At 36.9% G+C, this 55,272-nt stretch overlaps 1 protein-coding gene across 1 annotated transcript; it reads left to right on the forward strand.

The window, feature by feature from the left end:
- The first annotated feature begins 756 nt into the window (after positions 1-756).
- Positions 757-46,186, forward strand: LOC123538458 (ubiquitin-conjugating enzyme E2 G2). Its single transcript, XM_045322576.2, has 5 exons — positions 757-915; positions 11,454-11,535; positions 25,173-25,291; positions 28,941-29,081; positions 45,335-46,186. Exons 1-5 carry the CDS (start codon positions 873-875, stop codon positions 45,445-45,447), a joined length of 498 nt encoding a protein of 165 aa, XP_045178511.1. The 5' UTR covers positions 757-872; the 3' UTR covers positions 45,448-46,186.
- The last annotated feature ends 9,086 nt before the right edge of the window (positions 46,187-55,272 follow it).

The following is a 55,272-nucleotide window of genomic DNA, read 5'->3' on the forward strand; positions in this document are numbered from 1 at the left end:
CACGTTTGATAAACCGGAAGTGATGGCGTAACGTCATTCGGAAAACGCAGAATGATGCCTGGATTCGGCGTACGGAAACGAAATTCAGTTTATGAGTTAAGGGCAACCCGTGAGTAAATGTATTAAAATGGCACTGTTACTATCTTTATAAGTTAAAATATGATATTAAAACATCTTACACGTTAAATAATTCAAAATAATGTCTTAAAATTAGCTTGAAATAGGCGGTTCACATTAATCATAGCCAGATATCTCAAAAATAAGCAAACGGACCTATACATTTTGTTTCACCATAATATAGACCATTTTTTTTATTTACGACTGTGAGAAGTTCCATTAAAATCTACATTGTAGAAAAATTTCTATTCGCGAAAATGTTATGAAAATTGCTTTCTCCCATTATGAAAAATTGCGTGAGATCGAAATATTTCAAATCAGTCTAGCAAAAAATCAAGCACACGACCCTATCTTTTTTATTTGCTGAATTTTTTTATTATATTCGGAAGTTTTGAAAAATCAGAGTTTAATCAAATTCTACATTGTAGATTAAATTTCGATCCTAACGTGCAGAACTACCTTAATATAAGAACAGAGGATGGGACGTAATATTTAAGAAGGCACCATTTCTTCGATATTTCTTTATAAACTGAAAAATAAGACATATATTTATGAAAATAGGCAACTCAAAGCTAAATATCTAGTGCCAGTGCCTAAAGTAAACAAATAACTGATCGACATGTAGATGACAACAACACAGTTCATTAACGTTGGCGTCAGCTTCGCCATGATCTTCCGGTCAACGATGTAAACTTGTCAAAATGACGTTTTCTTCTTTTTTCTAAAAAACACTTGGCTGAATTAAAAAAGCGATAATGGCTGGATCAGCACTGAAACGTCTTATGGCAGAATATAAACGTATGACTCTCACTTTAAATTTAGGAAGTGTCAAGGGGCACTGTCTTCGCCTTAATTTTTTTTCAGCACTAGCCATTTATTTACTGGGCTTTAGGACAAGAAAACCACTTGCCCGAAAACATTTTTACTTGCCCGAAATCAGTTCCTTTATATGGTGCATTTTTAAAGAAAAGGAAGTGTCTAGGGGTACGGATCCGTACCTCTAGAATCTGATTCTAGAGGTACGGATCCGTACCTCTAGACAAGCCTGTTAGGGGTTTTCTTGGGGTACGGACCTCCTTTTTCTAGATATGTAGGGTTATATATATCTTAATTTTTGTTGAAAATGACATAAAAAATAAGACTTAACCAGTGTTCACTCAAAACTTGGATCCAAATGGTTTACAGATACCAGCGTTCACCCGATTGTTTACCTTCTCTTTCAAAACCTAAATAACCGAGGAACTCCAAATGAATACACTGTTACGTGCCGATAAGTTTGTTGTAAAATAAACTATTGATAACAGATAGCGAGTGCTTGTAACCCTTAAATGAATTCTATTTGAAATTCAGCGGAATAAATTAAGCATAATAATATGCACAAGATATAATGTAATCGGCATGGAACTGATTGTTTAATAATCAATTAACCGACATTAAGTAAAAGAAACTGTTTGTGAAAACGTCCCTTGTATCTCGTAACGGCTACCAAATGTGTGGAAAACATAAATACCCTAAGGGTTAATTATCATTAAAAATAGCTTTTTCCCTAGATATTTAACTTTTTTTGTTTAATCTTAATATCTTTTTTTCTGCCAGTTCGAATCCTTATGATTTATTCGGTGTTCCTCGGTTATTTACGTTTCGAAAGAAAATGTAACAAATCCGGTGAACGTTGTAATCTGTAAACCATTTAGATCCAAGTTTAAGGTGAATTCTGATGAATTGTTATTTGTTATTTCATTTTCAACAAAATTTGAAATGTACATGACCCTTAATCTCTAGAAAATAGGAGGTCCGTACCCCTAGAAAACCCCTAACAGGCTTGTCTAGAGGTACGGATCTGTACCTCTAGAATCAGATTCTAGAGGTACGGATCCGTACCCCTAGACACTTCCTAAAGAAAAAACAACAAAAATCAGTTTGTAAGTTTTGGGCTTGCTCGTTCTATTTCAGCCATGGTATATCAGTTTGCCACATTGTTTTGAACGATCTTTCTCGTTTCTGCTAATGTTGTTTCTTTTTACCTTATGTATCCAGGGTTTGACACCCACTCGCTTTTGAAATTCAGTGGTCCCCAGAAAATTCGGTCCCCACTTTCAGGAAAAGTAGCTGGGACTTCATACCACTGTAGTAGGGGAAGGGCCAATAGGCCCTCGGCCCTTAATGAAAACCGGCCTGTCTTCATAGGGCTAGCACTGGTTGAAAAAACTTTGAGCCAAATTTTTACACTGCGGATTGAAGAGGCTCGCACGCCCATTCAACATTCAGGATTCACTGGTCCACCTGAAAATACACTGTCCCCGGGTCATCAGACCACTGTTAGTATCGATCCCTGTTAGTTACATATAATCTACTGTTTTATTTTTTCCTTTTTGTTGGTTTTGGCAGCCCGAAGTATTTTAGATTTATTTCGCAAAGACCCAGTATTTACTAAGGATCTAGGCTAATAAAAAATGTGGAGAATGCAAAATGCTGTTAGGTCACCAATTCATACGTAAATACACGAAAGCGAGTTTTTTGGATGTTCATTTCGGATTTGTGAAATACTTTTTGTAATTATTGTGAAAATTAAGAGATTTAAATTTCGGAAAAATGCACTTGTCTGTTCGGGCAATCACCTGGAAACTTTGGTTTGCCCAAAACAGGATTTACTTGTCCCGGGCTTCGGGCAACCCAGTTACGACGAAGACTGAGTGTCACTGTGCCAGAATTCTGTCACGCTATAATTTCATCAGATCAAATGCCACAGACTTGCCTTTTAATTTAATATATTTTATCCAATTTTCTTTTAATTGACTTAAAATAAACCATGCAACACTATTTGAAAATAAGTTCCTACTGTTTGCAGATCAAATTGCCCCTTCGCTATTTTTTAAATCGATAGACTTTTACCTTTAAATTACGTCACAAAAGTAGTCCAGAAAATAGGACGTTTCGTGACAGCGTGTTAACTCTTGACTGTCACTGTCTCCGTTACGTCCAAACTTATTCTGCATATTTCTGTTAGGAAATCCCCATGTCTTTGTTTTCGTAACAGTAAAATGCAGATAAGCAGGGCTCTCGCGAGTGGGCGACTTGAGCGAAATAGGCGCTCTAGAACTTCAAACTTCGCTCAAATCTAACCTCAAAGTGAAATGCAAGGCGCCCGATTTTCTTTGATTTCCGCACTCGCTAATTAGTGCTACCCAGACTGTTGACAATTTGTACGGTGTCATAACGAGTGCCGAATACACAAACACACGCCGGTAGCATAATTTAAGCTCCTCCTACTTCAGGTACTTGCGAGATTTTCCCGAGAAGTGTGAAAGCGAATCAAATTATCCGATACACCTCGTTGATTGTGTTCAGCCAATTAGCTTCACGTTTACGTCTTTGACACTTCGTTTTTAATTGTCAACATGTTCGAGTGCAAAAAGCAAAGTTTTTTTTTAAAAAAAAACTGCTGATTAACCATGCGATTAATTGGAATTTGGTACACAATTATTTGTTATCTATGATAAAAGAACGACATGTAATGTATTAACTATGTTTAAATTGACTTCCATCGATGAATTTATTTGAATATGTATTTCTAGATTACACAGTTTACTTTCAGTTTCATTCGAGTGAGATTTTGACATTCCTCGGTGAATGACTCGGTGTTAATAATAAATACTTCATACAAGATATAACCAAAATTTGGCGGGTTACATTTACAGAATCGGCTTGAATTTTGAAAACGATTTTTTTCAGAATTTTTTAACGAAACAATAACCACTGTATGGGAAATGATCTAACTAAGAAAATGAATGGTCACATCAATACTTTTTATCAAGAAACAAGAAAATTACAGCCACCTTTCGAATCACTCGACATCATTACGATAGGAAAAGTCTTCCCACTTCTCCCTAAAGTCTCCCCACTTCTCCCTAAATCTGCTTGAGGGAGAAGTGACTTCTCCCAAAAAATTGGACCTAGCTAGACCCCTGATAAGGGTGAGGCTTAGAGGGATGACAACTATAAAATATCAGATCATAAAATAAATCATATTGATATTAAAGCCAAATGAGTTTAAGGCTAGTCACAAAAGCAACAGTGCTGAAGCTTTATATTTTATTATTATTATTATACCAGATTTATATAGTGCCCTTTTCATGGTAAACACGTTCAAAGGCGCTTTACATATACTGCAGCCACACAGGGCGCGAAATCATCCTCCACTAGTACAGACACAGAGCAATCTGACCAGAGGGACAGAGTGAGATAAAGCCCCCAGAACAGACAGAGAGAACTTTTCAGATACAGACGTGTCTGGCTAACTTAGCCTAGCTCTTTTCGAATAGACAGTCTGGTTCTTTAACGTGCCCGGTGTATAGCATCGACACAAGCGAAGCCGTCTTTCCTGGGAAGAACCAGTACAGGCCTCTTAATGAATATAAAAATAGCGTCAGTTGAGTTATGGAAGCCAGAACTACAGGTCCATGGGTCTAAGAAAAGCCACAAAATAGCTGTATAGCTAAATCTAGCTATATATAGCTAGAAATAGCTATAAAACCAATAATAATATGTTATATGTCAATATCAAATATAAAACAGTTATTATCCCATCCAAATGGTTTATGAGACGAAAGACAATCACACAGAACGGAGATCTATGCAGTTTCAGTTTTAATACATGTTGCGAATTTCTGCAATAAGTCATTACAAAATTTGTCTTGTGCAAAAAGTGCATGCCTGTCAAGTCTGTTGCTGGAATCACATGTCAAGTGCCATTTTCAGTATACTGATTACATGTGACAGACCTGCCGAAACTGGTTCTGGCCAGTTAGCTTCCCGAGAGAGATTGTACCAATCAAATTGATGCATTAATTTCCTTATGACTATGAGCCAATTACGTAAATCATCGATATTGACTGACTGGTTACTAAATATGCTATTCATGGACGTTGCTTTGTAGGAAAAGTATTAGAAACATTCACGCACTTGACCTTGACTGAAAGTACGTTCCAAATCAATTGTAGAATACAGGGTCCTCCCCAGGCCCTTTCAGCCGGGCACTTTAAATATCTTATTGCCCAGCTATAAAATTTCAATATATAAATTTTCATGTATACATTTTATCACCTGTAAACATAACCAGCCGATAATTACCTATTTTGATCATGCCCGGAGGCAAAATCGATAATGTTATAGTTGCGGAATGCCGTCAAGGACAGTGTTACTATAAACAATCGGCTTATTTTACCGCCAACTGTCAAATTGTACTTACGTTTTCGTGCACAAGTTTTTTTTTTGCAAACCGCATTTTATTTTTAGTTTGAATACATCGGGTTCAAATACTTGTATATATCAAACAAATTTTGATATTGCATGTAATCAGTTTTGGCATAATTTAAAACGAAACTGGCCGGCAGAAATTGATGAATCTGTTCAGTTGCAGCCAAATAAGACGTAACCTGGTAGAACATGCCGAACCGTTAATATTGTATTTTCCATATCCAGCAAGTAATAGCAAGCTCGTATAGCAGCTTTACAGTAACGCAAGTATACTTTCACACTTGGTGATGGATTTGAAAAGTTTTGTCGGAAGTTACTAAAAAGCGCACTCTAGCGGACAGGTGCTCACAGGAAATACTTCCTTCCGCAGTGAATACAGAACTTCATTCAGTTGCTAAAAATTATTCATCACTCAACAATAATGCAAGAAAGATTTCCAGTTGTTTGAAAAAAAAATGTTATTTTCATTTAAAAGATCAAGCATTGGCCAGAAAATGGAAAAAATGTCATTAATAAGCAGAAAGCCACAGGAACATTGTAATGACATCACCGTGACACCGGCTTCCCATAAATTTTGCAACATATGATATTCATTGTTACATGTATGGTGACACTAGATGTAGACTTTTTTTCAAGTGAATAGGTGCTCGTGAATTCTTTTGAGTAGTGAATAGTTTCTTTGTAACAAATAAATGATGCATAATATTTTTAGCTAAATCCGATTTTTGAGCTCACTTTGAGGCTTTGCCTTATTTCATATTAGCGAGCTCGATAATCTAGCCTTACTGTAACTCAAGTATACTTTCAAACATGGTGATGGATTTGAAAAGTTTTGTCGGAAAATCTTAAAAAGCGCACCCTAGCGGACAGGTGCTCACAGGAAATACTTCTTTCCGCAGTTAATACAGAACTTCATTCTGTTGCTAAAAATTATTCATGACTCGACAATAATGCAAGAAAGATTTCCAGTTTGAAAAAAAATATTTTCATTTAAAAGATCAAGCATCAGCTAGTAAGTGGAAAAAAGTCACTAATAAGCAGAAAGCCACGGGAACGCGGTAATGACGTCACCGGGACACCAGCTTCCCATGAATTTTGCAACGTATGATATTTACTGTTACAGGTATGGTGACACTAAATGTAGACTTTTTTTCAAGTGAATAGGTTCTTGCGAGTTCTTTTGAGTAGTGAATAGTTTCTTTGTGACAAATAAATGATGTATAATTTTTTATTTAAATCCGATTTTTTTGAGCTCGCTTTGAAGCTTTGCCTTATTTCATATTAGCTAGGCTATTTCAATAAAAACTGCCCGCAAAACTTGCAAAATTGCAACTGCTATTGGCGAAAATTGGGAAAAAATCGTACCTGAAACTGCAGGGTATTTTGGATGCCACAAATTTGGATAAGTCAATACATAGTGTCAGAGAAGGTAGAAAACATCAATAATTAGATTAAATTACTTTTACTTCAAATATTCTTTCATCAAATGAGCTGCAAGTTCAACTAAAACACGAAACACAGGATTATTGGTAGGTTTAAAAGATATATTGTGTTTGACAGTCTGTAAGGACCAAATAGATCAACATTATTTCCTCTCAAAACTGCTCTGTTTCTGTATTCACTTGATTAATGCAGGAAAAAAAATCACAATGCCTATTTTCTTTTAAACCCAACTTCAAAGAAAATTAAGTTGAAAATATTAAATAATGTTTCTTGCATTGATTTCTTCTTGATTTATTTACTTAAGCTACCTTTGATAAATATGTTAATATAACATGTTACAGTTTCAGAAGCTGTTTCATATCATTCTTATAATTTATCACCTCAGTTTACTTTAATGAATATGTTTATCGCGATAAACCCTGAAAAGTGTACCCGGCTATAATTCCACAGAGCCCGGCTATTACAAAATCCTGGGGAGAACCCTGAGAATATGTAGCTTTTACACCGTTATCATATTTATATATTGTTTATATAAAACATTTTAAGTTCTTAGATACATTTTTATATCACGGAGGTGGATGCCAACCACAGTGCTATAGAAAAATATATAATGATAATAGTAGAATATTTATTTATCTATTTATTTATATAATATAAATGCAGTGGCCACACATGTACAAAATGTCACATGTATCATGAAATAAAATTAAACAAAAAAGTCCATGTAGGATGTGTTAAAGCAAGGCAAAAAAAGGGTGGACCTGAAATTCATATTAATGGTCTCAGAAAGCACCAGAATGGATATTTTCATGTATATTTTAAAAAAAATTCTTGCGGGGGGGGGGGGGGGGGGGGGGGGGGGGTATCCCCTAGCCCAACTAGTTGTGCGCAAATGGCTCTTTGATTATATATAATGCCTTCCACAGCTATACAGTAAATGTCAGTCTGTAAAATCAGTCGGCCTTGCAGTGGAAAAATGGATCCCCCTAACACCCCATCTCCCATCACACATATCTCACTCTTTCATATTTTGGAAACTAGACAGGTATGTCTAATACAGCAGGAAAAAAAGCAAAACAAAAAGCTTCTGGTATGGGAGGATGAAAAGCACTACTGACATGCACAAATTTTATAAAACTCATGAGAAAAAGGATCTTACCTAATGACCAGAATATTACTCAGAGAAAAACATTTAGCGGACATGAAAAAAAAGATTATTATTTTTTCTGATGTTCAGTCTCATCGATAGTCAGTTGAAACTGGTGGCAGGATAGATATTGCTATTTCAGTTGATTCGCTTTGACCTGTACCACTCTATACAAGTATGCGAAACAGGTGTTTAGTCCAGGCACTGGAATTTGCGATTCAAGAAGTTCTCAGTAAAAATTGAAACTGAAAATACCAGAGCTATTGTCCTTTAATTTTCATAGACCTTGAATGTCTGTGACGTCCTTTTCCTGGGGATACCAATTGATCAATTTTGCTTGTTGTACCCCCAGCACAATGAAGTTGTGGTGGGGGGTATATGGTTTCAAGTTGTCTGTCTGGTCGTCTGTCTGTAGACACAATCTTGTGTGTACCAACTCTCCTCATCCCCTTGACACATTTTAATTAAACTTCACACAAGTGATCAGTACCAACCCAAGTTGTGCATAGGGCATGAAAAAAAATTATAGTGTTATGGGACTTTGTTTTTTTGTTACTATACTATATACATAGAGTCTGTACATGCAATCTTGTGTGCACCTAATCTTGTGAACCCATGCACACAATTGAATGAAACTTCACACAAGTGATCAGCAGTAACCCAGAAACCCTAGTTGTACATGGGGCATGTTAGGTTCTTTCATAAAAAATTCTGCAGAGTTATGGGACTTTGTTTTTTGTTTATGTACTATATACATAGAGTCTGCATAATTATGCAATGTTGTGCGCACCTAATCTCTCGAACCCTTGCACACAATTTAATGAAACTTCACACAAGTAATCAGTACCAACCCTAGTTGTGCATGGTGCATGTAAGCTTCTTTTACATAAATATTTTGCAGAGTTATGGGACTTTGTGCTTTGTAACTTTGCTGTCTGCATATGCAATCTTGTGCTCACCTAATCTCCGGAACCATTGCACACAATTTAATGAAACATCACACAAGTGACAAGTACCAACCTTACTTGTTCATGATGCATGTTAGGTTCTTTCAGAAAAAATATTCTGCAGAGTTATGGGACTTTGTTTTAGTTACTATACTATAAACATAAAGTCTATATATCTACATAAAGTCTATATACATACAGTCCAATCTTGTGTGCGTCAAATTGCAATGTACTGTGTCAGTGCATGTGCCCGGGGTGGTGCAAGGGCGTAGGAGCTGGGGCGGCAGGAGCGGCGCCTGCCGCCCCAATATTTCGAGGAGAGGCGAAATGCCAAACTCGTAAATTTTTGAAAAGGCTAGAAAATATAACTGAAAATAAATACAGCAGTCTTCCATTTATCATGAAGTGCATCGGCGACTGATATGTACACAGAATTTCCTCATATCGCTGACACCTTGCTAGATCACCTTGGTGACAGGGTATTGCACAAAATCGATAATCTGCAACGACCAAGGTCGCTGTATTTTCACGCCCCGCAGACTCGGATTATAGGCAATACATGAATTAATGAAAGTTAATCGTATTTAATTGCTTACTGCCAAACTTGCAATTAATGTTGTGTCTCAAATTCTGCCGACAAAAGAAAGTATCTTGAGTAAAACACAAAAGCAAATCGGGATCTTTAGATGTCTTTACATAAAATATATCATATTAAATATTTTTGACACTTAAACATATTGTTTGAAAATCAAAGGCATCATAATGATTAAATTCAACGCATAAATGTAGAACAATCCTCATAGATTTTACAGATCTAGTTAAATTAAAAAGTATTACAGCTTCAACATAAAAATATAAAAGGCCAATCACCCTCGCAATTTTGCATTTCCAAATCGATCATTTGGTAAAAAGAACCCTGAAGTCAGTTCATTCAACCCTCAATGGTTCAAAGAAAACAATGAATTGCGTTTTACCTTTATAATGCCATTTAATGACTAAAATGCTATAAGGATTAGATTACCCCTTTAAGTCAGGATCTTGTGCTCGATCCCCTTCTTAGACATTACTGGTTTTACCCTGGCAAAACATTGTCCATATCTAGATTGTAGGACATTTGCCCCCCAGGACATTCGCCGCCCCAATGAAAAAATGAACTGTTGGACATTTGCCCCCCAGTTGAAATGGCAGATAGGACATTTGCCCCCCATTGCTTATTTTTGGAATGGACATCCTAACGCCATTACAGTATTTAAACATAGTAAACTGTAATTAGGAGTGAAAACTCAAAAGAAAACGAGTATGTTCAACAGATACTGAGCAGTCTAAGAAGTCGCCAGATTGCACTATTTACTCTAGCTATATGCAAACTTTTTCCCGGGCCACCCCGGACCCCGTTCATAGGAGAGGGACACCCACTCCCAAACCCACCCCCTTTGCCGCCCCAATGCTCAAATCGTCCCTATGCCCCTGTGGTGGGTGGGGGGGGGGGGGGCACATTCATCACCTTCATTGATAGCTCTATTTATTAATATTGTTGTTATTATGATTATTATGTCTCCCACACCACTGTGTGTTGGGAGACATAATAATCATAATAACAATAATATTAATAACTAGAGCTATCAATGAAATATATTAATATTGTTGTTATTATGATTATTATGTCTCCCACCACACAGTGGTGTGGGAGACATATTGATTTACTCCAGTCTGTCTGTGTGTCTGTCACAAAGCTTGTCCGCACTCTAAGTCGAACATTTCTCATCCGATTTTCACCAAACTTAAACAAAATGTGTTTGACCATAAGACCTCAACCAATTTCGATAACTAGTTAAATCGGCGAAGACACTTCGGAATTATGGCCCTTGACAATAATTTATGAATCACCTAGATGCATAAATATGCTGAAGACTTCATTCTCAAACATGCACCAAAAACCATTCATCTTGTCCGCACTCTAAGTCGAACATTTCTCATCCGATTTTCACCAAACTTAAACAAAATGTGTTTGACCATAAGACCTCAGCCAAGTTCGATAACTAGCTAAATCGGCCAAAACACTCTGGAATTATGGCCCTTGACAATAATTTATGAATCACCTAGATGCATAAAAATGCTGAAGTGTTCATTCTCAAACATGCACCAAAAACCATTCATCTTGTCTGCACTCTAAGTCAAACATTTCGTATCCGATCTTCACCAATTTTGAACAAAATGTATTTGCAAATAAGACCTTGGCCAAGTTTGATAACTAGCCAAATCGGTTAAGACACTTTGGAATTAGGCCCTTGAATTACTGAAAATCAGGCATTTTACTCTTCAAAGGTATATTTGTTGTGACTAAACAGTATAAAAACACTGACTTAGTGTTTAGATGATTAGGCAACTGTTGTGGGAGACATGTGCTTTTCTCAAAAGTAGCTTAGTTATTATTGAAATTACCAAAGAAAATTCAAGTAAATTGTTTATTGAAGCTAGATTTTAAAATAATCAAGTAGTTCCAGTTATCAAGTGATCAATTGTAGCTTTTTCTGTATTTTAAGAACTTACACTGAACCCACCAGAAGGAATAATAGCTGGACCAGCAAATGAGGAGAACTTTTTTGAATGGGAAGCTCTAATTATGTGAGTTATATAATTATTATTCTCAGCAAACACCAGTAGATTTAAGGGGATTTACTTTTAATGACCCTGGTGTTGAATACCTGAGAGTCATTTAGTGTTTGAACTGTCCAGCTGTCAGTCACACTTCATTTCGTGTATTCCACTTGTACAGTTTTTATCCAACTGAATGAAACTGGGTATACATCATCAGCATGAAGTGGACATGAATTGGGACTTCTAACAAGAAAGAAAACTTGATATAACTTAAAACTTGATGAAACTTAACGTCATCAAAATAAATTTGATGTGCACATACATGTATTGTTAGAACTTCCAACTTATGATTTTTAGGCTGGCAATTTATTCGCCAGGCTATTATAACCATAAATCGAGATTCCACAAAGTTCAACAGAAGTTCGAAGGTGCTGAGACTGACAACACAAAATATAATTTCATGCGCAATTCAAATAGTTCGCCACATTTATCAGTTTTGCCATAGAGTTGTATAAAGATTGTTAAACTTACCTGTTTCAATAAATCTATTTGCTTTAACATGTTATAATAATGTTTTATTTTTCTAACGGTAAATACTTGAAAGATAATATTAGAAAATATTACATAATGATGGTAAATTAATTCGTCCCTATGAATGAAATGTCTGTATGAATGGAACTTTTTCGTAACTCTACACTGTTGACCGTTTCGTAATGGATTATGATCCGGTCTGTAAATAGCTAATTAAACAAACGCTGGTTCCAAGAAACAATTGTGGATATGAGTTATACTGTGCATTATTCGAGGACCTGACATAACATGGAAAATAAGAAATATGAAATATCAATTAAAATGAATTTATAGTGATATGAGTTATGTCAGGTTTTATATTAGGGCTAAAGTTTATAATAAGAATCTATTCTTTCAGATCATTTGCTATAGGTACTATGGGAGGTAATTGTTGCGTGGAATTGCCACAGTAACGTGAAAAGAAATGGCATGTTCTAAAATCTGGCCTGGCCTGGCCTGGCCTGGGCCAGACCCGATGTGTCCAATTTTTTATCGGGCCAGGCCAGGCCAGGCCATAGATTTCATGATTGTAAAAGGTGAAAGTGATTTCTATAGCATCATTAAAATCAGACTTTTGGAACTTATTAATTGAGGGATAAGTTTGGATATTTCAGACATTATACAAATACATTTTGAATTCCTACACAGCAAAACTATACACCTGGGAATAAGCCTGTAGCTAACATAACTATTAAGTCTAATTTAAAGGTGATGCCTGATTAATTGTTATGACTATTATCAGGGGATCTCCACCTCAATTGACTCTTGACTGGTGGCTTGGTTTTCCCCCGATTGAATAACCTAACTAATTATTATTATTTTGTCTATTGAGGATTATTTAGTATTGTCCGAAACTATTGAACTAACACTGAAGAATATTCCGTATGCTTCAGTAAATAAATTTTCGGTGCCCCCAAAACTTAAATAAAAAATATAAATATTGAAAACCAAATAAAACATAAACATTTCTTTACCGCCAGGTCGTACATGCAGATATAGTTGTGCTGACAAAACCTTCAGCTACAGATCTCAGGACTGTGAGTTTGAGACACCTCTTTGACCATTTTCATTATCATTCTTTTTATATTTCATCTGTAAACTTAGAATGCAGGAAAATTGTCACACTTTATCGTGATTTATTTTTCATATATTGAAAGAAATACACAAGTATTTGACATTCTTCTACATACAAGTTATTACCATGAGTGTTACATATATTTGATAAAATGTTGTAAGATTAATAACAGTATCGATAAAATGTCATTATATCGAATTAATGAAAACAGTCTGAATTGAAATCGAACCCATGGTAACATGCGTGTAAGTCGGAGAACTTATCACTACGCCACTGTGCCACTGGTTAGGCTGGCGATTTATTTGCCAGACTATTATAACCATAAATCGAGAATCCACAAAGTTCAACAGAAGTTCAAAGGTGCTGAGACTGACAACACAAAATATAATTTCATGCGCAATTCAAATAGTTCGCCACATTTATCAGTTTTGCCATAGAGTTGTATAAAGATTGTTAAACTTACCTGTTTCAATAAATCTATTTGCTTTAACATGTTAAAATAATGTTTTATTTTCTAACGGTAAATACTTGAAAGGTAATATTAGAAAATATTACATAATGATGGTAAATTAATTCGTCCCTATGAATGAAATGTCTGTATGAATGGAACTTTTTCATAACTCTTAGTAACACTGTTGACCGTTTCGTTATAGATTATGACCCCAGTCTTTAAATAGCTAATTAAACAAACGCTGGTTCCGAGAAACCATTGTCGATATGAGTTATACTGCGTATTATTCGACGACCTGACATAACATGGAAAATAAGAAATATGAAATATCAGTTAAAATGAACTTATAGTGATATGAGTTATGTCAGGTCTTATATTTAGGGCTAAAGTTATAAGAATCTATTCTTTCAGTTAATTTGCTATAGGTACTACGGGACGTAATCGTTGCGTGAAATTGCCACAGTAACGTGAGAAGAAACAAATGACCACTTTCTACGAGTTGTGTACCTTAAGAGCGTACATGCTATATATATATATATATATATATATATATATATATATATATATATATATATATATATATATATATATATATATACAGGGTTTCTGCTGCTATTCGCCAATGCCTTTTTTGGTGAAAAAAAAATTTAATTGGCGAAAAAAAAATTCCACAGTTAACAATTTTACATTTGTGTAAAATAAACATCTGTTTTACTACCGGAAACAACGTTATAGTACAATAGAAATGTGCCGACTATCACCAATCAATAATTATACGCAGCGTGTCAGGGATAATCTGATATTTAGCAATACACGAAGACATTACACCGTGTCGATACCGAATTACACCTCTGGGCATAATTTAAAACTTGGCGGAGTCACGTGAGTGTTCCTCCACATAAAAACGATTATTAGTCAATCTGATTTGCCAAATTCAGACCCGCCTACTATTACGAAAGCAAATGAAACGAAATATTTGCTGAGCACTTTGTCTAAAGCCCCACCCATTTTCTTAATATTAAAACGCAAGTTATTTTTAATATCAAGCCAATTCGCCGAAGTAATCGATAATAATGAAAAAGTCGAAGATATTATAGATAAATTTGTGGGATCGTAAAATATTACTGTTAAATAAATATACGCGCTTGTAAATTTCAGTCGTGTATTTCAGCGCGTTCGTAAAATTTCACTCGAAGAATTGTGATACAAATGAACTAAAGCAGTTCGTTTGGTTCTTTTACGTGCCCAACGTAAAGCATTGATACACGTAAAGCATTGATACACGGCCCCGTTAAAGGGCATCAAAATAAAGAGCTACTTGTACCTTTAGGTGGTATTTTCGCTATACATTTTGTGTATGAAAAGTTAAAGAAATTTAGAGATATATATAATGAAATTTAAGCCTTTTTGAAAAGCTTTTCAAAAGTCATAATATAAAATAAAACACGCTGTTTTGGATAGATGACCTTATATAAATTTTGAAATAAAAAGTTAGAAATTAAAGAGCTAAATGTTCATGTTTTAGAAACATCTTAGTAGTGAAAAATGACCATTAAATTGGCAAACTATATAATAAATTATAGGGATAGTTTTATAGATTTGTTTTGAAAATGGTTGAGAATTAAGATTAAAACCTATTTTTGACTCAACATGATATTAGTATAGACTGGTTCAAGAGCAAATTGCATAGTTAAAGTATGAAATGAAAAAGAGATTTAAAAAAAATGGTATATAATTTTGAACTGACTACTTATCATTACATGATAAATCAATGTTAATGTGTATGCATCTGCTTGTTGAGTTATTTGTGGAATGTAGAAAATAAATTTAAAAAACTGAACTAATTGAGTGATATTATATTAATTCTATTTTTTTTTTGACATTATTGATCCTCTGCCGCGCGCACCTTTTTCTTTAAAAAATTTAAGTGGCGGAAAAAAAATTGTGCACAGTGGAAACACTGTATATATATAGAAGTCTGCTGCTGTTTATTCCTTACAAATTGAACTTTTATATATATACATATATATATATTTTATTTTTATTTTTTTGCTATTCATTTTAGAAACATTCTGCAAATGCTGAAAGATAAATTGTAAAAAATGCTTTGTCAACTTTTGTTACCATTTTGTTTAAAGGGTGGGGGGCGTAGATGTAAGCGATTTTTGTTTAAACACAGGTTTTCAGCTGTATTTCAGGTTATATTAAGATAGTGGACCCGTAACGGTAATGTTTAACAAATGCATTAATCGATACAGTCCTGAATTTAACATTGTTTCGCACTGTGTTGCATCTTTAAATGTCTTCTGCCGTGTCGTTGTTGTTTGATTGTTTTTTTATTTGTTAATCTTGTATAAATTATGTTTTTTCCTCCAGCTGAAACAGAGACAAATTTCAAAGTGATAGCCATTGCGCAAAACAATTGCAGAGAAGTCATTGTACTAAATGAAACCTCAAAGTATTGCGTAACAATTGTAAAACACAAAATAAAATTGTTGATAACAATTTTTCTTGCGAGCCTCAAGTAAGAGACTTTAATTGGACAGAAATTAAGCTCCAGCTCTTAAGAATTATAGCCTTGCTCTCTGCATTCAAAAAGAACCATAGGGCAGAAGTAAAACCTACCTACATTTCTACCAAACTTTGTAAAGTAAAGAATAAATGCAAAATCATGAACTTTTACAAAATGTAACAAAGTATTTTCAAAGATGTCTAAACATTCACCCTTCAGGTTAAATTCATTTTAAACAGCAAGAAATGGCTAATCAAATGAAAGATTTCAGCTTTTGTACGACATAGCTTACGCCCGTGAACCCAGGTTTAAACTAGTTTTTTATGAATTATGAATTTCGGTCGTTAATCTAAGTTCACGAGTGTGAACCTATGTTTACGGGCGTAGTACAGGGTTCACGAGTGTAAACCATAGTTTAAGAACGTGAACATGTTAACAATCGAGAACTTAAGTTTATGACCGTGAAAATGGGTTTACGACCGTAAACATAGGTTCACGTTTTTTTTGAGAAACCAATTTTACTGAACATAAACGTAGGTTCACGATCATAAAGTATAGTTCATCTCGTAAACTCAAGTTCATTGTCATAAACATAGGTTCACGCCCGTAAACAATGGTTCGTGGCAATCCAATAATCCAATAATTACATTCTTGGTCGAAAAACTAGGATTATCGAATACTAATGTATATTTTCGAGCGAAAACATAGGACAACAGGCGTAAACCATAGTTTATGCTCTTGAACCCATGTTTACGTTCGATAAACTAGGTTTCTCGAATGAACTTTAACTTAGGTTTACAAACGTGGACTTATATTTAAGAGTGTGAACTATGATTTACGACGTTATCCTTTGTTTTCGCTCGAAAGAATAGGTTAACGGGGCCTCCGTGGCCGAGTGGTTAGAGTCGTTGACTTCAAACTATTTGCCCCTCATCGATGTGGGTTCGAAACCTCATTTGGGGCGTAGAATTCTTCACGTGAGGAAGCCATCCAGCTGGCTTACGGAAGGTCGGTGGTTCTACCCAGGTGCCCGCTCGTGATGAAATAGTGCACTGAGGGGCGCATGGGGTCTTCCTCCACCATTAAAGCTGGAAAGTCGCCATATGACCTAAAATTGTGTCGGTGCGACGTTAAACAAAATAAAAAATAAATAGAATAGGTTAACATGCTTTTTAAGTTTGAAAACCCTAGTTTATCTATCGTTAATCCTAGTTTTTCGACTGTGAACCTGGTTTCATGTAATTATTGGACGATTTCCATACATGTCACGTCTGTAAACTATGGTTAAAGATCATAGAATTAGGCTCATGTTGTTATACAGGGGTTCAAGATTCGTAAACACAGGTTCACACCCGAAATTCATGGTTGATTTTTTAATCCTAATATATCGACCGTAAACCATGGTTTACATTTGATAAGCTACGTTTCTCGAATAAACTATAAAATTCGTTCATTATCCTATGTGGTTTGATTGGATTACGTTCTCGGAACCTGACATTTTTGTAAGATATAAATTTTTGTGGTTTCAGATTCCCAAGTGAACTGTTTGTCTCACTAATTATGTTATCCCCAGTGAAGCAAACACAATGTATTTTTTCACCATCTGTAGTCTGTAATATCCTTACACTACCATCACAAATTAATCAAGATGGTTAATCACATCAATACCCTATGCTCGCCTTAGTTTGATATGGAAAACCCATAATATCTAAGATTTTGCAAACATCTTTCCCGCACAGATTTCATCTGGTGTTTTGTTGTAGCCAGCCTTTCTGTACTTTCAGTACTTTTGATTTTCTTGAGTTATGGCCCTTTTCTTGGATTTGAGCAATGGCAACTACATAAAGTACTCATCTAAATTGTTTCCATCTAGTTGAAATGAAACTTGATATACATCATCAACTCAGCTTGGCCCATCTTAGGAGCTACCAGAGCTAAAATAGGAAGACCTTTAAATGACTTTTTCTCATGAACCACTGGATGTATCTTCATCAGACTTGATATTAGTCATCTCTCAGCTTTGTTCCAATGCCCCTTTCAGGCGCTGTTGGAGCTAAAAATAGAAAAACCTTAAAACTACTTTTTTTCATAGACCAGACACGGTCTATAGCACCCTTTTAAGGTCTTCTCTCAAGTTTTTAGCTCACCTAAGCACAAAATGCTAGGCGTGAGCTATTGTGATTGCTCACCGTCCGGCGTCCATCCAATGTCTGTCTGGCCAAACTCCTTTAAACAACATCTCCTCCTACACCACCAGGCTAATTTTGATGAAACTTCACAGGGATGTTCCTTAGATAGTCTTCTTCAAAAAAAATTTCAAAGAATTGAATTTCATACAGAACTCTGGTTGCCATGGCAACCGAAAGGAAAAACTTTAAAAATCTTCTTGTCCAAAACCACAGGTCATAGGGTTTTGATTAGCCTGGCTGCATGGTTATTTTTTAACCAGGTTTTCAACGAAAACCTGAGTTATTAGATTGGGGTAGATGTCGGTCGGGCGGGCGGGCGGCGGCAGCGGCGGCGGCGTCAAACTGGTGTTTCCGGTCAATAACTTTTGTTTTGGTAAAGATATTTGAATAAAACTTGGTATATATGTAGCTTATATCAAGACAAAGGCTGGGATTGATTTTGGGGTTTCTGCGGTCAAGGTCAAGGTCACTGTTACTTAAAATAGAAAAAGGGTTTCCGGTCAATAACTTTTGTTTCGGTAAAGATATTTGAATAAAACTTGGTATGTATGTAGCTTATATCAAGACAAAGGCTGGGATTGATTTTGGGGTTTCTGGGGTCAAGGTCAAGGTCACTGTTACTTAAAATAGAAAAAGGGTTTCCGGTCAATAACTTTTGTTTCGGTAAAGATATTTGAATAAAACTTGGTATGTATGTAGCTTATATCAAGACAAAGGCTGGGATTGATTTTGGGGTTTCTGGGGTCAAGGTCAAGGTCACTGTTACTTAAAATAGAAAAATGGTTTCCGGTCAATAACTTAACTTAGGAATGAGCTATCATGATGAAACTTGGTGTATAGAAAACTTATATAAAGTTGTAGCTTGGGATTGATTTTGGGGTTTCTGGGATCAAGGTCAAGGTCATTGTTACTAAAAATAGGGTTAGGGTTAGGTTAGGGTTAGGGTTAGCATATCTTCTACATGCATGGAGGGATTTTGATGAAAGTTGGCACAATTGTTCACCATCATGAGACGGAGTGTCATGCACAAGAACCAGGTCCCTAGGTCTAAGGTCAAGGTCACACTTAGAGGTCAAAGGATACAAGAATGAAAACTTTGTCCGGAGCATATCTTCTTCATGCATAGAGGGATTTTGATGTAACTTGGCACAATTATACACCATCATGAGACGAAGTGTCTTGCGCAGTTCCCTTCTTTAGAACTACTTCCCTTTGTTGTTACTATAAATAGCTTATATTGTAACTTTTTCATTAATAGACGTAGGGAAAAATCGAGACCACTTTTCTGTAGTACAATATGCATGTTACATCCAATTTTGAGGTGTATTTTGACCAATCTCTTAGTGTATTAAAAAGCTTGAATGATTATTTTTTACTTTTGATTTTTAAATAAAAGAAAAAAATCCAAAAACAGATATTTTGTTAATCTTTTTACTCAGAATCAAAAGAACGCGGTTAATTACATGACACGGAAAGGTGTTATAATTGCTGTGCAAACAATTCACACTTAAACTTGCATGATAACAGACGTCTGCTGCCAATTAGTGTCAAAAAGCCGCTTTTCTTTGATGTAGTCTGTTACCGATACTACTGTTGGTACGAAACGGTTGGGAACGAAAATAACACAGTCCGATTTCCACCAATCAGGTTCTGATAATAATTCAGTCCGCGGCATCAATATGGCCACCGCCATAACTTTTTGAATGTTTCTCATTGCAGAGTTGGTGCAGCCGTTCTGCGCTTGCGCGGAATTATTATCAAATGGAACGCATGGCAAAAATACTCATTTTTTTGCATGTCCGCACGCATTTAGTGTATAATGTGCATAATATACTGACTAAAGGTTAGGGTTAGAATCACCATGGTTACAAAATATATACATTTAAGGTATTTTTGTTCAAATTTAGTTAATCCGGTATATACCGGAGTCTGTAATATATCACGGGCGCACCAACTCTGTATTTAGTCACAGCCTAACTTTTTTGCCGGTAAATATTAAATATTGCTGGGGAAAAAATCCGAAATTTAACTGCGACTAATACGCTAGAAGTTAAATTTTCCGACCATTTCCAGAGCAAAAATTAGATGCGGACTGTACATTACCGCGACCTATACACACCAAAATACAGTATATTGTAACTTTTTTATAATTGACCGTAGGGAAAAACCAAGACCACTTTTCTGTGGTACAACATAGTTGTTACTTTCTAATTTTAGGTGCATTTTAAGGTATCTCTACCTGGTAAGGAGTTTTTTTGTGGACTTAGAAAAACAAAAGAATTACAATGATTACTAAACTACCACAAAATTAAAATTACATCTGCAAATACAGGTGCTAGAGTAAAGAAATTTGCTGTGACGGGCGTATATTGTGACATTCTGGCACTCTTGTTTATTCTTATGAAAAGTGTTGAAAACCTGGTTTCGTGGCATTGCCGCGTTTCTTGTTTATATAAATACTGCAAGCAAAATAAGAAAATCTTAAGCCTCTAAAATAGCACATTTTATCTGATGGCTGAACCATAACCTATGTTCGGAGCCAGGGGCAATAAAAAATGTCAGTGTAGAAACAACCTGCTGGAGTTACTTCCCTCTTAATGAATAAACTTATATAAATATAAATAAGAACAAACATAGGGACGGGAGCCAGTCTAGGCTTTGATATTTGGTATGTAGAATTATCTAGTGGTCCTCTACCAAGATTGTTCAAATTATTCCCCTAGGATCAAATATGGCCATCATCAATATAAATTTGACATACATGTGTTGTTTGGTCTTCTGGCCAAAATAAAAAAATTGTGTGGTTCAGGGAAACCGACCGACCCTAATTTTACCAGCTGACACTAACAATTTTTTTCCAATTTTTTGGGTACAAATTTCTTGGGTACGAATATTTTTTAGTACAAAACATTTATGATACCAAAGCCATAAAAATCGACCGATGTCTTCACTCCCGCATCCATTCTCGCTACCAGAGGTCTACCATGGTTCCCCGTGGAACTCGAGAGTTTGACAAACCTCTGATGGATGAGAATGTCCCACATTTTGATTTGTAAATTTATACAAAGCTGTACCTTTTCCGATGAAAAGTCGCCGCCATCTTGAAAATTGAAAACATACATCAGTATGAAAATAACCGATAATTTAGCGATAAAGTTGTAAAAACTTACCAAGTTTCCAATGAATCAATTATAAATGCAAGGCCCTAGTTATCTTTTCATAAATAATTTGTCAAAATGATTTTATAAGGCTGAAATTTAAGTTGAAAGTGCCAGGCCGCAAGCGTCACTATACGCCGAAATTTCAAGTTTACACAAAATAGGTTCGTTCAAATTACATATGATTTTGTTTATTTTTTGCATTTTGTTTGTTATATTTGTCTAACATTGAATTAAGATAATAAATAGGAAGGGAATGAAGTTTAAATTACCAAAATACCAAGTTGTATTGGAAAAACAACGGACTTGCGGGCACCTGTTATAACTCGGAATTCGGATATCATTTTTGAGTCGGCTAACGCCGAGTCCTTGCTGTCATCCGATTTCTCATTCTTCTTAAATGGACGAACAACACAGTGCATTGATGTAGTTCCATTAGATTGTCTTTAATTTCAAAGAGTTCATTGATCAGATGAAGTTCAGTTATGTCAGTCCCATTTGATATGACCAATATACGATGTAATCTGTCAAATTTATGAAGTGTATTTGTGCAATACTCGAGTAAAGCCACGTATTTTCTTCCGCGATAACTCATTAAGCGTAAGCACGAATAACGATTCTGTGGGATTTGGTGATACTAGTTTGCGCAATATGATAATGGTGGCTAATTTTATGCCCTTATGTCACAGAATAGCAAATATTAATTTAACAAATTCAGATAAAAACTGCATATTGAATTTATTAGCCAAATGTTTCCTTGCCCATTTCAAAAAGTAATCTTTAAAATCATTGCGCAAATAACAAATTTGTTGATGCACATTTCATGAATTGCGCAGATTTACCAAGCTTTTTCGAAGAATAGTCTAGCTATTCTACTCACCCTGGCGTCGGCGTCACACCTTGGTTAAAGTTTTGCATGCAAGTACATACAGCTATCATTTAAAGGCATATAGCTTTGAAAGTTTCAAAGCTATATGCCTTTAAATTAAAGACTGTGTGATGTTCTCCTGAAAACACAGATTTTACTTTGAGCTTAAATTCAATTTTGAAATAACTGAGATCAGTTTACAGGTGAATTATCATGTATATGTAGTACAAAGTAAAGAATTTTGCAACAGTGTTCATGTAAGAAGCACCACATTTGGTGTTGTAATTGAATGTAATTAATTACAATTTGCAATGTAATTGTAATTTAATTAATTACATTGCTAAATTTAATGTAATGGTAATTGTAATTTAATTGGACAGTTCTCAGTGTAATTGTAATTTAATTAATTACATTCTAAAGTAATTGACCCTAGGTCTGTTTGAAACTTATTTTTTCTTTTTCTAGATCAATTACCAACCTCACTGGGTCAAGTTTCATAACTCTGACATGTATTTTGAGCAAATTATGCCCCCTTTTGGACTAAGAAAATCCTGGTTAAAGTTTTACATGCAAGTTATTATCGCCAAAACTAATGCAGATGTTGAATTGAAACTTCACATGTGTCTTTGGGGTTATAAAAATAGTTGATAGCATCAAGTCCCATAACTCTAACCTGCATTTTGGCCAAATTATGCCCCCTTTTGGACTTATAAAAACATAGTGACAAGGTGAGCTTTTGTGATCACCCTTCGTCCGTCGTCCGTGCGTCCGTCAACAATTTTTTGTCTGCATGATAGTGGTTTCATTTATGATTTTATTTTAACCAAACTTGCACACAACTTGTATCACCATAAGATCTCAGTTCCTTTCTTGAACTGGCCAGATCCCATTATGGGTTCCAGAGTTATGGCTCCAAAAAGGGCCAAAATTAGCTATTTTGACCTTATCTGCACAATAGCAGCTTTATGATTTGATTTTTACCAAACTTGCACACAACTTGAACCACCATAAGATCTTGTTTCCTTTCTTGAACTGGCCAGATCCCATTATGGGTTCCAGAGTTATGGCCCCTTAAAGGGCCAGAATTAGCTATTTTGACCTTGTCTGCACAATAGCAGCTTCATTTATGATTTGAATTTAATCAAACTTGCACAAAACTTGTGTCACCATAAGATCTCGGTTCCTTTCTTGAACCGGCCAGATCCCATAATGGGTTCCAGAGTTATGGCCCCTGAAAGGGCCAAAATTAGCTATTTTGACCTTGTCTGCACAATAGCAGCTTCATTTATGATTTGATTTTAACCAAACTTGCACACAACTTGTATCACCACAAGACCTTGGTTCTTTTCTTGAACTGGCCAGATTCCATCATGGGTTCCAGAGTAATGGCCCCTTAAAGGTCCAAAATTTGCTATTTTGGCTTTTGCAGCCATATAGAGACTTCATTTATGGTTTGATTTTATACAAACTTCCAAAATATCTTCAAATACAATAAATCTTGGATTCCATGACGAATCTGTCAGATCCAGTCGTAGGTTCCAGAGTTATTTTATATCTGATTACCTTCCCTGATTGTAATCAAAATGGATTTATATCAGTAAGTACTTATAGGACTTATTTGAAATTTCATTATTGTCATTAGTTGGACTGAGACAATCAGGGTAGATAACTAAGGACTGATTTTATGTTAAATTACCTCCCTTTATTTCAAATTAAAATGGGTATATGTCAGTAGCTAATGAAGATACTGATCTGAAATTTCATTTATGTCAACAGATGGACTTGGATAATCAGTGTAGATACATATTGACTGAATTTATGACAAATTACCTCCCCATATTTTTTATCTAAATGAATACACCTTAGGAGCTTCTAATGAGATTGGTTTGAAACGTTATTTATGTCTTCCATCATAATTAAGGAATAGTCATATTAGATAACCCTTTGATTGAACATTTATCAATATGAATACTTTACTAATATATTGTTGTATAGGCTTGTACCCTGTATCTTCTACATGCATATACCAATGCATGATTACCTCCCCTGATTTTAATAAAAATGGATTTATCTCGGTAAATATTTATAGAACTCATTTGAAATTTCATTATTGTCTTTAGTTGGGCTGAGGCAATCAGGGTAGGTAGCTATGGACTGATTTTATGTCAAATTACCTCCCTTTGTTTCAAATTAAAATGGGTGTATCTCAGTAACCAATGAAGATACTGATTTGAAATGTCATTTGTGCCATCAGATGGACTCGGACAATCAGGGTAGATAACTTTTGACTGAATTTATGACAAATTACCTCCCTTTATTTTATGTAGACGATTATATCTCAGCAGCATCTAATGAGATTGGTTTTAAATGTTATTTAAGTCTTCTAGGGTAAGGAATAGTCATGTTAGTACAAAAATGCAGCATTTGAGCCTAGGACCCTCAAACTTGGTATGGAAATTGGCCCTGACTAGGTCAAAAGGGACTGTTACAAAAAATGTTTATCCTGATGATATTTAATGTGTATGCCTATGTGCTCTAAGTCAAAACTTGATCATATCATTTTGAGCAATGGTACTCAGGTGAGCGATACAGGGCCATCATGGCCATCTTGTTGCTGACTCTTAATAGTTTGGGTGTTACTGCTGTCAGGATGTCAAAGGTCAAAATCACATGATCTCAAGGAAATAATCAGTTTCCATTCAATAGTTGAAAATTAGACATGGTGGACATATGTGTTCCGTGATATGTTAAAATAAAAGATTTAGCAAGAACTAATATCATAGAATAATGAATTATTAACCATATAAAAAATTGCAATGTACAGTGGCAAATGTATTTCAGGGGTCCAGAAGGTACTTGCTTTGAAGGTGGTGTATTTCCAGCTAGACTCACATTTCCAGCAGATTATCCTCTTGGACCTCCAAAAATGAAGTTCACCTGTGAATTATTCCATCCAAATAGTAAGTAAACATTCTTAGCTCACCTGAGTGCTGGGTGATCGGGGTGAGCTGGTGTGATCGCTCACCATCCGTAGTCAGTCTGTTTGTCCATCTACACTTTTCTTCAGATGAAATCTCTAAATCTACTGGTCAGAACTGCACCAAGTTTGGTCAGTAGCATTCTGGCTTGTTCCTCTGTCAAGTTTGTTCAAATGTTTTAGCTTGGCCCCTTTTTAGCTCAACTGAGCACAAAGTGCTCACCGCGTGTGATCGCTCACCGTCCGTCATCTGTCTGTTGGTCCGTCCTTCCACACTTCCCTTTAACAAACATCTCCTCTGATTCATTTTGTGGAAGTTGATGAAACTTGGCCTGTATGTTCCTTGAGTGGTCCTCTTCTGTACTTGTTTATCCCCCCGCCAAAGGCGAAGGGGATATTAGAAATGCTCTCCGTGCGTGCGTGCGTGCGTCCATCCGCAACGATCTTTGTCCGAAGCATAACTCCAAAAGTACTGGAGGGATTTTCTTCAAACTTCATACACTGATAGAACACATTGGGAGGAAGTGCAGTGTGCAAGAACAATAACTCTACCTTGCCTAATTTTTGAGTTATTCCCCTTTATCATATTTTCTTAAAAAATTTTGTCCGGAGCATAACTCCAAAAGTACTGGAGGGATTTTCTTCAAACTTCATACACTGATAGAACACATTGGGAGGAAGTGCAGTGTGCAAGAACAATAACTCTTCCTTGCCTATTTTTCGAGTTATTCCCCATTATCATATTTTCTTAAAAAAAATTGTCTGGAGCATAACTCCAAAAGTACTGGAGGGATTTTCTTCAGACTTCATACACTGATAGAACACATTGGGAGGAAGTGCAGTGTGCAAGAACAATAACTCTTCCTTGCCTATTTTTTGAGTTATTCCCCTTTATCATATTTTCTTAAAACATTTTGTCCAGAGCATAACCCTAAAAGTACTGGAGGGATTTTCTTCAAACTTCATACACTGATAGAACACATTAGGAGGAAGTGCAGTGTGCAAGAACAATAACTCTACCTTGCCTATTTTTTGAGTTTTTCCCCTTTATCATATTTTCTTAAAACAATTTGTCCGGAGCATATCTTTTTCATGCATGGAGGGATTTTGATATATATTGGCACAAATGTTTACCACCATGAGTTGGAGTGTCATGCGCAAGATCCAGGTCACTAGGTCTAAGGTCAAGGTCACACTTAGAGGCCAAAGGTCAGATACAAGATTGACTTTGTCCGAAGCATTTCTTCTTCATGCATGGAGGGATTTTGATGTAACTTGGCACAATTAATTATACACCATCATGAGACAAAGCGTCATGCGCAGTTCCCTTCTTTAGAATTACTTCCCTTTGTTGTTACTATAAATAGCTTTTATTGTAACTTTTTCATTACTAGTCGTAGGGAAAAATCGAGACCACTTTTCTGTAGTACAACATGCATGCTATATCCAATTTTGAGGTGTATTTTGACCAATTTCTACCTGATAAAGATTTTTGTGTGGACTTGCATTTTTTTTTTTTTTTTTTTTTTTTTTTTTTTTAAGATTAACTTTAAAACCCCTGATGCGGACCACAACTAAACGGTTCTTCAAAGCTTTCCCCAAAATTAATACTTTCAGACACTAACTTGCCAGGAACTTTAGCCTTCAATTATAATATGCCCGGCGGGGGGATTAGCCATGTCTAACATGGCTCTTGTTCAGATGGTTTCGCTTGGTTGCACATAAGGGCCGCCAGGGCTAAAAATAGAAAAATCTTTAAAAAAACATCAAACTGCTGGTCTGATTTTGAAATAATTTCACACAATTGGTCCTAAGTTGTGTGATCCTCTACCAAGATTGTTCAAATTATTCTGATTCCTCAAAAAACATGGCTGCCAGAGGGCATGGTCAGTTTTCTCTATACTATTATTATGTATATAGTGGAAACTTTAAAAATCTTCTTGTATGACACTGCTGGCCTGGTTTGGAAATAGTTTCACGCAAATGGTCCTTCCCCTGCAAAAATACCAAGAATTCATTGCATTACTACATCATGGACTTGAATGCAAAGAGATCAGTCTGGCATAGGCTGTGTAAGGAATGAGGTGTAAAACAGTGAAAATTTGAATGGATTTTGTTAACTTATCAATTTTAAAGGAAAGTAATATATCTCAGAAAGGTAAGACTGAACTTTAATTATTTTATTAAAACAGTTATTTTTAATTTAGTACACTAGCTGATGTTTATTCTGATGGAACTCAGTCAAGTAACTGCTCCCATTCAAAATTTTGCATTTTTCTTTAAAAGGATAAAACAAATTAAAGGATGAAAAAAATGTTATGCAATTGTAATAGTACTTTGATGATATGTACACTTAAAATGAAATTTCTGAATGCTTAAGATACATGATAGGAATTTTATCTCTCTTTAATGTCTTTTTCTCTATAAAGGTTTTAATTTAAATTAGATCTGATATTGGAGTGGTAGAAACTAAAGATTTTACAATTCTGTTACATATAATTTCTTTTTATGTATTTCTCCGAATTACATATAGTTAAGGACGTATGCTAGAATTTGGTGCGAAAATTTTCCTAATAACAGAATTTCTTCAAACTTTGGATATTGAAGGACAATCATCTAAGAAACAAGAAAATGCAATAAAAATCATAGGTCACCGGTATAAAAAAAGAGTTATCTGCCCTTGAAAACAGAATTCCCCCAAAAATGAAGTTTTCAAGGGCAGATAACTCTTTTTCGAATCCGGTGACCTATGATTTTTATTGCATTTTTTTGTTTCTTAGATGATTGTCCTTCAATATCCAAAGTTTAAAGAAATTCTGTTATTGGGAAAATTTTCACCCATCTCATATACAGGGAATTCTAGCATACGCCTTTAAACTGACAAAGTATGTAGACAGTGAAATGTCAGTAAAACAACACAAACTGGAATGTATACTTAAAGAGCCATATCTTTTTAAACTAACATTTTTTTACTAAAAAGAAACAGTTTGAAATATCATTTATAAGAATATTATCAAAATGGATAATATTAAAAAGTAAAGTAAAATAGTTTATAACTATTATAGTTTGCATTTGTTTGGAATACTTTGGACATTTCGTAATACTTTTGCTTTTGCTTCCAAACTATTCCAAAGAAATCCTATGATTTCAGTGGAATTTACTTCAATAATTTCTTTAAAAAATGCAATGAATTCTTAGTATTTCCAACTCCAGTTTTGCAGGGGGATGCTGATTGTTTTCTGATGTGTTTAAAGTCCTCAGAAAAATGAGTTAAAACGACCAGAAATTTTTCTAAGTGTTACATTTCCGCAGTGTCTGTAAACATTCCATAACATTTTGAAAGATGTCCAGAGTGATTTCCAGAGATGTCCGTGGAAAATATTTGCACTCACTCTAGACATGTTATATAACAGGTGACTTCCTTCATTCACGGTAAGAAAACAATTTATAAGGCAGGGGATAGAAATTCACTGAATTTGCTTGTTAAAACAAATGTAAGCTGTTTTAGCTAAATAACTTGAGGAAGGAATGAGACATTGGGAGAGTTGACAATGAAAATATATGTGCTTTGTAGGAACCTTTGTATTGGCAGGGGATACCTATTCACCAAATTTGCTTGTTTTGAATTTCAGTATACCCTGATGGTCGTGTTTGTATTTCCATTTTACATGCACCTGGGGATGATCCAATGGGGTATGAGACAAGTGCGGAACGTTGGAGTCCAGTACAGAGTGTGGAGAAGATTCTTCTATCAGTTGTCAGTATGTTAGCTGGTATGTTCATTTTTTCTCGGGTATTCGATTTTTTTACCCGCCTTTTTCAAAGAAAAATAGGCTGTGTCCGTCTGTCCTTCCGTCCGTTACGCTTCGTGTCCTATCCATAACTCTGCCATCCATGAAGGGATTTTGAAGTAACTTGGCATAAATGTTCACCATAATGAGACATGTTGTGCGCAAGACCCAGAACCCTAGCTTCAAGGTCAAGGTCACACTCAGAGGTCAAAGTTTAACAGGGTCTGTTTTGTGTCCGGTCAGTAACTCTGCCATCCCTAAAGGGATTTTGAAATAACTTGGCATAAATGTTCCCCATAATGAGATGATGTGTTGTGCGCAAGATCCAGACCCCTAGCTCAAAGGTCAAGGTCACACTTAAAGGTTAACATGGCCTGCCATAACTCTACCATCCATGAAGAAATTTTAAAATAACTTGGCCTAAGTCTTCCCTATAATAAGATGACTTGTCATGTGCAAGACTCAGACTCCTAGCTCCAAGGTCAAGGTCACACTTAGAAGTCAATGGTTAACATAGTCAGTTTCTTGTCTGGTCCATAACTGTACCGTTTATCAAAGGATTTTGAAATTACTAGGCACAAATGTTCCCCAGAATGAGTTAATTATTACGTGCAGCAGTGCAAGACCCAGACCCCTATCTCCAAGGTCAGGGTCACCTTTGAACATTTTTAATCCCCCGCCACGAGTGGTGGGGGGTTATAGGAATGGTCTCCGTCCGTCCATCCTTCTGTTCATCCGTCCGTCTGTCCATCCATCCGTAACATTTCGTGTCCGCTCTGTATCTCCTAAACCCCTTGAAGGATTTTCGTGAAACTTGGGTCAAATGATCACCTCATCAAAATGATGTGCAGAACCCATGAGTCAGCCATGTCGGCTCAAGGTCAAGGTCACAAATCGAGGTCAAAGGTTTGAGCCTTCCATTTCGTGTCTGCTCTGTATCTCCTAAACCCGTTGGAGGATAATCATGAAACTTACGTCAAAATGATCAGCTCATCAAGACAATGTGCAGAACTTGTGAGTCAGCCATGTCGGCTCAAGGTCAAGGTCACAACTCGAGGACAAAGGTTTGAGCCTTCAATTTTGTGTCCGCTCTGTATCTCCTAAACTCCTTGGAAGATAATCATGAAACTTGCGTCAAATGATCACCTCATCAAGACGATGTGCAGAACTAATGAGTCAGCCATGTTGCTCAAGGTCAAGGTCACAACTCCAGGTCAAAGGTTTGAGCCTTCCATTTCGTGTCCACTCTGTATCTCCTAAACTCCTTGGAGGATTATCATGAAACTTTGGTCAAATGATCACCTCATCAAGACGATGTGCAGAACTCATGAGTCAGCCATGTCGGCTCAAGGTCAAGGTCACTACTTGAGGTCAAAGGTTTGAGCCTTCAATTTTGTGTCCGCTCTGTATCTCCTAAACCCATTGAAGGATAATCATGAAACTTGGGTCAAATGAGCACCTCATCAAAATGATGTGCAGAACTCACGAGTCAGCCATGTCGGCTTAAGGTCAAGGTCACAGCTCAGGGTCAAATGTTTGAGCCCTCCATTTTGTGTCTGCTCTATATCTCCTAAACCCCTTGAAGGATAATCATGAAACTTGGGTCAAATGAGCACCTCATCAAAATGATGTGCAGAACTCACGAGTCAGCCATGTCGGCTTAAGGTCAAGGTCACAACTCAAGGTCAAGTGTTTAAGCCTTCCATTTTATGTCTGCTCTGTATTCTCTTTAACTCCTTGAAGGATTTTAATATGACTTGGCTGTAATATTCCATTTATCAAGACAATGTGCAGAATTCCAAATTCACCCCTGCCAGCTTATGGTCACAACTCGATTGTTTAATGGTTCCACCCAATACCGTAAACCCTTTCACTGTCCATAACAATGGCGGGGGATATAGCTGTCTTTCAGACTGCCTTGTTATTTATTTGTCTGGTCTGTAACTTTTTATGCATTGTTGTATATTAAAATTATTTGACATAATTATTCACCATTACGAGACATTGTGTCTTGTGCAAAGGTCAAGGCCACAGGCACCAAGGTTAACTTTTTAGCTCACCTGAGCTAAAGGCTCATGGTGAGCTTTTGTGACCACTCAATGTCTGTTGTGTGTCGTTAGTCGTCCGTCATGTGTCCGTTAACATTTTTGTGCCCCCCCATGAGTGGTGGGGGCATGTAGATTTGGTCTTGTCCGTCCGTCCGAATTTTATGACGCGCCTTGCTCAAAAGTATTTGATATAAATTGATGAAACCTTGCATGAGTCTTTATCGTGACATGAACTTACGCACCTCCTATTTTTTGTCTGGCTCTGCCCCCTATTTCCAGAGTTATGGCCCCTGAAATAGTGAAAAATGCACATTTTCACCTTGTGACACGCCTAGCTCAAAAAGTATTTGATATAGATTCATGAAACCTTGCATGAGTCTTAATAATGATATGATTTTGCGCACCTCCTATTTTTCATCTTGGTCCACCCCCTATTTCCAGAGTTATGGCCCCTGAAATAGTCAACAACGCACATTTTCACCTTGTGACGCGCCTAGCTCAAAAGTATTACATATAAATTGATTAAACCTTGCATGAGTCTTTATCATGATATGAACTTGTGCACCTCCTATTTTTCATCTAGGTCCGCCCCCTATATCCAGAGTTATGGCCCCTGAAATATTCAAAAATGCACATTTTCACCTTGTGACGCACCTAACTCAAAAAGTATTACATATTAATTGATTAAACCTTGCATGAGTCTTTATTATGATATGAACTTGCGCACCTACTATTTTTTGTCTGCCTCTGCCCCTTATTTTCAGAGTTATGGCTCCTGAAAATAGTCAAACATTTTCACCTTGTGATGCACCTAGCTCAAAAAGTATAGGATATAAATGGATGATAACTTGCATGAGTCTTTATCATGATATAAACTTGCACACCCCTTGTTGTTTGGCTGGCTCCACCCCCTATTTTTAAAGTTATGGCCCTTGAAATAGTCAAAAAATGCACATTTTCACCCAATTATGTGCCTAGCTCAAAAGTATTTGAAACCTTGCTTGAGTCTTTATCATAATGTGACCTTGCACACTTGGCATTCTTCTTGAGAATCTTAGCTCTTATTCCAGAGTTATCGCCCTTGAAATAACCAAAATAGTGGATTTTTTGTTTGTGATGCTCATAGCTCAAAAAGTATATGGCCTAGAATAATGAATCCTTTTCATAAAATGTTTGTTGAGGCTATACCCCATTAAGACAGCAAACATTTGAATTATTTCCCCTAATTTGTGACAAATGTAACAGTGGGGGCACACCCTGTGTCCTACAGACACATTCTAGTTTTAAAAAATCTTCTTCTTGAAAACCACTGGGCAGAACTACACCAAACTTCACAGGAATGATCCTTGGGTAACCCCCTTTCAAAATTGTTCAAAGAATTGAATTCCATGCAGAACTCTGGTTGCCATGGCAACCAAAAAGGAAAAACTTATAGAGCCTTGATATTTGGCATGTGACATCATCTAATGGTCCTCTACCAAAATTATTCAAATTATTACCGTGGGGTGAAAGGAGGTCCTGCCCCGTGGGGTCTCTTCTTTTACATATACTTATATAGGAAAAAAACTTTAAAAATCTTGCAAGGCATAGGCTTTTGATATTTGGTATGTTACATTGCCTAGTGTTCCTCTACCAGAATTGTTCAGATTATGCCCCTGGGGTGAAAAGAGGCCCTGCCCTTGGGGTCTCAAGTTTAACATAGACTTTTAGAGAAAAAAATAAATAAAAATCTTCTTGTCTGAGAGTGTAAGGCCTATGTGTTTGATATTTGGAATGTATCCTCTAACGAGATTGTTCAAATTACACCCCTTGTGTGAAAAGAGGACTCGCCCTGGGAGTCACTTGTAATATCAGTTATATAGGAAAAATACTTCAAAAATTATCAGATCATATTTATGTCTCCCCCACCCACTGGGGAAGACATATTGTTTTTGCCCTGTCTATCTGTCTGTCACACTTCATTTCCGATCAATAACTGGAGAATCATTTGACCTAGAACCTTCAAACTTCATATGATGGTAGGGCTTATTGAGTAGACGACCCTATTGTTTTTGGGGGAGGGGGGGGGGGGTCACTCAATCAAAGGTCAAGGTCACAGGGGCCTGAACATCAATAACTTGAGAACTACTTGACCCAGAATTTTGAAACTTCATGAGATGTATGATCATGCGGAGTAGGTGACCCTTATTAGCTCACCTGTCACAAAGTGACAAGGTGAGCTATTGTGACCGCTTGATGTCCGTCGTCCGTCATCAGTCGTCCGTCATGCGTAGTGCGTCGTCCGTCAACAATTTTTTAAAAAATCTTCTTGAAAACCACTGGGCAGAATTACACCAAACTTCACAGGAATGATCCTTGGGTGGCCCCCTTTCAAAATTGTTCAAAGAATTGAATTCCATGCAGAACTCTGGTTGCCATGGCAACCAAAAGGAAAAACTTTAAAAATCTTCTTGTCCAAAACCACAGGGCCTAGGGCTTTGATATCTGGTGTGTAGCATCATCTAGTGGTCCTCTACCAAAATTATTCAAATTATCCCCCTAGGGTCAGATATGGCCACGCCCCAGGGGTCACATGGTTTATATAGACTTATATAGGGAAAACTTTGAAAATCTTCTTGTACAAAACCACATGGCCTAGGGCTTTGATATTTGGTATGTAGCATCATCTAGTGGTCCTAAAATTATCACCCTAGGATCAAATATGGCCCCGCCCTAGGTGTCCCAAGTTTTACTTAGACTTATATAGGAAAAAAGTTTAAAAATCTTCTTGTCTGAAACAACAACACTTAGACCTTTGATATTTGGTTTGTAGCATTGTCTTATGGTCCTCAACCAAAATTGTTCAAATTGTACCCCTTGGGTGAAAAGAGGCCCTGCCCGGGGGTCCCAAGTTTTATATAGACTTGTATAGGAAAAAGCTTTTAAAATCTTCTTGTCTGAAACCATATGACCTAGGCTTTTGATATTTGGTATGATGCATTGTCTAGTAGTCCTCTACCAAAATTATTCAAATTATGCCCCTGGGGTTAAAAGAGACCCCGCCCTGGGGTCACTTAGTTATTATGTGAGTTGTATAGGAAAAATACTTAAAAAATCATCTGATCCTATTTCCAAGACTGTTTAATTATAATTATCTGATGACCCCAAGTAATATGATGTCACTTGACTGTGACCTTGGCCTACTGACCTACTTTCTTGTTTTTTAAGATACAGCCTTGAAATTTTGATGACATACACAGTTTTGCACACAAATTGTAAAACTGAATTTCATTGACCATGAATGTGACCTACTGACTTTCTTAATATTTTATCATCAGTTTGACATTTGAAACATGTAGCTCATATTACTCAGGTGAGCGATCCAGGGTCATCATGACCCTCTTGTTGATTTTGGGGTCAATCTATTAAAGGTCAAGGGCACAGGGGCCTGAACATGCAAAACCATTTCCGATCAGTAACTTGAGAGCCACTTGACCCAGAATGTTGAAACTTCATAGGATGATTGTTCATGCAGAGTAGATGACCCCTATTGATTTTTGGGTCACTCTGATAAAGGTCAAGGTCACAGGGGCCTGAACATGGAAAAGCATTTCCGATCAATAACTTGAGAACCACTTGACCCAGAATGTTGAAACTTCAAAGGATGATTGGACATGCAGAGTAGGTGATCCCTATTGATTTTAGGGTCACTCTATTAAAGGTCAAGGTCACATGGGCCTGAACATGGAAAACCTTGACCCAGAATGTTGAAACTTGAAAGGATGACTGATCATGCAGAGTCATCACCCCTATTGATTTTGGGGTCACTCTAATAAAGGTCAAGATCATAGGGGCCTGAACATGCAGAACCATTTCTGATCAATAACTTGAGAACCACTTGACCCAGAATGTTGAAACTTTACTTAATAGGATGATTGGACAGGCAGAGTAGATGAGCCCTATTGATTTTGAGGTCACTCTATTAAAGGTCAAGGTTGCAGTGGACAGAACATGGAAATCCACATGAGAACTATTTGACCTAGAACCTTCAAATTTCATAGGGTGATAGGACTTACAGAGAGAGTAGATGACCCATATTGTTTTTAGGGTCACTCCATACAGGGGGTGATTGGACATGCAGAGTAAATGACCCCTACTGATTTTGGGGTCACTCGATCAAAGGTCAAGGTCACAAGGGATTGAACATGGAAAACTGTTTCCAATTCATAACTTGAGAACCACTAGGCCCAAAATGTTGAAACTTAGTGGGATGATTGGACATGCCAAGTAGGTGATCCCTATTGCAGCGAAGCACCAGTTTCTCTTTGACATTTGCTCCTGTCCCCTATTGACTTCTTGTCTATATGACTATGCATTGGGGAGACATGCGCGTTTCTACAAAAGCATCTTCTAGTTCCTAGACTGTTTAGTTATGATTACCTGATTGACCCCAAGTGATAAGGGGTCACCTGATTGTAACCTTGACCTACTGACCTACTTTCTTGTTTTTGTCGAGCCCGCTTGCGGAAGCGAAGACATAGTTGTCCAAATGACTGTTCCGTGTATGTGCGTGCGTCCGTCCGGACCATAACTTTGACATGCATGGAGCAATCTCATTTATATTTGGCATGAATATTAAACTCATTGAGTTGGAGTGTCATGCGCAAACCGCAGGTTCCTATATCAAAGGTTAAGGTTACACTTGGAGGTCAAAGGTTAAATTCAATAATGACTTTGTCCGGAGCATTTCTTTTTCATGCATGGAGGGATTTTGATATAACTTGGCACAAATGTTCACAACCATGTGGCGGAGTGTCATGCGCAAGAACCAGCACCCTAGGTCTAAGGACAAAGTCACACTTAGAAGTCAAATGTCAGATACAAGAATGACTTTGTCTGGAGCATTTCTTTTTCATGCATGAAGGGATTTTGATGTAACTTGGCACAATTGTTCACCATCATGAGACGGAGTGTCATGTGCAAGAACCTAGAATTACTTCCCTTTGTTGTTACTATAAATAGCTTATATTGTAACTTTTTTATTAAAAATCAAGACCACTTTTCTGTAGTACAATATACATGTTACATGCAATTTTGAGGTGTCTTTTGACCTTTCTCTGCTGGTAAGGATTTTTCTGTTGACTTAGATTTTTTTTAAAGATTTACTTCCCTTTGTTGATACTGTAAATAACTAATATTGTAACTTTTTGCAATCATTTTTTATTTGGCATAAATGTTTGCCTCAATGAGACAGGGTGTCACGTGCAACTCCTAGTCCATTTGACAGCTGGTGGGCTCGACATGTTGTCCGTGGGCATCTAGTTTAAGGTACAGCCTTGAAATTTGAATGACATGACTGTACAGTTTTGCACACCGATTTTAAAACTGACTTTCAGTGAACATGAATGTGACCTACTGACCTACTTTCTCAATATTTTAGCATCAGTTTGATATTTGAAACATGTAGCTCATATTACTCAGGTGAGCGATCCAGGGTCATCATGACCCTCTTGTTTTTTTTTCTCTTTTTAGCTTGTCTGATTTTTGAAAAAAATCTACAAGGTATTGTTGTCACTTGATTGTCTGCGTCAGCGTTGGTTAAAATTTTTGTTTGGGTCCATCTTTTCCCAAATACTGTAAGAGCTACAACTTTGAAGCTTTACATACTTGTTAACCATCACTAGGGGACTTTGTATGCCAAGAACCATAACTTTGATATGCATTTTTATAGAATTATGGCCCTTTTTGTATTTAGAAAATTTGAGTTTCTTGGTTAAAATGTTTGTTTAGGTCCACCTTTTCTCAAAAACTATAAGAGCTATAGCTTTGAAACTTTGCACACTTGTATATCATCATTTGGGGACTATGTAGGCCAAGAATAATAACTTTGTTTGCATTTTGTCAGAATTATGGCCCTTTTTGTACTTAGAAAATTTGAGTTTCTTGGTTAAAATTCTAGTTTAGGTCCACCTTTTCTCAAAAACTATAAGAGCTACAACTTCAAAACTTCGCACACTAGTTTATGATCATTTGGGGACTATGTAGGCCAAGACCCATAACTCTGATATGCATTTTGTCAGAATTATGACCCTATTTGTACTTAGAAAATTCGAGTTTCTTGGTTAAAATTTTTGTTTAGGTCACCTTTTCTCAAAAACCATAAGAGCTACAGCTTTGAAACTTTGCACATTTGTTTATCATCATTTGGGGATAATGTAGGTCAACAACCATAACTCTAACCTGCATTTTGTCAGAATTATGGCCCTTTTTATACTTAGAAAATCTGAACTATAACTCTTTTCTTACATATTGTCCAGCACTTGCAGACGAGCGATGGCACCCATAGGCGGTGCTTTTATTTGTTCATGAAATTACCTCCTTTTGATATGATAAAGTATAATAAATGTGTTTTTATATCAGTTTCCCCACTAATTTGAAAATGAAATTATGTTTAAAGTAAGATGATTGGTATTGATAGATATAAAAAAGCTATCAACAGTTAGATTTGTAGAATGCAAACCCAGGCACAAGTTATAACTAAATGGTATATATAGGTAAATGCAGCATTACTATTGTTGCAAAACATTAGGTAGATATGTAGTGCAGCTGTAGAATTAACTTTTTTCTGGACAAGTTTTTAGCCTACCGTGGGCTATTCAAATCACTCTGCGTCCGTGGTCCGTCCGTCCTTCCGTCTGTAAACAATTTGTCGTTATCGCATCTTCTCAGAAACTATCAGGGGGATTTTGACCAAATTTTGTAAGAATGATGTATTGGTACCCTAGTTGTGTCCCCCTGAAAATCAGACTGGTTCAAGTTATGGCCCTTTGTCAAAAAAGGGTCAAAATCTAGGTCAGTAGGTCAGATTTAAGGAAAAGCTTGTGAACACTCTAGAGACCACATTTGTGAATTAAACTTTATGAAACTTGGTCAGAATGTTAGTCTTGATGATCTCTAGGTCAAGTTTGAAACTGGGTCATGTTTGGTCAAAAACTAGGTCAGTAGGTCAGATCAAAGGAAAAGCTTGTGAACACTCTAGAGACCACATTTTTGACCCAATATTTATGAAACTTGGTCAGAATGTTAGTCTTGATGATCTCTAGGTCAAGTTCGAAACTGGGTCATGTGGGGTCAGAAACTAGGTCAGTAAATCAGATCAAAGGAATAGCTTGTGAACACTCTAGATACCACATTTGTGACCCAATCTTTCTGAAACTTGGTCAGAATGTAAATGTTGATGATCTTTAGGTCCTGTTTGAATCTGGGTCATGTGTTGGATCAAAAACTAGGTCAGTATGTCAGATTAATGGAAAACCTTGTGAACACTCTAGAAACCACATTTGTGACCAAATCTTTATGAAACTTTATGAAATGTTAGTCTTGATGATCTCTAGGTCAAGTTTGAAACTGGGTTATGTTGGCTCAAAAACCAGGTCACCTGGTCAGATCAAAGGAAAAGCTTGTGAACACTCTAGAGGCCACAGTTGTGTCTTGATGATCTTTAGGTCAAGTTTGAAACTGGGTCATGTTGGGTCAAAAACTAGATCAGTAGGTCAGATCAAAGGAAAAGCTTGTGAACACTCTAGAGACCACATTTTTGACCCAGTATTTATGAAACTTGGTCAGAATGTTAGTCTTGATGATCTCTAGGTCAAGTTCGAAACTGGGTCATGTGGGGTCAGAAACTAGGTCAGTAAATCAGATCAAAGGAATAGCTTGTGAACACTCTAGATACCACATTTGTGACCCAATCTTTCTGAAACTTGGTCAGAATGTAAATGTTGATGATCTTTAGGTCCTATTTGAATCTGGGTCATGTTGGATCAAAAACTAGGTCAGTATGTCAGATTAATGGAAAACCTTGTGAACACTCTAGAAACCACATTTGTGACCCAATCTTTATGAAACTTTATGAAATGTTAGTCTTGATGATCTCTAAGTCAAGTTTGAAACTGGGTTATGTTGGATCAAAAACCAGGTCACCTGGTCAGATCAAAGGAAAAGCTTGTGAACACTCTAGAGGCCACAGTTGTGTCTTGATGATCTTTAGGTCAAGTTTGAAACTGGGTCATGTTGGGTCAAAAACTAGGTCAGTAGATCAGATCAAAGGAAAAGCTTGTGAACACTCTAGAGACCACATTTTTGACCCAATACTTATGAAACTTGGTCAGAATGTTAGTCTTGGTGATCTCTAGGTCAAGTTCGAAACTGGGTCATGTGGGGTCAGAAAGTAGGTCAGTAAATCAGATCAAAGGAATAGCTTGTGAACACTCTAGATACCACATTTGTGACCCAATCTTTCTGAAACTTGGTCAGAATGTAAATGTTGATGATCTTTAGGTCCTGTTTGAATCTGGGTCATGTTGGATCAAAAACTAGGTCAGTATGTCAGATTAATGGAAAACCTTGTGAACACTCTAGAAACCACATTTGTGACCAAATCTTTATGAAACTTTATGAAATGTTAGTCTTGATGATCTCTAGGTCAAGTTTGAAACTGGGTTATGTTGGCTCAAAAACCAGGTCACCTGGTCAGATCAAAGGAAAAGCTTGTGAACACTCTAGAGGCCACAGTTGTGTCTTGATGATCTTTAGGTCAAGTTTGAAACTGGGTCATGTTGGGTCAAAAACTAGATCAGTAGGTCAGATCAAAGGAAAAGCTTGTGAACACTCTAGAGACCACATTTTTGACCCAGTATTTATGAAACTTGGTAAGAATGTTAGTCTTGATGATCTCTAGGTCAAGTTCGAAACTGGGTCATGTGGGGTCAGAAACTAGGTCAGTAAATCAGATCAAAGGAATAGCTTGTGAACACTCTAGATACCACATTTGTGACCCAATCTTTCTGAAACTTGGTCAGAATGTAAATGTTGATGATCTTTAGGTCCTATTTGAATCTGGGTCATGTTGGATCAAAAACTAGGTCAGTATGTCAGATTAATGGAAAACCTTGTGAACACTCTAGAAACCACATTTGTGACCAAATCTTTATGAAACTTTATGAAATGTTAGTCTTGATGATCTCTAGGTCAAGTTTGAAACTGGGTTATGTTGGATCAAAAACCAGGTCACCTGGTCAGATCAAAGGAAAAGCTTGTGAACACTCTAGAGGCCACAGTTGTGTCTTGATGATCTTTAGGTCAAGTTTGAAACTGGGTCATGTTGGGTCAAAAACTAGATCAGTAGGTCAGATCAAAGGAAAAGCTTGTGAACACTCTAGAGACCACATTTTTGACCCAGTATTTATGAAACTTGGTCAGAATGTTAGTCTTGATGATCTCTAGGTCAAGTTCGAAACTGGGTCATGTGGGGTCAGAAACTAGGTCAGTAAATCAGATCAAAGGAATAGCTTGTGAACACTCTAGATACCACATGTGTGACCCAATCTTTCTGAAACTTGGTCAGAATGTAAATGTTGATGATCTTTAGGTCCTATTTGAATCTGGGTCATGTTGGATCAAAAACTGGGTCAGTATGTCAGATTAATGGAAAACCTTGTGAACACTCTAGAAACCACATTTGTGACCCAATCTTTATGAAACTTTATGAAATGTTAGTCTTGATGATCTCTAGGTCAAGTTTGAAACTGGGTTATGTTGGATCAAAAACCAGGTCACCTGGTCAGATCAAAGGAAAAGCTTGTGAACACTCTAGAGGCCACAGTTGTGTCTTGATGATCTTTAGGTCAAGTTTGAAACTGGGTCATGTTGGGTCAAAAACTAGGTCAGTAGATCAGATCAAAGGAAAAGCTTGTGAACACTCTAGAGACCACATTTTTGACCCAATACTTATGAAACTTGGTCAGAATGTTAGTCTTGATGATCTCTAGGTCAAGTTCGAAACTGGGTCATGTGGGGTCAGAAAGTAGGTCAGTAAATCAGATCAAAGGAATAGCTTGTGAACACTCTAGATACCACATTTGTGACCCAATCTTTCTGAAACTTGGTCAGAATGTAAATGTTGATGATCTTTAGGTCCTGTTTGAATCTGGGTCATGTTGGATCAAAAACTAGGTCAGTATGTCAGATTAATGGAAAACCTTGTGAACACTCTAGAAACCACATTTGTGACCAAATCTTTATGAAACTTTATGAAATGTTAGTCTTGATGATCTCTAGGTCAAGTTTGAAACTGGGTTATGTTGGCTCAAAAACCAGGTCACCTGGTCAGATCAAAGGAAAAGCTTGTGAACACTCTAGAGGCCACAGTTGTGTCTTGATGATCTTTAGGTCAAGTTTGAAACTGGGTCATGTTTGGTCAAAAACTAGATCAGTAGGTCAGATCAAAGGAAAAGCTTGTGAACACTCTAGAGACCACATTTTTGACCCAATATTTATGAAACTTGGTCAGAATGTTAGTCTTGATGATCTCTAGGTCAAGTTCGAACCTGGGTCATGTGGGGTCAGAAACTAGGTCAGTAAATCAGATCAAAGGAATAGCTTGTGAACACTCTAGATACCACATTTGTGACCCAATCTTTCTGAAACTTGGTCAGAATGTAAATGTTGATGATCTTTAGGTCCTGTTTGAATCTGGGTCATGTTGGATCAAAAACTAGGTCAGTATGTCAGATTAATGGAAAACCTTGTGAACACTCTAGAAACCACATTTGTGACCCAATCTTTATGAAACTTTATGAAATGTTAGTCTTGATGATCTCTAAGTCAAGTTTGAAACTGGGTTATGTTGGATCAAAAACCAGGTCACCGGGTCAGATCAAAGGAAAAGCTTGTGAATACTCTAAAGGCCACAGTTGTGTCCCAGTATTGATGAAACTTAGTCAGAACATTTGGCATGATGATTTCTAGGTCAAGTTTGAATCTGGGTCATGTGGGGCCAAAAACTAGGTCACCTGGTCAAATCAAAGAAAACACTTGTGAACACTTCAGAGGCCACAGTTGTAACCCAGTCTGTATGAAACTGGGTCAGAATGTTTGTCTTAATTATTTCTAGGTAAAGTTTGAATCTGGGTCATGTGGGGTCAAAAATAAGGTCACTAGGCCAGATCAAAGGAAAATCTTTTCAACACTCCAGAGACCACAATTTAAGTTTCAAACTCATGAGAATTAGTCAGAATGTTTGTTTTGATAATCTGTAGGTCAAGTTGGAATCTGGGTCATGTGGGATCAAAAACTAGGTCACCTGGTCAAATCAAAGGAAAAGCTTGTGAAATCTCTAGAGGCCACAGTTGTAACCAAATGTTAATGAAATTTAATCAGAATGTTTGTCTTGATTATCTTTAGGTCAAGTTCAAGCCTTGGTCATATTGGGTCAAAAACTAGGTCAGTAGGCCAGATCAACTCTGGTGAGTGATATATAGGGCCATCATGGCCCTCTTGTTTTAGAAGTACTTCCCTTTGTTATTCCTATAAAAAGCTTATTTTGTATTTTTAGCTCACCTGAGCACTTTGTGCTCAAGGTGAGCTTTTGTGATCACCCTGTGTCTGTCGTCATCCGTCCGTTGTCCGTTGTCGTCAACAATTTGACTGTTAACAACTCTAGAGGTCACAATTAGCCCGCCCGCTTAGCTCAGTAGGTAAGAGCGTTGGTCTACGGATCGCGGGGTCGCGAGTTCGATCCTCGGGCGGGGCGTATGTTCTCCGTGACTATTTGATAAACGACATTGTGTCTGAAATCATTAGTCCTCCACCTCTGATATGTCATGTGGGGAAGTTGGCAGTTACTTGCGGAGAACAGGTTTGTACTGGTACAGAACCCAGGAACACTGGTTTAGGTTAACTGCCCGCCGTTACATGACTGAAATACTGTTGAAAAACGGCGTTAAACCCAAAAAAAACAAACACAATTTTGGCCCAATCTTAATGAAACTTGGTCAGAATGTTACCCTCAATAAAATCTTGGACGAGTTCGATATTGGGTTATCTGGGGTCAAAAACTAGGTGACCAGGTCAAATCAAAGGAAAAGCTTGTTAACACTCTAGAGGTCACAATTTTGGCCCAATCTTCATGAAACTTGGTCAGAATGTTACCCTCAATAAAATCTTGGAAGAGTTCGATATTGGGTCATCCGGGGTCAAAAACTAGGTCACCAGGTCAAATCAAAGGAAAAACTTGTTAACACTCTAGAGGTCACAATTTTGACCCAATCTTAATGAAACTTGGTCAGAATGTTATCCTCAATTAAATCTTGGATGAGTTTGATATTGGGTCATCTGGGGTCAAAAACTAGGTCACCAGGTCAAATCAAAGGAAAAGCTTGTTAACACTGTAGAGGCCACATTTATGACAGTATTTTCATGAAATTTGGTCAGAATGTTAATATTGATGATCTCAAGGTCCATTTTGAATCTGGGTCATGTAGGTCAAAAACTAGGTCACCAGGTCAAATCAAAGGAAAAGCTAGTTAACACTGTAGAGGCCACATTTATGACCATATCTTAATGAAACTTGGTCAGAATGTTAATCTTGATGATATATAGGTCAAGTTCAAATCTGGGTCAGATGGGTTCAAAAACTAGGTCACTAGGTCAAATCAAAGGTAAAGCTTGTTAACACTCTAGAGGCTACATTTATGACTGTATCTTCATGAAACTTAGTCAGAATGTTAACCTTGATGATCTTTAGGTCAAGTTCGAATCTGGGTCTTATGGGGTCAAAAACTAGGTTGCCGGGTCAAATCAAACGAAAAGCTAGTTAACACTCTAGAGGTCACAATTTTGGCCCAAATCTTAATGAAAATTGATCAGAATGTTAACCTCAATAAAATCTTGGACGAGTTTGATATTGCATTATCTGTGGTCAAAAACTAGGTCACCAGGTGAAATCAAAGGAAAAGCTTGTTAACACTGTAGAGGCCACATTTATTACTGTATCTTCATGAAACTTGGCCAGAATTTTAAGCTTGATGATCTCAAAATCCAGTTTGAATCTGGGTCATGTAGGGTCAAAAACTAGGTCACCAGGTCAAATCAAAGAAAAAGCTAGTTAACACTGTAGAGGCCACATTTATGACCATATCTTAATGAAATTTGGTCAGAATGTTAATCGTGATGATTCCTAGGTCAGGTGAGCGATACAGGGCCTTCATGGCCCTCTTGTTTTTTATTATTGGCCATACAGAAAAACCAACACTACTTTTCTGAGGTACAACATGGATGATTCATCAAATTTTTAGGTGCATTTTGACTTATCTCTACCTGGTAAAGATGTTTTTTTGCGGACTTAGATTTTTTTTGTGTGTGGATGATTGTTTCAGTTAGATAACTTTAATATGGGTCAAGATGCTGAAATGAAACTAAGGGTGTTAGGGCTTATGGATTAGATGACCCCTATCGTTTTTGGGGTCACTCAACCAAAGGTCAAGGTCACAGGGGCCTGAATATGGAAAACCGTTTCCGGCCAATAACTTAAGAATCACTTGACCTAGAATGTTGAAAATTTGTAGAATGATTGGACATGAAAAGTATAGTTAATCCCTAATTCTCTATTGATTTTGGGGACACTCCATCAAAGGTCAAGGTCACAGGGGCCTGAACATGGAAAACAGTTTCCAATCAATAATTTGAGAACCACTTGACCGACAATGTTGAAACTTCACAGGATGACTGGACATGCAGAGCAAATGACCTGTTTTGCTTTTTGGGGTCACTCGATCAAAGGTCAAGGTCAAGGTCATGGAAAACTGTTTTCAGTCTATAACTTGAGAACCACTTGACCCAGAACATTGAAACTTCATAGGATGATTGGACATGCAGATGAAATTGTATTTCAGTCACTAAGCCAACCATCAGTGTCTCTTTGATTTTCACTCCTGTCCCTGTTTGACTTCTTACCTATTACTACTGTGCTTCGAGATTTTCTACAAAAGCATCTTCTAGTGTTTTTAAGCTCGACTATTCAGAGAATAGGTAGAGCTATTGGACTTATCCATGTGTCATGTAGGGGCCTATTGTTGCTGAGCAGTAGTGTTGTTTAAATGTAAAGCATTTCAAATATTATGAAAGGAAAAGGTTTTTACTAACTGATGAGAAAGAATTTTATTTTGTAAATCAGGTGAAAAGAAATCAAGCAAACAAAATGAAAAGACTAAATTTTTTAGCTTGGTGTGTTTTGGACTAGAAAAGATTGGATTGCAGTAGAGTGCAGTGTTAAAGTGCAGACTGTAGCGGAAAGACAGTAGTATCAGACATAATTATGTAAAAGACTAAGTACTATGTTTTGTTATAAATGATTTTATAATATTACAGAACCAAATGATGAAAGTGCCGCAAATGTTGATGCAGCCAAGATGTGGCGAGAGGAGAGAGAAAAGTTTGAAGAAATTGCAAAAAAACATGTTCGAAAAAGTCTGGGCTTGTGACATCAATGGGACTTCTTTAAACTGTTAAAATCTACTGAGTAATTGAAAGAATTTGCAACCTAAATTGTCATAAACTTTGAAGATTGGTTACCAGGTGATACTGTTGATCCAGTTACTTAAGGTACCAGTCAGTTCAGGAGAGTGGTTAGGAATATTTACTTCTATATTGATCAAGTCTGTTGGTTGAAGTGCTATAGTTACCACTCTGTCTAAGTGTCTGTGCATATCCATGCACCTTGTTGTTTGGGCCATAACTTTGAAACTGTTGAAGGGATTTTGTTATACATGTATATTTATAGAATGACAGAGGACATTGAGAGGAAATGCATGCTTCCTTTTACTGCCTTTATTTTATTGTCTGTGTTATAACTGTGAAAGTGCTGAATGGAATTTATTCAAACATACAAATACAAAGATAGAAGACATTAAGGCAAAGCACAGTATACAAGAACATTAACACTACATTGCTTACGGTTTGAATTACAGTTTAGTTCAGGAATTAAGGCCACATTGGAGACTGGCAAAAAGTGGGCATAGCATTAAGTCACATAGCATCAAGCCAGTCTGTCTTTCTATCAAGATCATACCAAGTGTTGTATCTGATTTGAAATAGTGCAGTTGGTTCACCAAAGGCTTTCTAAAACAAATAACAGAACAATCATGTATATTTATGTATATGATACAGTTTAATCACAAACATCTTACTATGGAAAAGTAATAAAATGTTGCATACAGTAAACCATTGTGTAAATTTAGTTTCTCAATGTTATCAGTCACAAAAGAATTTTATCAAAATGTGATGTTAACTCTTAAAGTTCATGTCTGATTAATGCAGTTAAATTCTCTTAAAACAGTTTAATTATATGCTTCTTTTAAGTTATTATTATGCATGTCCTGAACATAGCTGAAACATCGTTCAAGGGACAAGTCATCTGCAGGAATCATAGCTACTTCTTATTACGAGGGTTGTCCCAGAAAATCGCGAACTTTTTTTTATTATTTCGAAAATAAGCGATGCATCAAATAATTATTTCAACTGGTGTTATATCAATGTATACTCGACAGGACTATAGAGTTTAAAATTAAATATGTCGTATTATTCGAGTATGTTTTAAATAATGGACGGCAGTCGCACGCTAGTTGGCACACGCTTAGTTTTCCTCCTACAAAAAGAAGCAACTTCCTTTTAAATTCATTTATCTTTCTCGATATACATCTCACAGGATTAAAAATTATATTGTTGTTAATGGCAACATGTGGCACATAATTATTTTGCGTTTCAAGTCTTTGACTTCACTTACGTTAAAATAGTGATGTAATTTTGAAAGTAACGGTCGCACTCACTTTAAGAAATGATGACATCAGATAAGTTCGCGGCGCAGAAAGTGTTAAAAGTATTATGTCGCCCTCTCTTTGAATCACTCGCCCAACCTTCCTTAAAACGTTTGTGCCACGTAAAGACAAGTGTCCTGCTAACATTTGCCTGACTTCCAGAATTTTCCACTTCCCGTTCAGTTTGTTAAGGAGTCATACCGCTACCTACACAATATTTTATCAATACTTTCTGCACCGCAAACTTATCTGACGTCGCAATTTCTGAAAGTGCGTGTGACTGTTACTTTCAAAATTACATAACCATTTTAAAGCAAGTGAGGTCAAAGACTTGAAATGCTACATAATTACACCCCACACATTGCCATTAACGACGATATCAAGTTTAATCCTATGTGTTGTATATCGGGTAAGTTATATGAGTTTAAATGGAAGCCACTTCTTTTTGTAGGAGGAAAACTGAGCGTGCGCCGACTAGAACTGACTGCCGTCCATTATTTAAAGAATACACAAATAATATGAGAGGTATTTAATTTTAAACTCTATAGTCCTGTCGAGTATACATTGAAATACCATCAGTTAAAATAATTATTTCATGCGTCGCTTATTTTCGAAATAATAAAAAAAGTTCCCGATTTTCTTGGACAACCCTCTTATTTCCCTCTGTTAATTTTGTTTAAATGGATCTTGTTGATAACAACTTCCTTTTACAGTCCACATCTTTTAACATAATGTTGTCAAATGTAATAGACTGTTAGACAATAATTTTAATGTTTTGATCTGGCAGGCAATAACTGAAAAATTGTTGAGTTGGTCCTCTGTGTATTTCTATTAAGCTTATCTTGATCTATTTAAAGAAATGTGATTGATATATCAATGGAACACAAATATACAAGTCTGTAAAAACAACCACCTTTGTTATCCCCCGCCGATGAAATCGGGAGGGGGGTATTGAAATGGCGTTGTCCGTCCGTCGCGTCCATGTGTGCGTCCGTCCGCAGCCATTTCTCAGTAACTAGCAGGTAGAATTTCATGAAACTTGAAATAAACATGAACCAACATACTGCGATGATGCCCGTCAAGTTTTTTGTTTGGATTGGTCAATTTCCCTTAGAGTTATTGCCCTTGATTTAATGAAAAATGCCCAAAAATGTCCGTCCGCAGCCATTTCTCAGTAACTAACAGGTAGAATTTCATGAAACTTGAAATAAATATGAACCAACATACTGCAATGATGCCCATCAAGTTTTTTTTGGATTGGTCAATTTCCCTTAGAGTTATTGCCCTTGATTTAATGAAAAATCCACATCTGCAGCCATTTCCCAGTAACAAGCTGGTGGAATTTCATGAAACTTAAAATAAATATGAACCAACATACTTCGATGATGTCTGTCATTTTTTTTTTCAATTGGTCAATTTTCCTTAGAGTTATTGCCCTTTAATTGTTTGAAAATCTACAGATTTGTACATAACAAACCAACCAATTGGTAGAATTTCATAAAACTTCTTTCATTCTTTTCCATGAACATTTATTGTAAACATGTGAAGTTGTGTACCCACACCTGTCACCACCTTGCCTTCGTTACACCCCCCCCCCCCCCCCCCCCCCCCCCCCCCCCCCCCAAAAAAATTCTCTCCTTTTTATTATTATTATTTTTAAACCTTCCATGAATATTTATCAACATGCAAAGTTGTACTGCTCCCCCACCTCACTCCTCCACCAAGTCATCCTTCCCCCCCCCCCCCCCGTTTTTTTTTTTTTTTTTTTTTCATTTTTAATTTTCCATCAATATTTATAATCAATGATCATTGACAATAAGCGATGTTTTGTACCCTCACCCATGCTGCCCCCGCTTACCCAACCAAAAAATAGCATTCATTTTCTGTTAAATTGATTTTGACAAATGAAATTATTTGCTTCTTAGTAACATCCTTAACTTTTTGCCAGATATATTTTTTTGCCATTCCTGACCACAAACCCTTTCGGCGGGGGATACCAATTCATCGAATTTGCTTGTTCTTATATATTTGAGATTATTCTATATTCGCACATTTTTAGCTCATCTCATTTTTGGAAAAAAAATGATGAGTTATTATCATCGCTTGATCGGCGTCGGTGTCGGTGTTGCCTGGTTAAGTTTTATGTTTAGGTCAGCTTTTCTCCTAAACTATGAAAGTTATTGCTTTAAAACTTGCAACACTTGTTCACCATCATTAGCTGACTCTGTACAGCAAGAAACTCCATCCTGCTTCTTGCAAGAATTATGGTCCCTTTTGGACTTAGAAAATATCAGATTTCTTGGTTAAGTTTTGTGTTTAGGTCAGCTTTTCTCCTAAACTATCAAAGCTATTGCTTTAAAACTTGCAACACTTGTTCACCATCAAAAGCTGACTCTGTACAGCAAGAAACATAACTCCATCGTGCTTTTTGTGATTGTCCATCCTTCAGTCTGTCCGTCGGTTCACAATTTCCTTGTGAACACAATAGAGACCACATTTTATATTTGATTTTAATTAAACTTGCGCACAGCTTGTATGGGTATGATATCTCGGTTCCTTTCAAAACTGGCCAGAGCCCATCATGGGTTCCAGAGTTATGGCCCCTTAAAGGGCCAGAATTTGCCATTTTTGGCTTGTGAACACGATAGAGACCACATTTTGTGATCAGCTTTAATAAAACTTGCACACAAGTTGTATCGGTATAATATCTTGGTTCCTTTCGAAAACTGGCAAGATCCCATCATGGGTTGCAGAGTTATGGTCCCTTCAAGGATCAAAATTTGCTATTTTTGGCTTGTGAACATGATAGAGACCACATTTTGCGATCAACTTTAATCAAACTTGCACACAACTTGTATTGGCATAATATCTCGGTTCCTTTCAAAAACTGGCCAGATCCCATCATGGGTTCCAGAGTCATGGCTCCTTAAAGGGCCAAAATTTGCTATTTTTGGCTTTCGAACAGGATAGAGACCACATTTTGCAATCAAACTTGCACACAACTTGTACTGACATTATATCTTGGTTCCTTTCGAAAACTGGCCAGATCCTATCAGGGGTTGCAGAGTTATGGCCCTTTAAAGGGCCAAAATTTGCTATTTTGGCTTTTGTAGCCATATAGAGACTTCAATTATGGTTTGATTTGATGCAAACTGCAAAATATCTTCAACAACAATAAATCTTGGATTCCATAATGATACTGTCAGATCCAATCATAAGTTATGGCCCCTGATTTACCTCTGAAAGACCCAAAATTTGTTCATTTTAACCTTGTGAACAAAATAGAAGTGACATTTTATATTTGATTTTAACCACACTTACACACAACTTAAGTCACAAGAAGATCTGGGTTCCTTTAGAAAACCGGCTAGATTCCATCATGGGTTCTAGAGTTGCTGCCACTGAAAGGGGCAAAATTTTCTGTTTTGGCCCTTAATTTCAGCCATATAGGTTTCATTTATGCTTTGATTTGATACAAACTTGCACAGAATGATTATTTGATGATCTCTAGGCCTGGATCGAAACTTGGTCATGTCGGGTCAAAAACTAGGTCGTCGGGTCAAATCAAAGGAAAAGCTTGTTAACAACCTAGAGGCCACATTTATGACCTATCTTCTTGAAACTTGGTCAGAATGTTTATCTTGATGATTTCTAGGCCAAATTTGAAATTTGGTCAAAAAGGGTCAGAAACTAGGTCATAAGGTCAAATCAACTCTTGTTCATTTGATGTGCATGAAACTTGGTCAGAATGTTTGTCAGCATGAAATATCACATGAATTTTTAGCTCACCTGAGCCAAACGCTCATGGTGAGCTTTTGTTACCGCTCAATGTCTGCCGTGTGTCGTGTGTCCATCAACATTTTCTAAAAAAATCTTCTACTTGAAAACCACTGGGCAGAATTACACCAAACTTCACAGGAATGATCCTTGGGTGGTCCCTTTTCAAAATTGTTCAAAGAATTTAATTCCATGCAGAACTCTGGTTGCCATGGCAACCGAAAGGAAAAACTTTAAAAATCCTCTTGTCCAAAACCGCAAGGCCTAGAGGCTTGATATTTGGCATTTGACATCATCTCATGGTCCTCTATCAAGGTTGTTCAAATTGTGCCCCTGGGGTGAAAGAGGCCCCACCCCGGGGGTCACAAGTTTTTACATAGACTTATATAGTAAAAAACTTTAAAAATCTTCTTGTCTAAAACCACAAGACCTAGGCCTTTGATATTTTGTATGTAGCATTGCCTTGTGGTCCTCTACCAGAATTGTTCAAATTCTGCCCCTGGGGTGAAAAGTGGCCCTGCCCCGGGGGGGGTCTCAGGTTTTACGTAGACTTATATAGGAAAAAAACGTAAAAAATCTTCTTGCCTGAAACTGCAAGGCCTAGGCTTTTGATATTAAGTATGTTGCCTTTCCTAGTGTTTCTCTGCAAAAATTGTTTAAATTATGTCCCTAGGGTGAAAAGAGGCCCTGTCCTGGTGCTACCAAGTTTAACACAGACTTATATAGGAAAAAAAATAAAGATCTTCTTATCTGAAAGTTCAAGGCCTAGGCCTTTGATATTTGGTATGTAGCATTGCCTGATGGATCTCAAACAAGTTCCCTTGGGTGAAAAGAGGCCCCGCCCAGGGGGTCACTTGTTATAATTATGAGTTATATAGGAAAAATACTTCAAAAATTATCAGATCATATTTCCTAGACTGTTTAATTATAATTACCTAATGATGCCAAGTGATTATAGGGATCACTTGACTGTGACCTTGACCTGCTTACCTACTTCCTTGTTTTTTAAGATACAACCTTGAAATTTGGATGACATGTACAGTTTTGCACACCAATCTTAAAACTGACTTGCAGTTACATGAATGTGACCTACTGACCTACATTCTTAATATTTTAGCATCAGTTTGCCATTTGAAACATGTGGCTCATATTTCTCAGGAGAGCGATCCAGGGTCATCATGACCCTCTTGTTATCTGGGTCATGTGGGGTCAAAAACTAGGTCACCAGGTCAAATCAAAGAATAAGCTTGTTTACACCCGAGGGGGCACATTTTTTATTCTATCTTCATAAAATTTGGTCAGAATGTTTATCATGAAGTCTTGCACGATTTCAAATCTGGGTCACGTTGGGTCAAAAACTAGGTCACCAGGTCAAATCATAAGAAAAGTTTATATACACTCTAGAGGCCACTTTTTTGCTCCAATCTTCCCGAAACTTTGTCAGAATGTTTGTTTTCATGAAATTTTTGACAAGTTCGCATCTGGGTCATGTGGGGTAAAAAACTAGGTAACGGTCAAATCAAAGAAAATGCTTCTTTACACTCGAGAGGCCAGGTTTTTTGGTCCAATCTTAATGAAAATTGGTCAGAATGTCTCCTTGAAATCACTAGGTAAAACGTGTTTACACTGTTATGGCATGTTAGACAGGTGAGCAAACTAGGGCCATCTTGGCCCTCTTGTTGCAAGAATTATGGCCCCTTTTGGACTGAGAAAATATCAGATTTCTTCGTTAAGTTTTGTGTTTAGGCCAACTTTTCTCCTTTACAGTCAAAGCTATTGCTTTAAAACTTGGAGCAGTTATTCGCCATTAAAAGCTGACACTGTACATCAAGTACCATAACTATGCATTGTTTTTAGCAAGAATTATGGCCCCTTATGGACTTAGAAAATCATGGGTAGGTCAATATTTCTATTATACAGAGACAAAAAAATCAGATGATTGCGTCTGCACCTGCAAGGCGGTGCTCTTGTTTACTTCCGATTTGGAAAAACGTACGTATTATGTGAAAGGACATGCATCCGTCACTCAAAGTTTATGTCCGAAGCATAACAGTTCAAGATGTTGACTTTAAAGTTGGCATATAGGTTGGTGGTGATGAGAGGATGTCCGTGTCCAGTGCATAACTTAATATTCATTTAAGATACTGACTTCATTCTTGGCATGTAGGCAGTAATTAGATGATTTGAGCAGTGCAGCAATCAACATTATTTCTATCACACATAAACCCCCTCTAATGTCCCCAATCGTCCAAAATATGTCTTCCCCCCCCCCCACACACACACACTAGGGGAGACGTATTTTTTTTGCCCTGTCCGTCTGTCCTTCGTCTGCCACACTTCATTTCCAATCAATAACTGGAGAATCATTTGACCTGGAACCTTCAAATTTCATAGGATGTTAGGGCTTATGGAGTAAACGATCCCTATTGTTTTTGGGGTCACTCCATCAAAGATCAAGGTCACAGGGGCCTGAACATGGAAAACCATTTCCGATCAGTTACTTGAGAACCACTTGGCCCAGAATGTTGAAACTTCATAGGATGATTGATCATGCAGAGTAGATGACTCCTATTGATTTTGGGGTCACTCTAATTAAGTTCAAGGTCACAAGGGCCTGAACATGCAAAACCATTTCCGATCAATAACTTGAGAACCACTTGACCCAGAATGTTGAAACTTCATAGGATGATTGGACATGCAGATTAGATGACCCCTATTGATTTTGGGGTCACTCTATTAATGGTCAAGGTCACAGGGGCCTGAACCTGGAAAAATTTCCAGTCAGTAACTTGAGAACCGCTTGACCCAGAATGTTGAAACTTCAAAGGGTGATTGGACATGCAGAGTAGATGATCCCTATTGATTTTGGGGTCACTCAATTAAAGGTTAAGGTTGCAGTGGACACAGAACATGGAAATCCATTTCCAGTCAATAACTTTAGAACTATTTGACCTAGAACCTTCAAATTTCATAGGGTGATAGGACTTACAGAGTAGATGACCTGTATTGTTTTTAGGGTCACTCCATCAAAGGTAAGGTCACAGGGGGCTGAACATAGAAAACACTTTTCAATCAATGCCATTTGAGAACCACTTGACCCAGAATGTTGAAACTTAATAGGATGATTGGACATGCAGAGTAGATGACCCCTACTGATTTTGGGGTCACTCAATCAAAGGTCAAGGTCACAGGGGATTGAACATGGAAAACAGTTCCCAGTTCATAACTTGAGAAACACTAGGCCCAGAATGTTGAATCTTAGTGGGATGATTGGACATGCCAAGTAGATGATCCCTATTGCAGCCAACCATCTTTTGCTCCTGTTCCCTATTGACTTCTTGCCTATATGACTATGCATGGAGGGAGACATGCGCTTTTCTACAAAAGCATCTAGTTTTTTTAGCTCAGGTGAGTTTTTCTGATCGCTTGATGTCCGTCGTCTGTCAACATTTAGCTTGTGTATGCGATAGAGGCTGTATTTTTCAGTTAATCTTGATGAATATTGGTCAGAATGATAACCTTGATGAAATCTAGGCTGAGTTCGAAAATGGGTCATCTCGGGTCAAAAACTAGGTCACTAGGTCAAATCAAAGAAAAACCTTGTGTATGCGATAGAGGCTGTATTTTTCATTTAATCTTCATGAGTATTGGTCAGAATGATAACTTTGATGAAATCTAGGCCGAGTTCGAAAATGGGTCATCTCGGGTCAAAAACTAGGTCACTAGGTCAAATCAAAGAAAAACCTTGTGTATGCGAAAGAGGCAGTATTTTTCAATTCTTCTTCATGAATATTGGTCAGAATGATAACCTTGATGAAATCTAGGCCGAGTTCGACAATGGGTCATCTGGGGTCAAAAACTAGGTCACTAGGTCAAATCAAAGAAAAACCTTGTGTATGCGATAGAGGCGGTATTTTTCAATTGATCTTCATGAATTTTGGTCAGAATGATTACCTTGATGAAATCTAGGCCGAGTTCGAAAATGGGTCATTTGGGGTCAAAAACTAGGTCACTAGGTCATATCACATATAAACCTTGTGTATGCGATAGAGGCTGTATTTTTCAATTGATCTTCATGAATTTTGGTCAGAATGATTACCTTGATAAAATTAAGACCAGATTCGAAAATGGGTCATCTGGGGTCAAAAACTAGGTCACTAGGTCAAATCAAAGAAAAACCTTGTGTATGCAATAGAGGCTGTATTTTTCAACTGATCTTCATGAAATTTAGCCAGAATGATTACCTTGATAAAATCTAGGCCGAGTTCGAAAATGGGTCATCTGGGTTCAAAAACTAGGTCACTAGGTCAAATCGAAGAAAAACATTGTGTATGCAATAAAGAATGTATTTTTCAATTGATCTTCATGAAATTTGGTCAGAGTGATTGCCTTGATGAAATCTAGGTCGATTTTGAATATGGGTTATCTGAGGTCAAAAACTAGGTCACTAGGTCAAATTAAAGAAAAATCTTGTGTATGCGATAGAGACTGTTTTTTTTTCAGTTGATTTTTATGAAATTTGGTCAGGTTGATTGCCTTAATGAAATCTAGGTCGAGTTTGAACATGGGTCATCTAGGGTAAAAAACTAGGTCATATCTAAGAAAATGCTTGTTTTATCGCAAGAGACCAATTTTTTGGTCCAATCCTAATGAAAATTGGTCAGAATATTTGTTTCCATGAAATCACTAGGTCAAACATGTTTTACACTGTTATGG

This window comes from Mercenaria mercenaria, chromosome 18, assembly GCF_021730395.1.
Source record: "Mercenaria mercenaria strain notata chromosome 18, MADL_Memer_1, whole genome shotgun sequence".
NCBI classification, from domain to species: Eukaryota; Metazoa; Mollusca; class Bivalvia; order Venerida; family Veneridae; genus Mercenaria; species Mercenaria mercenaria.

What these genes read in the sequence shown, in the direction of transcription:
- LOC123538458 (XM_045322576.2), top strand. Translation starts at nt 873, where the DNA reads ATGGCTGGATCAGCACTGAAACGTCTTATGGCAGAATATAAAC. An exon ending in TCTTATGGCAGAATATAAAC is followed by an intron (nt 916 to 11,453) that starts GTATGACTCTCA and finishes CTGTATTTTAAG; the next exon opens with AACTTACACTGAACCCACCA. An exon ending in GAATGGGAAGCTCTAATTAT is followed by an intron (nt 11,536 to 25,172) that starts GTGAGTTATATA and finishes AATGTATTTCAG; the next exon opens with GGGTCCAGAAGGTACTTGCT.